Source organism: Jaculus jaculus, chromosome 12 (genome assembly GCF_020740685.1).
Source record: "Jaculus jaculus isolate mJacJac1 chromosome 12, mJacJac1.mat.Y.cur, whole genome shotgun sequence".
NCBI classification, from domain to species: domain Eukaryota; kingdom Metazoa; phylum Chordata; class Mammalia; order Rodentia; family Dipodidae; genus Jaculus; species Jaculus jaculus.
In genome coordinates, this window is record NC_059113.1 from 51,756,234 (window position 1) to 51,828,322 (window position 72,089).

At 42.9% G+C, this 72,089-nt stretch overlaps 2 pseudogenes; both read left to right on the plus strand.

The window, feature by feature from the left end:
- The first annotated feature begins 18,749 nt into the window (after positions 1-18,749).
- Positions 18,750-27,705, plus strand: LOC101596267 (annotated as a pseudogene).
- Positions 27,706-31,082: 3,377 nt separating this feature from the next.
- LOC101595980 lies at positions 31,083-32,019 on the plus strand (annotated as a pseudogene).
- The last annotated feature ends 40,070 nt before the right edge of the window (positions 32,020-72,089 follow it).

A 72,089-nucleotide genomic window follows, 5' to 3' on the forward strand; every position in this document is an offset into this window, starting at 1 on the left:
CTTACCACTCTGGAAGGCATATTCAGATGTACGTACCAAGTACATGCCCATTTTTCCAAAACCAAAGTTCCAAAAAGACCAAAATCCACATGGTCATATGCATCTTAGCAACTCCACCACACTCGGATACTTACTAGTATGCTTGAATACCAGTGTTACACCAATGCATATATAATCAATATGTGTCTGATACAAACATATGCAACAAACACACTGCCCATGTGCTGCACACACTGAATTCACTATCACTAGTCTCTCACCAACAAAGGCTATTTATCTATCATATATATCATATACATATGTATGTGTATATATGTACATATATTATATATGTACATATACACACACATATATGCATAGTGATAGAGAAGTTGCTTAATCATACTTTTCTCAAAATATGTCCTTCACTATGTGACTGAATTTGATACCCACTTCCCTGAAAGTGTTATGGGGTCGGGTGTTGCACAAGTAAGACCACTGACTCATGGAATGTGAGGCAAAGTTTTATTGGGTAAAAAAGAAAAAAAAAAGAAAAAGAAAGTATGGTATACTAGGTCTGCACCAGAGGTCAGGGGTGGGCAGCAGCCCTGAACTGTTTGAAGTATCAGCTTTATTGGAAATAACTACATGATGTTAGAAAAAAAAAAAAAAACAGGATGGGAGTTAAACCATAAATCACAATTTACATGTGACAATTATAGCCATGAAAATAAAAAAAGGAACTTGTAAACAGATCTGTTGGTGAGTTACAGGAAGTGTCACCTGGGGGATGAAAGGTAGGCCTGTGACCAGGAGTCCTGCTTATCGTAAGGAGTTTGCTCAACAGTGCAGGCCCCAGGAAATACTATTCATCCCAGCAGAGCCTCTTGTTTGCCTGCCATTAGCAGAGCCTTCTGTTTGTCTACCATCAACAGAGCCTTCTACAAGGAAGTAACTTCTATGTTTCTCTAGGCTAGGTATAAAGAAATATAGAGAAATATAGAATTTTGCTCTCTTTACAAAAGGAATTCATACCTGATACTAAAACCCGAGTCAAAAGCTTATTGTCTAGCTGGGCGTGATAGCACATGCCTCTAGAGGTAGGAGGATTGCTGTGAGTTCAAGGCTACCCTGTGTCTCCATGGTGAATTCCAGGTCAACCTGAGCCACAGTGAGACCCTACCTTGAAAAACCAAAAAAAGCTTGTGGTCACAAGACCAAGTGGGGGAGTTACTACTATTGTTTGGCTACATGATCATGTACACTAAATTGCCCTCTAAATACTTATGTTTAGGTCTAATATTTGATTAAAGAAGTTTCTCTTCTCAGAAATCTACTACTTGGTAAACCAAATTAAAATATGAATTTAAAAAGTAGTGTTTGGGGCGAGAGAGATAGTGAAAGGCCCAAGAATTCAGAAGCCCAGAAATACTATCACGCTCCGAAGGGAGCTTAAGCGGGCTCCCTGCATACCTCAAACTCCAGGCTTTACTCTCTGTTGGAAGCAAGTAAAGAATCCCTCTTCTCATTATATCAGAGCCCGCTCCTAATATAAAACTAGGTAAAAAGGGCATGAGATAGCCCTCAAGGATGGGAAATGAGTAATGAAGTGAACCACTTATTTGGTTTATGTAAATAGCCTGCACCATAAGCCTTAATAGCCCACACTGTAAGCCTTAGTAGCTCGCACCATAAGCTGTAGCAGCCTGCCTCAGACCACCAAGGTCATAGGAGACTGATACCACACTCTGCTACTCCCACCCAAGGACCTGCGCAAATGCTGACCACCAAGGTCATAAGAGAATGATTGGTCCACGAGGGGCATGAGCAAATTAAACTAATTGGCTTAGAAACTATGGGGTGGCACAAACTGACTGGCTCGCACCCTGTGGGCTCCTGATATTAAATAATGATTGGTCTAATGCACAGGCTTTGTTAGAAACCCTATAAAAACTGTCCCATTCCTGCATTCGGGGCTCTGCAGTCCTCTACCCCTGTGCGGTGTACGACTGTGGGCCCCAGCGCACTTGGAATAAAATCCTCTTGCAGTTTGCATCAAGACCACTTCTCGTGAGTGATTTGGGGTGTCGCCATATCCGGGCAGAGCATGGGGTCCCCCTCCTGGGGTTCCTTCAATAGCTTAGGTGGTTTAAAGCACTTTCTTGCAAAGCCTAACAGCCTGGATCCAATTCCACAGTATCCAACTAAAGCCACATGCACAAAGTGGCACATGTATCTGAAGTTCATTTGCAGTGGCAAGAGGTTCTGGTGCATCCATGCTCACTTTCCCTCTGTCTCTCTCTTTCAAATAAAATTTAAATTTTTTTTTAAAAAAAGTAGTGTTTGGGGTTTGATGGCTTAGCAGTTAAGGTGTTTGCCTACAAAACCTAAGGACCCATGTTTGACTCTCCAGATCCCACATAAACCAGACACACAAAGGTGAGGCAAATGCAGGGTGGCCCATGCCCACTAGGTGGTGTGAGCATCTGGAGCTTGACTGCAGTGGTGAAGGACCCAGAGACTGGACTGATGCCATGACAGGCTTCAGCAGGGCGTTGCCCTGACTAGGCCTGAGTTGCAAGCCAAAGCCAGCCCCTAGACAGGTCCTGGACATGCCTGAGGCTTGCCCAAGGCTTGTCCTTCCTACCTCTTTGCCCCAGCCAATCAGCAGCATACAAATGTTACTGTTGCCTGCTTAATGAAGGTTACCTAACCTGCCTGGAATTCCCCTAGACCCTGCCCACCAGTTTTGCCCACCAATACCCTAAGCCAATCAGAAGAGTATAAGTACAAGTTGCTATTTGAATCAACCAATCACATACCCATCCCCTTCTTCTTTGTTCAAATCCCTATAAAAACCCTACCCTCCTACTACTCGGGGCTCTTGTATGGATCCACTGCCTTGGTGAAGTCAAGAGTCTGAGCTTAAGCCTGATTTAAAGTTCCTTGCCCTTGCATACATGTTTGGTTCTCCTTGGTGGTCACTGGGGGTGCCGAGAACTGGGAATAACAGTGGCTGAGGCCTGCCATGCCAATTCTCTATCTCTGTCTCTGTCACTCTCTTTAAAATAAATAAATCTAAATATAAAAATGTAGTGTTTGGGGCTAGAGAGGTGGCTCAGTGACTAAGGTACTTCCCTGCAAACCCTAACAACCTGGGTTCTATTCCTTTCATTTGCAGTTGCTAGAGCACCCCCCCCCCGCCCCCCACCTGCAAAATGAAGGGAGGGAAGGAGGGAGGAAAGAATGAAATGTTTGAACAAAGTTTTCCTGCACGGGTAGATGAAGCTTCTCATAGAAGCCACAGGCTATTAGTCATAAATTCCAGTGTTAGTAATGAGATACCTCCCACTTAATTGTTGGTCACAGATGCTACTGGTGCTCTTGAAACAATACAGGCTATTGTATATGCCCTCAGTTGCTCACCAGAAACTAGACGTTAAGTCCCTATTGCTAAATATACTATACATTTCGGTCACAGCATGTAGGAAAACTAAGCTGGAACTGAGCTAGAAGCTTCCTCCCAGTCATTTAGCTTTCTTTGTGCCTGACGGTGCTATGCAACCTGCTGGGGGAGAAAAGCCATCTGTGGAACTGTGGGATCCATATCTGATTTCCAGGCAAGATATGCCTACTTGTGCAATATTGGCATGTGAAATATCCTTAATGATCACAGCAATTTAAACAAATGCCAGAATCACATACTACTTAACTCATTACTTGGAAAACTTTTCAAGCCTGACAAGATCAAATTTTGAATCAATACAATTCAAGACAATCTTTTGCCCTGGCCAGCGGGGTGTCAAATAAGGACCCGAGGGGAAATTAACCTGGATGAGAGACAAGAGAACCAAAAAAGGAGACCAAGTCTATGTTCTGATCAAGGTCTTCAGATTTTTATTTTTTATGCAATGGTCATATAGGGGAAGAAAGCAGGGAGTTAAGCTGGCTGACGTGATTTAGGGCCGAGGGATTGTTAGGGAACCTAGAGGAGATGTAACTGGGTGTTTATCTAATCTTAGGGAGCCTAGAGGAGATGTAACCAAGTGTTTTGTCTAACTTTGCCTCAATGGCTTAACAGCCTGACCGTGTCACTGGCCTTTTGCAAAAGATAATATTCTGCAAACAGTCTGCTGACCAACATTCCTAATTGCAAGCTGGATGGACCAGCTTTCTAATAAATGAGTCAACTTAAGAACAGACCCAAGCAAAATGGAGAGGCTTGTGCTCTATGGCTCCCGACAATCTTTCATACAGGAAACTGACACTTAGGAACAGTGTTGGGGGAGGGTAAGCTTAGACAATCCAGGCAGGCATGGAACCCACTGCTTCACTTATAGAAAATAGACATAATGGCACAAGCATTCCCACTGCAAAAAACAATGGCATAGCAAGGAAAAACTGGACCAAAGAAAGCTAGAAAATCAGCAGGATGAATATCAAATACTGCAGCTCCATGTCTGGCATCTCCATGACAAAATGCTCCAAAAAGCTTCAAATTCCCCTCTCCATTCACACTGTTTTTTTTTTTTTTTTTTTTTTTCAGGCAGACCTACCTACCTGAGCCACAGCAAGCAGCTAGCTATTCTTGGTGGTTGTCCCATAATCCTGACATCATTGACTGTTTACAGACTATACCTAAATGGGTTTGAGAGAGCACGTTCCCAATCTGTGAATTAAATAACCACAGACTTCTTCCTGGTTTTATGTTTTCATATTAGCATATTAATTACATCATATTCACATATGTTAATTATATATAACAACGGATTTCACTATAACATTTTAATTTATTCATTTATTGCAAGCAGAGAGAGAGATAAAGAAAAGACAGAGAAAGGGCCTCCACCCACTGCAAATGAACTCCAGACACATGTGCCACTTTGTACATCTGGCTTTACATGGTTGGTACTGGGGAACTGAACTCGGGTTGTTAGGCTTTGCAGGCAAGTGCCTTAACAGTTAAGCCATCTTTCCAGCCCTCACTATAACATTTTCGTACACATATACAATGTATAGTTATATCACATTCACTACCGCATAATCCTCCTCCCTTTCCCTTCCTCTTTCCCCAGTTCCCTCTACTTGCATTTCTCTTCTCCTCCATCTCCTTTCCTTTCCACTCTCTTTCTTCTACACAGCAAGTTTAATTAGGGTTTCCCACAGGATACTGGGTGAGAAATTATATTTAGGAGTATATGCTCCTTACCAGTGGCTATACCACTGAAGAAAGTGTCCCACGGACAGTTAACTACTTATAGAGACTCAGGGAGTGGTGAGGACTCATAATCTCTATCATTATCTGCCTATAAGATCTCAGGGTGATGTGGGATTCCATGGACACTTCCCCTCATTGACAGAATGTTCAGAGGGCCAATCTTGTGCCAGTCTTGTGCTGTGATAATCACAACCACTGTGAGCTAAGAGTGCAAAGATAATGACATGCTCCCAAGACAGCCATCAACCTCACTCCACTCCTTCCACCAGCTCTTACATTCTATGCCCTCTCTCCAATGTTTCCTGAGCCTTGGAGGGGGTGACGTAGATGTTCCACTTACAGTGAGCATCCAACAGTCCCTTATTTTCTGCTGTTGCTCCCACTACAAAGAGAAGCTTGTCTTGCCCAAGATGAGGGTAGCATGTGCATAGTCACTTAAAGATCCTTTAATGGGCACATCATGCCCATATGGGAAAATAGCAGCAGCAGGTTTCCCACAGGGAACTATGTCTTTCTCAGCCATAGGCTTTTGACTGGGCTTACAGTGCTCGTCATGGGTTTCCTTCAGTGGAGTGGGCCTCAACTCCAATCAGGAGGTGATTGGTTACCCTATTATTGACTTGCTACTCTGGCACTGGTGGGCATTTCTTGCCCAGTTGGCTGGTCGGCAGTGTAGCATGCCAGGACTGCAGCAGAGTATGTCTGAGTTACACTTTTGATGACAATTCTCCCCCAGCAGTCTGAATATTACTCCCAGAACTAGGAGAACTAACTAGCAAGGAGAAGGCTTCCATCTCAGTTCTAGCTTGATTTCCCTACTACTGAGACCAACAAAGCATGGGGTATCTTTAGCCACAGTGTGTTAAAAACTAGCTCTGGTGAGCAAACAACAGGTGTGGCAAATACCTACATTGTTTTGGGGGCCTCATAAGCCTTTCTGAGCAACCATTCATAGGGAGACAACCCAACCCTGGCATTTTGAGTTATTCTTAGCCGGGTGTGGTGGCTCACGCCTCTAATCCCAGCACTCGGGAGGCAGAGGTAGGAGGATCATCATGAGTTCGAGGCCACCCTGAGACTCCATAATTCCATGTCAGCCTGGGTTAGAGTGAGACCCTACCTCAAAAAACCAAAGCAAACAAAAGAGAGTTATTCTTGTTCTTGATTGCTGTTCTTTGTTTCATTTCACTAGCTGGTATACACAGCTGAGAGTGGGTTTCCTTTTCCTTTATTTTATCTATATTTTAGCACATAATACATAATGTGTGCATATGGTGTATTTTGATCATATTTACCCCATATTATCCTGTCATTCCTATGGAACCCCTTCTTCTTCCCAACTAGTGCCCCTCTTACCTTCATGTTTTCATTTCTGTTTGTGATCCACAGTTTAATAGGGTTGTCTGCATGATCATGGGTGTGGGTTACACTGGAGCACGGGCAACTTGCCAGTGTCTACACCACTCAAGAAATGACTACACCTCCCCTAGCAACCACTAATGGTCTCAACTGCTTCTCATGAGCCCTCCCTTATCTATGATGAAATGTTGATAGGCATGATCTTGTGTAGGTCTGGTACAAGTAAACACAGCTGCCGTGAGCTCACCAGTCCAACAGTCATGTCATGTCCAGAAGACAGCATTTCAGAACACTCTTCCCCATCCTCTCCATCTTACATTCTTTCTTCCCCTCTTCCATAATGTTCCCTGAGCCCTAGAGGGGCTGATGCAGTTGCCCCATTCAGGGATGAGCACTTAACAGTCACTTACTCTCAGTACTTTAAGCAGTTATGAGTCAGAATCACCCATCACCCATTGCACGAAGCTTCTCTGAATAAGGCTGAGAATTATACTATATCCCATGCATATGAAACCATTCGTGATGAACTATGTACGGGCTCAATCTTTGATAATTAATGCAATGGCCAGGTCATGTCCATAACATAGCATTTCACAGCACTCATTCCTATTCTCCGGCTCTTATATTCCACCTGCCCCGTCTTCTGCCATGTTCACTGAGCTTGGGGGGGGGGGTGATATACATTTCCCATTTTAGGCCTAGCACTCAACAATTACTTATTGTCAGCATTCTGTCCAGTTATAAGTCTTTATCAACCACTTCCCACTATAAAACTAAGCTTCTCTAAGGGTTAGGACTGAACTAGTCAACAGGAATAAACATAACTACTTAGAAGGCAGTTTGTCAGACTGAAGAGATTGATTGGTTAAGGCACTTACCTGCAAAGCCTAATGACCTGGATTCAATTCCCTAGTACCCACGTAAAGTGGCACATGTATCTGGAGTTTGTCTGCAGTGGCTACAGGCCCTGGTGTGCCCATTCTCTCTCTCTTCTCTCTGCTTCAAATAAATAATTGCAGTTTATCAAGTTCATTTAACAAAACATCTGTAATAGTTCCACCCTAGGACCCATGACTTCCCTTCTGACCAGGTTTATAGTATCATGAATGAATTCCCTCCTGTGGAGTAGGGCTCAAACCCAAGTAGTTGGTAAGCCCCCCATCACAGTCACGCCACTTGTTGCATTCAGGTTCGCAGTGCTGGCAGAAATCACCTGACCAAGAACAGCTTGTGGGAAAAAGGTTTATTTTAGCTGACAGACTCAAGGGGAAGCCCCGTGATGGCAGGGGAAAATGATGGTATGAGCAGAGGGTGGACATCACCAATATCAGGTGGACAACAGGAATAGGAGAATGTGCCAAACACTGGCAAGGGGAAACTGGCTTTAATACCCATAATCCTGCCCCCAATAATACACTGCCTCCAGGAGGCATTAATTTTCAAATCTCCATCAGCTGGGAACCTAGCATTCAGAGCACCTAAGTTTATGGGAGACACCTGAATCAAACCACCACATTCCACTCCTGGCCCCATAAACTGATAACCATTCATGGTACAAAATGCAATGCATTCATTTCATCTTTAAAAGTCCCCATAGTTTTATCAATCCTAATGATGTTCAAACATTCCCATAATCTGAGATCTTTTAACTGAGCCATAATATCAAAAAATCCCCCCAAAACCCATAATGGCACAGAATAAACACTCACACTGCAAAAGATGGCATTGGGCATAGCAAAGAAATATTTAGCCAATACAAGATTTAAAACAACCAGGGAAAACATCAAACTCTGTAGCTCCAAGTCCAACAACTCTAGTCAGTGACAAATCTCCAAGTTTGATAATTCTAACCAGCAACAAGTGTCTGGTGTTCCAATTCTGCCCCGCCAGCTAGGCTCCTCAGAGTCCTGGAAAACTTCATCTGAGGCCAGCAGCTCTCCTCAGAAGCCATCTGGTGGTCCTAGCATCCCCACTGGATCTCCACTGCAAACCATGGTCCATCCTCATGGTTCCAACGGATCTCCTCCCAGGCACCCAGCTAACCTGCTTCCCACTGCCCATGGCCATTTCCAAAACACAAGACCATATTACAAATTCAATGACACTCTCTTTCCTACATTTTTATACTCCATAATACCAGTGGGGTGCCTATTTGTTAATCCAGAGGGGAATAAAGCAGATTTTGAAGAACAGGACACTCCTTGAGCATTCAGGTTCCTTCAAAACACTGCATTCTTTCTGCTGTCCCAGTGCAAGTCAGCTGGCCCAATCTCAATGGCTGCAATCTCTCATACGATTGCAACTGAATGAGCAGAAGTTTTGGCCCAAAGATTTCAGTTTTTCTGTGCCATATCCCTCCTCACACACCAGTCTGCATCTACATACTTCAGCCCTGCACAAGTTCTCAGTACATGAGCATAACAACAAGCTTCTTACACAAACTACTTCTAGCCCAGTCCAAGCAAAGCTTTTTCTTACCCTCACAAGCCAAACCTCACAGTCCATAGTTCTTACTACATTCAGGTCTTTCAACTCTGACCAGAATAGTCCATCAAGCTGTACTTACAGCACTGCAAGGCATCCTTTAGGCCAAGGTTTCAAATCCTCCCACATTCCCCTTGCAAATCAGCTCCAAAAGGCCAAAGCCAAACAGTTAGATGTCCAAAAACAAAAGACACCACTCCTCAGTACCAGCTTTATTGTTGCAGTCAGGTTCACAGTGCTGGCAGAAATCAGTCAACCAAGAGCAGCTTGTGTGAAAAAGGTTTATTTTGGCTTACAGGCTCGAGGGGAAGCTCCATGATGGCAGGGGAAAATGATGGCATGAGCAGAGGTTGGACATCACCTTCTCACCAATATCAGGTAAACAACAGGAATAGGAGAGTGTGCCCAGCACTGGCAAGGGGAAACTGGCTATAATACCCATAATCCCACCCCCAATAATACACTGCCTCCAGGAGGCATTAATCCCCAAATTTCTATCAGCTGGCAACCTAGCACTCAGAACACCTAAGTTTATGGGGGCACCTGAATCAAACCGCACCACCATTATTGTATTAGTAGGCATCTCTTGTCTGGCAGGTTGCTATTGTAGTATACAAGGTGCATGGCTGGGTAAGCTCACTGATGGCTTTTCTCCCCCAGTAGCCTATATAGCACTTTCCTGCACTATAAATGTTAGCTAGCAGAAAGCTTCCAAGTGCGGTCCAGCTGGATTTATGTCCTGCAATCAAAGTGCTTCGGCAGTACAACTAACCCTCTAGTTCTACTGGGCAACCAAGAGAAAGACAATGGTTTTTGCTGCTCAGGGATCTCAGGGATCTCTCTGACCAACAAACCCATAGGGAGGCACCCCACATCTGACACTGGAATTCTGGGAGCAGCTTCATTCATCCCTGCAAGGTACTTTCATTTAAACTTTTTGCTTATTATTATTTGTTGTTGTTGTTGTTGCTGCTGCTGCTGCTTGAGGTAGGGTCTCACTCTGGTCCAGGCTGACCTGGAATTCACTATGTAGTCTCAGAGTGGCCTTGAACTCTTGGCAATCCTCCTATCTCTGCCTCCCAAGTGCTGGGATGAAAGGCTTGCGCTACCACACCCGGCTTTATTTTATTATTGAAAAAAAAAATTATTTGAAAAAGAGTGTGTGGAAGGAATGCCAAGGCCTCCTGCCACTGCACACAAACTCCAGAATCATGCACTATTTTGTGCATCTGGCTTTACATGGGTACTGGGGAATCAAACCCAAGTCATCAGGCTTTGTAAGCAAGTGCCTCTGACCTCTAAGCCATCTCCCCAGCCCTGTTAATTTTATTTTTAAACCACTTTACTCATCAGTAGGTTTCCTCATGTCCTTAGTTTTGATTGGTCTTCCCCCCACACCTTCCTTTCACTCATCTCCCTGTTGCAATTCCCACTAACCTTTCTCCTTCCAGTATTTTTCCTACTGCTTTCATGTCACACATATTCTACTCCCCCTGACCTGCCTGCACTCTCGTAGCCCTTTGCCTCTCTCCCACTTAAACCTTTTCATCTCCAGTATTCTCCATTCCACCGTATTTCACCTGTGTTCTTCTGTGCACCATCCCCTTACAGCCCATCTTACCCCCTTCTCATGAGCCCCTTTCTGGTTTCCTGACCTTATATATATTCACTCCCACATAAATGCACATGTATAACTATTAGCAGCTAGGATCTACATATGGAAGGGAACTTGTTCTGTTTCTCTTTCTGACCTGTGTTACTATACTCAATATAATATTTTTCAGTTCTATCCATTATCCTGAAAATTTTATTTCATTTTTTCTGTATGGCTGAACAAAATTCCATTGTGTATATATACCAGTTTCATTATCTATCCAAATCTTGGCTCCCTGAGAAAACTATGTTGACAAATGCCTCAGCATATGGGAAATGGGAAAATTAAATTTCTCCAAGGATGACAATGTCAGATTTATATTCTTACAGGGCTGAGACTAGGCCAGCCAGACGACCTCTGAAGTGATATGGAGACTTAGCTTCAGATCTAGCTGGGAAGCTGTAATTATCAGGACAGCTGTATACACTAAAGTAGACAGACAATCCAGAAAAATCACCCACACAGCTATAAATGAGGGGACATCTGCAACCTACACAGCTAGATAGGCATACTCAACATAAGAGAAGGCCAGAGCTGGGGAGATGGCGCAGCAGTTAAAAGCCCTTGCTTCCAAAGCCTGCTGGCTTAGATTTGATTCCCCACTATACACATAAAACCAGATGCACAACGTAGTATGTATGTCTGGTGTTCATCTGCAGAGGCAAGGGGCCCTAGTGTGCGTGCACGCACTCTCTCTCTCTCTCTCTCTCTCTCTCTTTCCCTCCATCTCAAAGAAAAAGAGAAAGAAAAAAGCTAGCATCCAAATACAAAATGAAGCGCCAGGGGTTGGGGAGACTGCTCATTGGCTAACGACACTTGCTTGCAAAGCCTGACAGCCTGGTTCAATTCCCAAGTACCCACATAAAGCCAGATGCATGAAGCAGCACATGCATATGAATTTTTTTTGCAGTGGCAGGAGGCCCTGGCATAGCATTTTCTCTCTCATAAGCAAATAAATAAATAATAAATAAAATATCAAAGGCCTGAAAGCATTCTAGAAACAGAAAAGCTATAGTGAATGAACATGCAAGAGGATATTATTTCCCAGGATAGTGGTTACACTTGCACTTCTAGCACTCAGAAGGTTAAGGTAGGAGAATCACAAGTTCAAAACTTGCCTTGCCTATGCAAGGTGACACACGCTGTATTCCTAACACTGAATGGGCTGAGGCACAGGATCAAAACTTCCTTCACACTTAGGCTATGCAGATTGAAGACTATGCAGCAACCTGAAGTCCATTTGAGAAACTTTAGAGACCACTTTAAAAAATAAAAAAAGGGAGCTATATGTATAGCATTTGTCTAAATATAATACCTACTACCTGGAGCAGGAGAAATGGGAAGTTTAAGAGATTTTGTTAAGCCAACAGCTGGGAAGGTCATAAGCCCTAAGGGAAAACTACTACTGTTATCTGGCTAAATGGACATATTATGCCTACCAAACTGCCCTCTAAACACTTCTGTTTATGTTCATATATTAATGCTATTCTCACTTTCTTTAGAGAAGCTTCTCTTCTCAGGTGGTAGTGACCACTGGGGTGATTCAAAACTCATCAAAGTGCTGAGCAGTGACAGTGGAGTCTAAATAAGACTTGTCTATCACATTATCCATAGCTCAGGGTCCACTGCAGAAGAGGTGAAGGAAAAAAAAATATAAGAGCCAAAAGAATAAAAGCAGGGCTTATTACAATACTGTCTTCCAGAAAAAGTAGCCTCAATATTTCTGACCTCACAGTGGCTGATGCTACCTTACACAAGATCTTAATAATACGAGGAAAAAGAAAATGACATCAAAATAGAATATAGACTAGTTAGAAAGAAGAAGGGATTCAATGGAAAAGGGATTTGGGAGGGGATTATGATCACAGTACATTGTTTATATTTATGGATATTGTCAAATATTTTTAAAAAGAAATGTTTATAAAATGTGGCATTGTGGCACATGCTTGTGTTCCTAACACAATAGATTGAGACAAAAGAATAAAAACTTCATCCACATTCAGGCTCAGTAGATTTCGTGCCAGCTTGAGGACACAATGATATCACATGCAAAAATAAAGAACGAATAATAAATACAATATTTTAAAAAACCACAAGAAGTGAGTGTGGTGGCACACATCTTTAATCCCAGCACTCAAGAGGCAGAGGTAGGAAGATAACTGTGAGTTTGAGGCCACCCTGAGAACACATAGTGAATTCCAGGTCAGCCTGAGCTAGAGTGAGACCCTACCTCAAAAACAACCACAACAATAACAACAACAAAAAGCACAAGAAAAAGTGGGTGGAGAAAGGATTTAATCTGTCACTGATGACTTGTGTTTGTAATCCCAGCACTCAAGAGGTTGATAGAGAAGGATGTTGAGTCCCACATCACAATGGGCTGCTTAGTAAAAAGCAAAAGGCCATCTTAAACTGTCCCAAATAATGAGAGACAGAGAGAGAGAAAGAAAGAAGATGAGGAGGAAGAGGAAAAGGAAGAAGAAAGGGGGAAAAAGGAGGAAGAGAAAGAAAGGAAAGGATGGAGGGAGGGAGGAAGGGAGGGAAGGAGAGGAAGGACTGATTTGAGAGCTACCTGGCTTCAAGTTTGCCCTCCCATGATTACAATTGAAAAGATAAAAATGGAATTCAATAAATAAACCAAAATATTGAAGAAAAAATCTGAAATGATGCAGAAATGAAGAACACGGTATATCAAATAGAAAGTTCAGTGGAAAGCCTCACCAAGAGAATGAATTAAGGGTGAGAGCAGAAAACCAAGGCATAAAGACAAGGTAGAGAAATTAGTCTGTTTATTCAAGGAAAATGATACAAAAATATATGACTGTGAAAGATCTTTAAGACATTAAGACCAAATCTACAAGTCCTGAGTATTGAAAATGAACACTGTGCTAAAGAGAGAGAGAGAATATTTTTAAGACAATCATAGCAGAAAAATTCCCAAATCTAGGGGAAAACGTGTCCATCCAGGTACAAGAGACATGTAGGACACCAAGAAAGTGAAAGACCTCATCAAAGAAAACTTTACAACATGAAAGAACAATATGAGGCAGACACTAGAAGATGCAAAAATCTCCCGTGCTCATGAAATTAATACTGTGAAAACTGCTACCCTACCAAAGGCAATTCACAAATTCAATGACGTCCCAAACAAAATTCCAGCACTATTCCTCACGAAAGTTAAAAAAAAAAAAAAATTAAGATTCATAGGAAAGCACAAAAGACCATGGATAGCCAAAGTAATCCTGAGGGGGAAAAAATCTATATACTACTAGAAGTATCATACCTGATTTCAGTAATAAAAACAACATGGTACCTGTACACACACACACACACAGACACACACACACACACACACACACACCAAAAACAAACAAATGAAAAACAGACACAAAAATCAGTGAAATAGAATAGAGGAGGACCCAGATGTCTGTCCTTGCAATTGTAGCTGTCTAATTTTTGTCAAAGTGCCAAAAGTAAATGTTAGGGAAAGGGCAGCATTTTCAACAAATGGTGCTGGGAAACTGGATATCCACATAAGAAGAATAAAACTAGACCCTCACCTGTTACCCTGCACACAAGTCAACTCCAAACTATCCAAGGTTTCCATGCAAGACCTGGAAATCTGAAAATGTTAAAGGAAAAAGTAGGGAGAATGCTACAAGACATAGGTATAGGTAAGGATTTTCTGATTTGGACTCCAATCCCTAGGAAATAAGGTCAGCAACTGATAAGTGGGTCCACATGAAACTAAAAAGCATTTTTATAGCACAGGAAATGGTCAATCAAGTGAACAGGCAGCCTGCAGATGGAAGAAAACCTTTGCCAGCTATATATTTGACAGAGGATTAATATCTACAGTATAAAAAGGACTAAAATAGGGCTGGAGAGATGGCTTAGCAGTTAAGTGCTTGCCTGTGAAGCCTAAGGACCCTGGTTCGAGGCTCGATTCCCCAGGTCCCACGTTAGCCAGATGCACAAGGGGGCGCACGCATCTGGAATTCGTCTGCAGTGGCTGGAGGCCCTGGCACGCCCATTCTCTCTCTCTCTCTCTCTCTCTCTCTCTCTCTCTCTCTCTCTCTCTCTCTCTTTCTCTCTCTGCCTCTTTCTCTGTCTGTTGCTCTCAAATAAGTAAGTAAAAATAAACCAAAAAAACTTAAAAAAAAAGAACTAAAATAAAAAAATCAAGAAAACTATCCAATCAAAATTGAACTATGGGCCGGGCGTGGTGGCGCACGCCTTTAATCCCAGCACTCGGGAGGCAGAGGTAGGAGGATTGCCATAAGTTCAAGGCCACCCTGAGATGACAGAGTTAATTCTAGGTCAGCCTGGACCAGAGTGAGACCCTACCTTGAAAAACCAAAAAAAAAAAAAAAATTGGACTATGGGGGCTGTAGAGATAGATGGCTTAATGGTTAAGGCACTTGCCTGTGATGCCAAAGGACCCAGGTTCAATTCCCCAGGACCCATGTAAGCCCAATGCACAAGGTGGCACATGCATTTAGAGTTTGTTTACGGTGGCCAGAGGCCCTGACACACCCACTCTTTCTCTTTCTATCTGCCTCCTACTCTCTCTAATAAATAAATATCTAAAAATGAGCTATGTAACGGAACAGAGTTCTCAAAAGAAGAACTGCAAATGGCTGATAAATACTTTAAAAAGTGAAGCCAGGAGTGGTGGTGCTTGCCTTTAATCCTAGCACTTGGAAGGCAGAGGTAGGAGGACTGCTGAGAGTTTGAGGCCAGCCTGAGACTATAGAGTGAGTTCCAGGCCAGTCTGGTCTACAGTGAGACCCTTCCATGAGAAAACAAACAAAAAATATTAGGAGCCAGAGACATGGCTCACTGGTTAAGGCGTTTGCCTGCAAACCCTAAAAACCTGAGTTCGGGGCTGGAGAGATGGCTTAGCAGTTAAGTGCTTGCCTGTGAAGCCTAAGGACTCCAAGTTCAAGGCTTGATTCCCCAGGACCCACGTTAGCCAGATGCTTCAGGGGGCGCATGTGTCTGGAGTTCATTTGCAGTGGCTGGAAGCCCTGGTGCGCCCATTCTTTCTCTCTCTCTATCTGTTCCCCCTCTTTCTCTGTGTGTGTCACTCTCAAATAAATAAATAAAAATGAACAACAAAAAAAAAAACCCCGAGTTCAATTTCCAAGTACCCATGTAAAGCCAGAGGCATATGGCACATGAATCTGGAGTTCATTTGCAATGGCTAAAGGCCCTGGTGTGCCCATTCCCCCCTCCACCATCTGTTTCTCTTCTCTCTCTCTGCTTGCAAATAAAATAAAATGAAACAAAAGTTTAAAAAATTTTTTTTAAGTGATCAACCACCTTACCCATCAGGGAAATACAAATTAAAACTATTTTCAGATTCCATCTCATTCCAGTCACAATGGGTAGTATGGTGAAAACAAATGACAACAAATGCTGGTGAAGGCATGGGGAAAGAGGGACCCTGATTCATTGTTGGTGGGAGTGTAAATGGGTGCAGCCATAATGGAAACCAGTGTCGAGTTTCTCAAAATCTAAAAAGAGATATAGCACTTGACCCTATTATACTACTCCTGGGTAAATACCCTAAGGACTGACTCTACACTCTACTTCAGAGACACTTGCTCATCCATGTTTATTGCTACTCCATTAAAAATAGGTAGGATGGGCTGGAGAGATGGCTTAGCAGTTAAGCGCTTGCCTGTGAAGCCTAAGGACCCCGGTTCGAGGCTCGGTTCCCCAGGTCCCACGTTAGCCAGATGCACAAGGGGGCGCACACGTCTGGAGTTCGTCTGCAGAGGCTGGAAGCCCTGGCACGCCCATTCTCTCTCTCTCCCTCTATCTGTCTTTCTCTCTGTGTCTGTTGCTCTCAAATAAATAAATAAATAATAATAAATTTTTTTAATAAAAAAAATAAAAATTAAAAAAAATAGGTAGGAAATGGAATCAGTCAAAATGTCCATCAACTAACAAACAGATACTGCAGATGTGATAAATATACACAAGGGAGTTTTACTCAGCTGTAGAGAAAAATGACATTTAAGGAAAAGTGGGTAGACCTGGAAAAGACCATACTGAACAAAGTCACATAAGTTCAGAGACACAACCACTGCATGTTCTCTCTCAAATGCAGATCCTGGCTTTGACTATCTATATTAGTGGGCTTAAGTCAGAGTGAGCACAGAAGCCAGGAAGCTAGAAAGGAGTGTAGAGAAACTAAGCTGAAACTGAGCTGGAAGATTCCTCCTTGCTGGCTACCTTTCATCACACCAGAAGGTGCTATGAAAGCTGTCACATAGCTGGGGACCTTGTATACTTCACAACCAACCTGCCAAGAACGATATGCCTGCTGGTAGAGAAGTCACATGACTGTTATGGGAGTAACCAACACTTTCTGATTGGATTAGAGATTGGCTCCACAGGATGGAATTCACGCCTGGTGCTATAAAAATGGCCAAAAGCCCATGGCTAAGGATATAGGCTCCAGGGTGGGACCTACTATTGTGGTTATGCTAAACAGGCAGAATGTGAAACTGTTTTTAAAATACCTATTTGTTCCCCACACGTTAGTACTGCTTGAAGACTCAGCCCCAGCAGCTTCTTATTTCAGAGGACAACAGTTAATGCAGAGATTTACAGCTGGCAAAAATGCAGAGAATAAGTGGCTGCTATGTGCTCAGCCTAACCAGGGCATGTAAACCACCCTGTTGTGAAAAGGGGGCAGAAAGAATGTAAAAGCAAGAGAATGGGGTGGGCAGGGAGGGCTGTGAAATGTTTTCTGGAACCCACAGGGCCGTTACACTTATAAGCTCATAGCAGCTGTGATTTTTAACACAAGATTGATGCTGTCCACCTACTTCTTCACTTGCTAAAAATATATATGTTAAAAAAAAGAGTTTGTCCAGAAGTATCCTGTGGAGGTGGATAATGTGCCTAGAAGCCATAGATTGTTATTAGAAACAATTCAGGGCCAGGGATGGAATACCTTCCAGGGAATTGTTGCCTGTCAAACATTACAGGCTACTGCCAAGGCTCTTGGTTGCCCACCAGAACTAGTTAGAGCCTATTGATGAATTCCCCACATGCTTGGGCTGTAGGTCACTAAGAAATCAAGTTGGAGCTGAGCTGGGAGCTTCCTCTTTGTTGACTAGCTATCAGGATGCTGGAAAGACCTATGCAGCCTCTTGGGTGAGAAGTCATCAGTGGTGTTAACCAGCAGTGGATTCTGAGAGTTTTACAACTGGCCAGCAAGGCTAAATATGCCTACTGGTGTAATGGGAGCATGTCTGTTATGAGGAAGCCAACTGTTCTCTGATTAGGGATGGAATTCCTGCCTGGTACTGAAAATCCAAAGCTTGTAGCTTAGGAGGCCATAAGCCCTAGGGGGGAAGCTACTGCTGTTGTCTGGCTAAATGGACATATGCCTCCCAAACTGCCATCTAAACACTTATGTTTATGCCCGTATATTAATGCTACTCTCACTTCCGGTTAGAAAAGCTCTTTTTTCAGATGTCTATGACCACTGGGTAACTCAAAACACATCACAGTGCTGAGAAGAAATGACAGTGGCATGTTCAGCACTAAGTGAGGTATCTTTATCACACCCTCCAATGCACAGGGACCATGCACAAGAGGTGGCAGAAAGAATGTAAGAACCAAAGGAAGGACAGGAGTGCTTACAATAATGTCTTCCTGCATAATAGGAGGGGGGAAATGGTGCCATAAAATAGAAAAGAGAATGCCAGGTATGGTGGCACACACTTAATCCCAGCACTCAAGGGGCAGATGTAGAAGGAGTGCTATGAGTTCAAGGCCAGTCTGAGACTACATAGTAGATTCCAGGTTAGCCTGAGCTATAGCAAGACTCTACCTCAAATAAACAAACAAACAGAAGAAAGAATAGCTGGAAAGAAGGAATTCAGTACAGGGGAGATTAGGGAGAGGTAAAAGGATGGATGGTGAGAGGGGATTATGATGATTGCATTTTGTTTATATTTATGGAAGTTTTCAATGAATAAGTTAAAAAAAAAAGATTGAGCTTTTCAGAGCTTCACCATCAAAAGGGGCAGGATGAGTGATATCCCAGACCTCCTGGAGAAGCTAATGGTAGCTAGTGGTTGTTGGAAGTGGGTGAGTCAGATTCATCAGTGGTGTGGCCATTGGTAAACTGCCCATTCCACAGTAAATAACCTTCCACCTTTTTCATGCAAGCAATCCTAACTTACCTCAATGGGTTAAAAAAAAAAAAAAAGGCATGAAGGGTTGGAGACATGACTTAATGGTTAAGGCACTTGCCTGAAAAGCCAAAGGACTCAGGTTTGATTCCCCAGGACCCACGTAAGCCAGATGCACAAGGTGGTGCATGCCTTTGGAGTTCATTTGCAGTGGCTGGAGGCCCTGGTGTGCCCATTCCCTCCCTCTCTCCCTCCCTCCCTCTCTCTCTCTCTCAAATAAATAATTAAAAATAAAATAAAAAGGCATGAAAGTAACATGGAAATAAATGGGGACTCAGAGGGTTAGTGGGAGAGGTGGAGGATAAAAGAGGGGAGAAGGGTCAAAATACATTATCTATATGTATCAAAATGTCAAAAATGTAAACTGAAAAAAGACCTCTCAGAATTATCATGCTCCCAGCTAAGAATCTTGGAGAGAATATTTACGCCCACACAACTAGAACACACAAAGATATTGTGTCATATGAAATGCATACTCATGTTTGCTACAAGAGCCAGGTTATGGACTCAGCCTAGGTGCACTTCATCAGATGAATAAATAAAAAGAACTGTGGTATATGTCTGCAATGGAGTATTATTCAGTGACAAACAAGAATGGAATTGTGCAACTGGCAGGAAAAAGTATGGACTACATGCTATTAAATTAAAAGAAATTATCCAATTACATAAGAAATCTTTATATGTATGTGTATTTATGTGGGACTAAGAGTGTGGGGATGTCAGGAAACTAGAAGGGCCCATGAGGAGTGGGAAAAGAGGCTTAAATGTGGATGAGTAGTGAAAATAATAGAACTTATATGATGGGAAAATCAAAGGGGATTCTTGGGATAAGAAGGAGGAAGAAGAGATATAGGGTAGGGAGAAGGGGGAGGTCAACCAAAACTATGTATAATGAAAAGTTTTTTAAAAAGTTATTACATTAAAAGGAAATATTTAATAAGAGATATTCTTTTTTTATTTTTGAGAGAGAGAGAGAGAGAGAGAGAGAGAATTGGTACCAGATCCTCAGCCACTGAAATTGAACTCCAGACGTTTGTGCCACCTAGTGGGCACCTTACACTTGTGTGACCTTACACTTGCCTCACCTTTGTGCACCTGGCTTACTTGGGATCTGAAGAGTCAAACATGGGTCCTTATGCTTTACAGGCAAGCACCTTAACCACTAAGCCATCTCTCCAGCACTAAAGATATTCTTTAACAAATGGGCAAGCAGGTCCAACCCAGGAGCAGATACAGAGTATACAAGGGGAAGATAACAAAGAACAAAGAGGTTCAAAATCACATAGATTTCCTATAAATCAGCAAGTAAGCAGCGACAACACAACATGGCCACAGGGTCACAATACGAGTTTCACAGAAAAATAGCTGATAATACATAGATTCTGAATCTTGTCAGTAATAAAAAAAAAGTCTATTAAAACTACAACCAGATACCATTTCACACCTAGAATCCTGGAAGAATTACAGTGCCACAGGACAAGTGGTACTTAAAGCTTTGGTGCAATAAGCCACTTCAAGAGCAATTTCTTGTAATTGTAATTTTGTGAGAAAAATCAACAAATTACTGATAGAGATGCACTCTGGAATACAAAGTACTTTTTAAATTATACTTGTTTATAAGATTATGTGATATGAGAAAATAGCTGAAATGATTTCCAGAGTAACAACTGGATCGCTCTTTGTAGCACAGACAGCAATTAAGCTCAGGAGTCATGTAGCTGTGTCTTGAACATAACAAGAAGTGTCCATGCAGTTCTAGGTGTTAGGGAGAAAAACACACAATAATGTAGGGTTGCACTCTAAACCATCACGTGGTGCCTGTTATATGCCAATTTCCACATCTGAGGAAAGGCACAAGAAGGAACACCCAATGTGCCTCTTAATATACAGAGACTGGAATTCAGTCTAGGTACCTTGAACCTATTACAAAATAATAAAAACAGTGTTGGGTATATCAAGGTTTTCCTAAGGTACATTCCTCAGCATTAGGGAGAGATAAAGGAAGTAAGGGAGAGAGTCAGGGAGAAGGGGAGGGATGGATGGGAGGACTGGGAGAAAGGGAGGGATGGATGGGAGGACTATTTACCCTCTGTTTCTCTCCATTGATCATCACAATGGATTCATAGGACTAGGCTGCCTTCCCCTTCTCCCATCACTGCTCCATGTGCCATGCCTCTGGAGCTGTGTGCTCTGACCAACAGAAATATTTCCTAGGATGGAGAGATAACTTCATGGTTAAGGCACTTGCCAGCAAAGCTGAAGAACTCATGTTCAATTCTCCAGGTCCCATGTTAGCCAGACACAGTGATGCAAGCATGCAATGTCACACATGCACACGAGGGGGCATATATATCTGGAGTTTGTTTGCAGTGACTGAAGGCCCTGGCATGCCAATTGTCTCTCTCTCTCTTTCACAAAATAAAATAAAAAGAATTAGAAAGAGATTTCCCCATGGACAATAGCTTTCTTCTCCCATAAAGGAGGACAACTGTTTGGATAAAGATGTTGGAGTCCTGCACTTCCCTGCTAGACTGCAAGCATCTCCCAAAACAATGGCAAAAAAGATGTTCACAGCTGGGCATGGTGGCACATGCCTTTAATCCCAGCACTTGGGAGGCAGAGGTAGGAGGATCGCCATGAGTTCAAGGCCACCATGAGACTACATAATGAATTCCAGGTCAGCCTGAGCTAGAGTGAGACCCTACCTTGAAAAACCAAAAAAAAAAAAAAAGATGTTCACCATCAGCAATGGCCAGAGTAATGCAATCCAGCAGCACATCAACATGCTACTTATGCTCATTAATTGGGAAAACTTCCAAGTCTGACTATATCAACTGCTGAAGATAATACAGATCAATAGAATACGTTACAAGTTACTACTCTGTAAAAACTGAGGTAACAATTTTAGAATGTGGTTTAGGTCTAAGTGAGAAAATGCAGCAGCCAAACACCCTTACATGTGCTGACTTTACTTTAGTCCATGGCCCTGAGAACCTTTTAGACCTATATCCTAGAAGCAGAAACACATACACACACACACACACACACACACACACACTTTACACAATACTCCAAATCAGAAAAGTCACAACCCAATCACTGAGAAACTGCATTAATCCATTGCAATGTATGCATAAATAGCACACTATACATATACTCAAAATGCACCAGAGACATCAGAGATGAAGATTACATGAAAATGAGTACTTCTTGATCAGTATCTCCCGGGAAAGTATTTGAACCAACACCTTGCCCAGTAATCACTCGTGAGGTACTCTGACCTGGAAATAAGGAAGCAGGGATATTCAATGTGGGTTGCAATCTCTAAACCAGGAGACAGATCAGGGAATAAGTGGTGCCTGTTACAAGTTAAGTCTTCTAGCGCCCTCTACTGGCAGCATGAAAAGAGGCCAGCTGTGGTATTACATGGTAGGGGAGAAAAGGATGAAGTTTGGAGGCTAAGCGACCTTCAGGCTCAAACAGGCATTAGAAGTCAAACAAGAGAGTATTATTAAACAGAGTAAACAAGGCAAGCCGAAGGGGACACTTAAAACAAATTAACTTCGCTGCGGCGCATGGCGGCTGTGGAGCTGGACCATCCTGCTTAGGAGGCACCAACACCTTCACGCCCAAGTACTGAACGTGTCGGTGCCCCCGGCTTTTCTGCCTTTCCCTATTCAGGGCAACCCACATGCACGCCGCCACCAGAGTGCATCCCTTAGAAGGGAAAAGCAACGCAGTCTCAAGGAAGCCGAAGAGGGAGGAGGGCGGGGGGGGGGGGTGCGGAGAGAGAAGAAGAAAGTCCTGAATAGGTCCTCTGTAGCTAATGGAGACAGGAAGACCTCAGAGGAACCTGAGCACAGTGTGCCAGCCCAGGCGGAGCAGCTGGCTGGGGAGCTGGCCTGGTGCGTGGAGCAGCTGGAGCCGGCCTCGAGATGCAGAAACCCATCCGCAAGCAGAAAGAGCAGGCTTTAGGGACACTCTGAATCCTGTGCAGTGAAAGAATCCCTTTGCCTGGGAGAAGACAGCTGATGTGCTCTGTTTGGGGACTACAGGGCTCAGATGGAGGCCCAGTGGTAGGAAGCCCTTTGGGCTTTAAGGGCTGCTACCCACGCAGCCCATGTACAGCCTATAGGGGAGGCCACCAGAAAGAAGAGCCAAAGGGTCTGCAGACCTCGTCCAGCAGGAGGAACCAAGGCCACTCTGGACAAAACTAATGAATTGATACTTTTTTTTTTTTTTGGTTTTTCGAGGTAGGGTCTCACTCTAGCTCAGGCTGACTTGGAGTTCACGATGTAGTCTCAGGGTGACCTCAAACTTTCGGTGATACTCCTACTTCTGCCTTGCAAGTGCTGGGATTAAAGGTATGTGCCACCACGCCTGGCTTGATTCCATTTCTTTTAATCTCTCCCCATGTTCTGGAATACTCTTCCTCCCCAGGATGATGTGAAGATTTGTTTTGAATGCAGGGCTTTTCCAGGAATTTGCTTCAGCAGCAGTGGGGTTACTTCATCCCTAACTGGTCTTTGGACCTGGAGCTATTGGGCAGGTGTGAAAATGACATATCAGCCCAAGATCTCAGATCTCATTTGTAATTTTTTTTTAATATGAATTGTTCTGTCAGAAGAGAGGTGCATTTTGAAAACCTTCTATTGATAAGCTTAAGTAAATGTTCACTGGGAAGACTATTACACTCAGCCTCAGGATTGGGTAGCTTTTGGTGATAATGATTTGTGGGAAAGCTATGCAGTTATACCTTGCCCCGACCAGCAGGGAGTTGAACAAGGACCTGAGAGGAAGTTGACCTTGAGTGGGAAAAGGCAAACAGACACAAGAAGGAAACCATGCTAGGTGTTTGTAAAGGCCTCTAGATTTTTATTTTTACATGTACGTTTATATAAGGTTGTAGGGGGAAAGGGACGTAATCAGGCCAAAGATCACAGAGTTACTGGTTAAGCCGCAATGCCTTTGTTTCTTCATCAGCTACTGGCAGCATGGGGGAGTAATCAGCCAAGCGTATGATCCCTTTGTTTCTGGTGGTTGAATATTAGGTGAGGAAGTAGAGACTTAACTTGCTATATGGCAGTTTCTGTTAACATGGCTGAGGTTTGGTTCATAGCTCCCAACAATACCCGGTCTCATTTCTGAAAGAATATCCTGCCCAGTGGTCCAATGCTTCATGTGTCATACCCTAATAAGTTTTTTTAAAAAAAATAAAATGGATAATGAGTAAAAAAAATGAACTTGTAAATGAAATGAAAAACAAAGACACAATAGTCACTCTGCAGAAAGTAAGTACATTTCAAACAAGCGCAAATGAGGGTGTCTACATATGCCCAGCACACACTGCATGCATGTACAGAAGTCACTCACAAAGTCTACTAACATGCAAATTTTCTGTGTTAGGTAACAGAAGTAATTCAGAAATTTAACCACCTTTTGCCCATTAATCTATATATCCAATGAAACTCCTATCAAATTCCAAAGGTTTTCTTTTTAATTCCCACAAACTCTACTAACATGATTCTATATCTTCTGTTGGGGCTTCTTTAACAGGCTGGCATAATAAGTTGTGTAATATATTAAGTCGTATAATATTTTATTCTGGGGCATTGTCCTACACACTGTAGGACATCTAGCACTATGATATTCTGTGGCACCCATGTCAACTTCTATGTCAACCTGGAGAATATCTCTCTCTTTCTCTCTCTCTCTACACACTCATAAATAAATACATACATACATACATACATACATACATACATACATACATACAGCAGCAGCGGGAGTGGTTTGGCATGCTTATCACCCAAACCTGTAAGAGGCTGAGGCGGGAAGACAGAGTTCCAGGACAGCATAGAGTACATAAGGTGAAACTATCAAAAAATTGGAAAAATATCCATTATTTCTTTTCCTGAGTATACACCTGGCTAACTATTACACATGTGTCCTAGGGACAGGTATATATAGTCATACTAGCATTGGGAACAACATGAAAACTATCAAAACACCACAAATGCCTGTGAACGGAAGAGTGGATTAATCCACACCACAGAATAAGTATACAGCATACTGTATATGCACTGAAAAGAAATGAATTACAGCCAATCAATGGAGGAATTCTATCCAGAATAACACTAAGTGCAGAAGTTAATATGCAAATATTCCACATAACTTGATACCTCTTTTAAAACTTACGCATTACTCAAGTAATCTCATGTCTATCCAAGCCTGGTACAGGCCTGTGATCCCAGCTACTCAGGAGGCTGAGGCATGACCATGGCAAGTTCAAACCCTAACTTTACTACTGAACAACTTGAAGTCTAGTGTGCATAACTAGTGAGACTGTCTCAAAATAAAAAAGTAAAAACATGGCTGAGACTATAGCTATCCTGCAGGACAATCCTTAATATTAGGGGGAAGGCTGGAAAAAGAAAATGGGAGGAAGTGGGGGAGGATTTACATTCCGTGTGAAAACATATGCCTGGCATCCTAGAGAGGCAGAGTAGCAGGATCACATGACTAAGACCAGTTTCCCACCTTAAGAAATTTTTCACTAGTGGTCCACATCTGAAATTTCAGCATTTAGGAAGTGCAGAAAGGAGGCTCCTAAATTCAACCTGAGCTGGGGCATGAATCAAATTCAATATTAGACTGGACTACACAGGACACAATGAAAGAAAGAAGGGGAGGCCAAGAGTGGTCTTGGTGGTGTGTGCTGATAAGCCCAATACTCCAGAGCTTAGACAGGAGGACACAAAGGTCCAGGGAAGGCCAATACACACACAAAGAGGCTCACTAAAATAAGTAAAAAGTCTAGGATGGTAATAGAGCTGCTCAGTCTGTCACCTCAGTTTTGGTTAACCTGTCTGGATAGGGAACTTCCCCATTCCCACTTCAGCAACCCATGTGTGTTCCTCATGATGCTGTGTGCTCTGTCACAAAGGACAGAACTTCTCCCCCACACCTGAGAACTATTCCTTCCTTAAGAGTTTAAGAGAAGCTGTGCTCATCCACTATAAATTCTAAATAAGCTCTCAAAAAAAAAAAAAAAAAGAGAAGAAATGTTCAATGTCATTAATGACCATGGGAATTCATGCCAACACCACAAATGCATGCTACTTAAACTCATTATCAAGTTCTGGAAAGAGTAAAAAGCACCACAAGCCTCCATTAGTTTCCATTGTTTCCATTAGTGAAAACAGAAACACTTTAGAAAATGTTTAAACCTGTATCATGAAGAGCAAAAGTCACATACTCTCTGATTCACTAATTCTGCTCTGAAATATATCCCTAGGAAACTGTTCTGCATGTATCCTAGGGAAACATACATGTGATATCAGTATGGCATAGTAACAAAAATCTGAAAACCTAGCTGGGCATAGTGACACGCGCTGTTAATCCCAGCACTGGGAGGCAGAGGTAGGAGGATCGCTGTGAGTTCAAGGCCACCCTGAGACTACATTGTGAATTCCAGGTCAGCCTGAGCTAGAGTGAGACCCTACCTTGAAAAACAAACAAAAGAATCTGAAAACTCCAAAAATAACTATTGTAGCAGTTATCATCATATTGCTGGGACAAAACACTCAAGCACCTCCCAAAGGCTCCATAAACTGCCCAAACAGCATCACAGCTGGGGATTATGTGTGAGGCATACTCATAGACACACAGGCTATGGGGGATATTCACATTCAAACTACCAAACTCCTCCCCTGTTCCCTATAGATTCATGGCCAGCTCATGATGGAAAATGCATTCAGTACAACTTTAAAAGTCTCCACAGTCTTTACCAACACTGTTCAAAAGTCCAGTCCTGGGCCTTTCAACCTTGTCCATGGATTGGAGTGGTCTGTGGTATTGGACAACTTTCCTAATCACCTACACTCCATGTTTCAGCTCAATGCAACCATTACATCCCTCAACAGCAAAAGTAGCTTAGCCTAGGCGTAAGCTGAGGGTATATACCAAATCAAGTACTAGAAGTTGATTTACAAAGACTGTATGGACCTGATTGCGAAGCTACCATGTGTTGCAGCAATGATCGACTAGAATCTTTACCAGAAAAGCAGCAGTATTGGGGCCATGTGAACTGGTTCTACAATTTCACCAACATGATAGATTATACAGATGCCTAGTTCACTGAGCTCATGCATTTGTACCTCACCGTCCACAGTGACAATGGTGACAATGAGGGTGGCAATGTAAGTGTCCAAACCAGCCACTTGGTGTGCAGTGCCCTTTCAGATCCTCACCTGTCCTTTGCAGCAGCTATGAATGGGCTAGGAGGGCTTCTGTATGGACTTTCAAATCAGGAAGTACTTGTCTTGGTAACACAACCACAGAAGGAAGTTGGCAAAGATGTGTCAGACGAAAAGTTATGAGACTACATCTGGAATACACTCAACTCAGGTCGGATTGTCCCAGGCTATGGCCATGTAATACTAAGGAAGACAGATCCACAGTATCATGTCAGTAGGAGTTTTCTCTGAAACACCTGCCTAATGACCCCTGTTTAAGCTGGTTACTCAACTTTACAAGATTGTGCCCAATATCCTATTAGAGCAAAGCAGGCTAAGAATCCTTGGCCCAATATAGACATTCACAGTGGAGTACTGCTCTAGTGCAATGGCATGATGGAGATGAATTACTACATAGTCTTGTTTGGGGTGTCCTGGGCACTGGGTGTGCTGACACAACTCATCTGGAGCCAAGCCCTGGGCTTCTCTCTTGAAAGGCCCAAGTCCCTGGGCACAGATGGTCTAATGAAGTTTATGGACTCTAAGTTAGGGTAAAATAGAGTCTTGGGAGGACAGTGACTACAAGAAAAGGAGGAAATTTAAAAACAAAGTATAATTTTTTAAAAAGCTCTTCCCCCTCTTTTGCTTATTTTATTTATTTTCAAGGTAGGGTCTCGCTGTAGCCTAGGATGACTTGGAATTCACTCTGTACTCAGGATGGCCTTGAACTCAAGGCAATCTTCCTACCTCTGCTTTTCAAGTGCTGGGATTAAAGGCATGCACCACCACACCTGGCTTAGCCTTTTAAAAAATATTTTTAGTTATTCATTTGAGAAAGAGAATGGGCATACCAGGGCCTGTAGCCACTGTAAACAAACTGCAGATGCATGCGCCACCTTGTGCATCTGACTTACATGGCTACTGAGGAATCAAACCTGGGTCCTTAGACTTAACAGGCAAGGACCTTAACTGCTAAGCTATCCTTCCAGCCCAAGCATACTTTTTTTGTTAAAAAACCACAAAACAAAAAATAAGTACAGTCTCATTTGATACTCAAGGTAGTCTCTTAACTGTGAGCCCTTAATATCAAAATACAACTTACACACTTCCAACACATAATGACACAGACTCAACATTCCCATTCCAAGGAGAAGAAATAAGGGCATATCAAGGAAAGACTGGATCAATGCAAGAAAGAAAACCAGCAGAGAAAGCATTAAATCCTACAGCTCCATATCCAGCACTTGGGACTTGTGATGGAATCCTCTGGGCTCCAAAAGGCTTAAGAAATCTTGCCCCTCCAGCTATGCCACTTGCTTCCCAGACAGAATATACCCTATCAGCTTTCCTTGGCAGCTATCCTGGTATCTCCAAAATATTGGGGTCTCAACCACAACCCACAGTTCATCTTCATAGCTTCCATTCAGAGACTCAATCCTGTCCCACACTGCCTAGCCTTAGCACATCAATGGAACTTCATGGCCCTCTATTTCTAGTATCTTCTTGCTTCTAAAGCCAGTATAAGTAGGCAATACTGTCAAATTTGTTAATCCAGGGTAGATGAAGGCCAACCCAGAGGATTAGGAACACCCTTCAGCATACTTCCCCTAAGCCCCCTCCTTTCAAAGCAATCAGCAGAGAAGCTGTCTATCCTCAATGGTGGTTGTTGCAGTCAGGTTTCCATTGCTGGTAGAAATCACCCAAACAAGAGCAGTGTTTGGTAACAAAAGAGGTTTATGTTGGCTTACAGGCTCAATGAAGAAGCACCATGATGACAGGGAAACAATGGCATGAGCAGAAGGTGGACATCACCCCCTGGCCAACATCAGGTGGACAATAGAAACAGGACAGTATGCCAAGCACTGACATGGGGAAACTGTAGATACTACCCATAAGCCTGCCCCTAACAATACACTGCCTCCAGGAGGCTTTAACTTCCAACTGCCATCAGCTGGGGAGACTAGCATTTGGAACACCTAAGTTTATGGGGGACACCTGACTCAACCACCACAGTGGTCATCTCTTAAAAACAGCGGCTGAGCCAGGCGTGGTGGCGCACGCCTTTAATCCCAGCACTTGGGAGGCAGAGGTAGGAGGATCACCATGAGTTCGAGGCCACTCTGAGACTACATAGTGAATTCCAAGTCAGCCTGGGCTAGAATGAGACTCTACCTTGAAAAACCAAAAAAAAAAAAACAAAAAAAAAAAAACCCAGCAGCTGAAGTAACTGCAGTCTTGGGCCCTGGGTACTGACCCATTCACATTTCTTCCTATGTAAACTATATTTTTAAACCTATCTGCTCTGTATTTTCCCCTACCAAACACACCAGTCCATTATTTTCAAATTCAAAATTTGTTCAATATTACCTTCATGTTGCTGGTATAAAACACCCAAACCAAAAGCAGTTCATGGAAGGAAAGGGTTTATTTTTGGATTACAGTCTTGAGTGGAAGCTCCATAATGGCAGGGAAGAGATGTCATGAGTAGAGGCTGGAGATCCCCTCTTCCAAAGCAGGTGGAAACAGCAGCAAGAAACTGAGCCAATTCTAGCAAGGTATTCAACCCCAACAATAAGGCCCTGCCTCCCAAACTGCCATCAGCTGGAAATCAAGCATTTTTAATATTTTATTTTTATTCATTAGAGAGAGTGAGAATGGGTATACTAAGGCTTTCTGTCAGTGCAAACAAACTCAAGACACATGTTTCACCATATGCATGTGGTTTACATGGGTTTTGGGGACTCAAACCTGGGTCCTTAGGCTTTGTAGGCAACCACCAAGCCATCTCTCCAGCCCAAGAAATTTCATTCATTTTAAATTTAATTTTTTTTATGAGAGAGAATTGGCATGCCAATTACAGCCACTGCAATCAAATGCCATATGTGTGTGCCACCTTGTGTGCATGTACAACCTTGTGTTCATGCATTACCTTGTGTGTCTAGCATATGCAGGACCTACAGAGTAGAACATGGGTCCTTAGGCTTTGCAGGTAAGTGCCTTAGCCACTATGCCATTACTCTATTCCCTGACAAAGTTCTTTGTTCCTCTCTGAAACCTCATAAGCCTCTACAGTCGCATCTCTCTCTGCAGTTTGATCTTTCAGTCCCCCACCAGAATGGCCCACTGGGCTCTGTAATAGCATTGCAAAGCTTCTATAGTTGAAAATCACAATTCCTGTCATAAACCAGTTCCAAAAGACTAAAAACCACATGGTCAGGCTTATCACAGCAATAGTCCCACTTCTTGCTACCAATTTTCTGTAACAGTTATTGCTGGGAAATACCTCACCAGAAGCACCTTATGGAAGGAAAGGGTTTACTTTCAGCTTAGAATTTTGAGAGGAAGTTTTATTATGGTAAGGAAAGCATGGCAGGAGCAGACAACATGGTGCCACATCTCCACAGCAGCAGAAAAGAAGCTGACAGGGCTGGATAGATGGCTTACTGTGAAGCCTAAAGACCCCAGTTCAAGGCTCGATTCCCCAGGACCCACGTTAGCCAGATGCACAAGGGGGCACATGCATCTGGAGTTCATTTGTAGTAGCTGGAGGCCCTGGCACACCCATTCCCTCTCTCTTCTCTCTCTACCTCTTTCTTTCTCTCTCTGCCACTATCAAATAAATAAATAAATAATAAAGAAAAAAATTTAAAAAAGAAAAGAAGCTGACAGAGTGTGCTACCTCAGTGGGTAAGCAAGACTGAGGTATAACAGTACAAGTCCTGACCCCAGTGACACGCCTCATACAGCAAGGCTCTACCTCCCAAAGGCTCCCCACACCTCCCAAGCAGCACCACCAGTTGGGGTTATGTATGAGATGTACTCTAAAACACATGGGGCCAGGGGGACATTTCATGTTCAAATCACAATATCCATGGACAGAAGACATCATTAACCCACAGCAGAATGTATGTACAATATCACACTGTATGTGCATGAAAACAAATACATTACAACCTCTCGCGATCTCCAAGGCCACTTACATATTACCCACAATTCCCTTTTATTTCTCTCTTCTCCTGCCAAGCAAGAAGCTGAAAGGAAAGAAGACCAAGGGGAAGAAGATGGCCCTGGCTCCTGCTTTCGTAAAGAAGCAGGAAGCCAAATAGGTCATAAATCCTCTGTCTGAGAAAAGGCTCAAGAACTTGGGCATTAGACAGGACATTCAGCCCAAAAGGGACCTCACCTGCTTTGTCAAATGGCCCCATTACATCCAGCTGCAGTGGCAAAGGGCTATCCTGTATAAGGGCTGAAAGTGCTTCCTGCAATCAACCAGTTCATCCAGGCTTTGGACTGCCAAACAGCTGCCCAGCTGCTGAAGCTCGCCCACAAGTACGGGCCAGAGACTAAGCAGGAGAAGAAGCAGAGGCTGTTGGTCCAGGCTGAGAAAAAAGCTGCTGGCAAAAGGGACATCCTGACTAAGCGAACCCCGTCCTTTGAGCGGGGTCAACACCATCACAACTTTGGTGGAGAACAAGAAGGTTCAGCTGGTGGTGATTGCACATGATGTGGATCCCATTGAGCTGGTAGTGTTCCTGCCTGCCTTGTGTCGCAAGATGGGGGTCCCATACTGCATCATCAAGGGGAAGGCCAGGCAAGGGCAGCTGGTCCACAGGAAGACATGCACAACCGTTGCCTTCACACAGGTCACCTTGGAAGACAAAGGAGCCCTGGCTAAACTGGTGGAAGCTATCAGAACCAACTACAATGACAGATACGACGAGATTCATTGCCACTGGGGAGGCAATGTCCTGGGTCCAAAGTCTGTGGCTTGCATTGCCAAGCTGGAAAAGGCAAAGGCCAAAGAACTGGCCACCAAACTGGGCTGAGTGTACACCACTGTACATACAGATAATAATAAACACTGTCCTTTACCCTGAAAAAAAAACATTACAACATACATCAAGAATGGTAATCCTATGAAAGATGACCTTATGTGAATGAGTACATATGTAAATAATCCATACAGCTTGATACTCCATTGAAAAAGTAAAAGCCCCTGCTAAAACTAAAAATCATTGGGGTGGAGATAGCTCAGCAGGTAAAAGCGCTTGTCCTGTAAACAAGCCTCAGCATCCACATAGACACACAGGCATGGCCAAGAATGCTTATAGCCAAACCTGAGGGATGTAGTAAGAGAGGCACTGGGGTTAGGTGGTCAGTAGTCTGACTGAAAAGTAGCAGCTTCAGGTTTAGTGAGAGACAAGCAAGAATAGTGGAAGAGTGGGCTGGAGAGATAGCTTAGTGGTTAAGATGCTTTCCTGCAAAGTCTAATGACCAGAGTTCAATTCCCCAGTGCCCACATAAGCCAGATGCACAAGGTGGTTCATGCATCTGGAGTTTGTTTGCAGTGGCTGAAGGCCCTGGCATGCCCATTCTTTTTCTCGTTTTCCTTCAAATAAATAAAAGAATTAAAAAATAATAATAATGGAAGAGTGATACAGAAGGGCACCCAATGTCCTCTGGCATCCCACATGCACACAGGGTACATGCAGCTGCATACACAGGTGAACACACCACACCACAACACACACACACACTCTCTCTCTCTCTCTCTCTCTCTCTCTCTCTCTCTCTCACACACACACACACACACACACACACACACACACACACGAACAAAAAGAAATTATATCTGTTTTTAGAAAATATTATGGTACAGTCCTGTAATCCCAGCTATTGAGCAGGGTGGGGTAGGAGGATTTCAAGTTCAATACTTAGATACAGAAGGACTGACTTAAAGGTCAGTTTGGGTAATTTAGTGAGACCCTATTGCAAATGAAGAAGTAAAAAGAGGGCTAATGTTCTAGACAGCTTCATGTTGCTGGGATGTACATCCAAACCAGACAGTTCATAGGAGGAAGAGTTTAGTTCAGCTTGTAGATACAAGGGAAATTCCCATCAATGCTGGAAGAAGCTGGCTCCTATTCACAGATCCCAGCAGAGAGAGACACCTCCAAGCAGCCAGCATCACAAGCAACATAAATGGACAACAAAACAGCAGGGATCCAGGCAGAGCTTGGATTGCTCTGCATACCTTTGGCTTGGCCTTCAGATCTGTCCCCAATAATACTTTAGGGCTATACTCCAAGACCTGCCCACCAATGACATTTCCTCCAACAAGGCAGTTGGGAGAGACTGGGGACATACAATCAAACTACCACACCTCGGGACATTGATTTTTCCCTAGATGCAATCTCTGTTACCAAAGGAAAAAAGAGAAAATAGTTTTTAGAGTCTGTGGTAAGGCAAGCCTGCAGTCCTAGGGCTGAGTCAGGAGGATAGCAAGTATGAGGCCAAGGTGTGCACGCACATGCATACACACACTCCAGTGCAGACTTGGGATGGAATAGGACTCTGCCACACAAAAAAAAGAACAGAAAATGACTGGCTGACGACCTCAGCCGTACTGCCAGGACTCAGGGAGAGACAGTAAGAGGCTATGTAAATGAAAACAAGTTGGGGAGGGCAATCTGTAAAATTTTTAACCCCATCAGCATTGCCAGGGTGGACTGAGCTGCTCAGGCTGGTGAGACAAGTGTCGCCTTTGCCCATCACCATTCCATATGTGTTTCCCATGAAGTTGAGTGCTCTATCAAAGATGAGAACATTCTTGAATGCGGAGCACTGCTTTTCCCCACAAACAAGGACCATTGTTTGGTCAAGGATATAGGAGCAAACCATTTCTTGTTGGAAACTCCAAACATATAGCTAGATGTGGTGGTGCATGCCTTTAATCCCAGCACTGGGAGACTGAGGGAGATTACCACGAGTGTGAGGTCAGCCTGGGGCTACAGAGTGAGTTCCAGGTCAGCCTGGGATAGAGTGAAACTCTACCTTGGGGGTAAAAATGTTCACAAAATGTGAAAAAACAGATAATTAATACATGAATAATCATGAGAGTTAAACGCAATGTTATAATCACAAGCTACTTGAGTTGATCACTCAGCAACACTTCATGATTCTGACAACAGCAAGTACTGACCAGAATTCATGTCTTTTATTCTTTTTTCAAGGTAGGGTGTCACTCTAGCCCAGGCAGACCTGGAATTCACTATGTAGTCTCAGGGTGGCCTCAAACTCATGGCAATCCTACCTCTGCCTCCTCAGTGTTGGGATTAAAGGCGTGTACCACCACACCTGGCTTGTCTTATTCTTTATCTGTGAACAGAGAGAAAATAGGGGAAAGAACTTGAGTATAGATGTTCCAGAGCCTCTTGTCACTGCAAATGAACTCCAGATGCAAGAGCTACTTTGTGTATCTGGCTTTATGTGCAAACTGAAACCAGGCCATCAGGCTTTGCAACAAACACCTTGAATAAATGCATCATCACCCCAGTCTCTGTGCCCAATCTTTTAAATATCACTCAGCATAAATTGGGAGGATGACTTTAGAAAATAGGCAAATGTATTTCATAAACTACAACACTCACATGCTCTTCTAACCCAGTAACTCTACCACTAAATGTATCTGTGGGAAAATTACACAGGCATTCTAGGAAGAATAACACTGACACATCCTAGCATTGTGCACAGTAGTAACTATCTGAAAGAATACAGTGAACATTGACAAAAGGGGGTTTATCCACTGTAGGATATATATACAATAACATATCACATATGCACTCAAAATGAATAAATTCCATACAGTCATTTCTAGGACTGAAGAGAATGCTTAGTGATTAAGGTGCTTGCCTGTAAAGCCCAGGTTCAATTCCTCAGCACCCATGAAAGCCAGATGCACAAGGTGGCACATGCGTCTGGAGTTCATCTGAAGTGGTTGGAGGCCCTGGTGTGCCAATTCTCATTCTCTCTTCTCTCTCTCTCTGTTTGTAAATAAATAAATAAAATATTTTTAATTTTTTTATTTTAGAGAGAGAGAAAAAATTGGCAGGCCAGGGCCTCAGCCATTGAAATCCAACTCTGGATGATTGCACCACCTAGTGGGCACGTGCGACCTGGCACTTGCCTCACTTTTGTGCATCTGGCTTATGTGGGCTCTGGAGAGTCAAACATGGATCTTTATGCTTTGCAATCTTGCTAAGCCATCTTTCCAGCCTGAAAATATTTTTAAAAATGAATACATTGCAATGACGTACACCACCTGGAAATAATCTAGTGCAAGGTAGAATTATGTAAATGAGAGCATATGGAAACATTTCACACACATTTATATCCTTTTTAAAAGTTAATTATGCTGGGCATGATGGCACACACCTTTAATCACAGCACTTGGGAGGAAGAGGTAGGAAGATTCTGTGAGTTCAAGGCCACCCTGAGACTACATAGTGAATTCCAGGTCAGCAGGGACTAAGGTGAGACCCTACCTCAAAAAACACAAACAAAAACAAAACTAAAAGTTAATTACTATAGTAATTATGAGTGGGCTTTTTTGTTTTATTTATTTATTTATTTTGTGCTTTGATTCTTCAAGGTAGACTGACCTGAACTCAACCATGTAGTCTCAGGGTGTCCTTGAACTTACAATGATCCTTCTATCTCAGCCTCCTAAATTCTGGGATTTAAAGGTGTGTGCCACTCTGCCTGGCTCTTGTTTAATTTACTTTTTAAAAATGTGTATCTAGGTAGCATGTACACGGCATGTTTTTAAAAATATATTTAATTTAATTTATGCTAGGGCTTCCAGCCACTGTAAACGAACTCCAGATGCATGCACCCCTTGTACATCTGGCTTACATGGGTCCTGGGGAATCAAACCAGTGTCCTTTGGCTTTGTAGGCAAGCACCTTCTCTGTTAAGCCATTTTTCTTTCCCTTGTTTTATTTTTGAGACAAAAATCTCATGTATACCAGGCTAGTCTTAAACTCATTACACAACAAAGGATGACCTTAAACTTCTGATCTTCCTCCTCCTATCACTGGAGTGCTAGCACTATAGGCCTGAATCACAATACCTGGTTTATGAGGTGCTGGGTTTCAAACCCAGGACTCCAAGCATTGTACCAACTGAACTACATACAAACCCCTAAAAGTGAGCCGGTCTCATGGTAGAAGCCTGCAATGCCAGCTGATTGGGATGTAAGGCAGGAGGATCACAACTCCAAGACCTGTCTTGGTGTAACAGTTACCTTTCTCTTTGTTGAACAAAATACCTGCAAAGGCAACTGAAGGAGACAGAGTTTATTTCAGCTTGCAATTCAAGTTTACATTCCATCATGGCAGTGGAGGAGTGCTGGCATAGCAAAAAACAGAGCTGGTCATGCTGCATTTGCACTCAGAAAGTAGACAGCAATGGACTATGGAACTATGAAACAAAACTCCCACTCCAACCTCCCCCTGCCCCACCCACACACATCCATGAAAATAAAGGAACAAAACAAAATAATTTTTCACTAGCCAAATGATAGCTAGCTCATTAAACGGCTTTACTGAACTTGCACATGTAACCAATATCTAATTGGCAAAGTTTGGCGGCCATTTCCAGGCCTAAGGAAAAGGATGGAACTAGGAAGTCCAAGAAAGCCCAAAGCCAGGCCCTTAAGGAGACATCTAACAGCTTCAGAAACCCTCCACCAACCTGAAGAGGACAGGCTCTGGAACCAATCAGCATAAGTGTGGGATCAATATCCAAGGAGAAAGCACACACAGCAAAAACAAAACAAAACAAAAAACAGAACAAACAACAACAACAACAAAGAGTAAGGCTTGGAGACGACAGCGACCCCTGCCTGTGTGTTAAGACTCATGCAATCAAGAGGCAGGAAATAATCCACTGCCCCCTACTGGCAGGAGTAGGGGAGGACCTGGGGAATTGTGATCTCACCCTCTCAATTGGCTGCCAAGGACCCTGAAAAACACTCAGACAGAGTAGGAGAGTTTCTGGTCAACTGGGAAGTCACCTCAGGCACAGCTGGGCTAGGGACCTGGAGGGATACCACCAGATTTATATTATTGCAGGTAAAGGAACAAAATGGCCAGAATATCCTTAGCGTGGGCAGCTATGTGGTCTTCCACACTTCAGAACTGATACAAAATGTAATAATTTGAAGAGCTGCATGGCAAGAGAAGAGGCTAGCAAGGCCAAAATAATCACCCTCCCAACTTAGAGACATAATATCTACAAGCCATACAGCCAGAATGCACAAAGACCCTGCATCCAACAAAATGCATGCCATGTTCATTACAATACTGAAGTTATAGAATCGATCTATGTCACACCATCAGGTGAATAAATTAAAGGAAATGTGGTGTACATCTGCAATGGAGTATTATTCAGTTTCAAACAAGTAAGGTATTATGCCATTGTCAGGAAAAAGGATGGAGGTCCAAAAGTCATCATATTAAGGAAATTGAACTAATCACAGAATGTCACATATGGTATGTTTTCTCTCCAATGTAGAATCTATATCTTAAAAAGAAACAAGACAGAAGCTGGAGAGATAGCTCAGTGGCAAATGGTACTTACCTGCGAAGCCTGATAGTCTGGGTTCAATTCCACAGTACCCATGAAAATCAGATGCACAAAGTGGGACACGCATTTGGAGTTTGTGTGTAGCAGCAAGAGACCATGATGTGCCCATATTGACTCTCTTGTCTGCCTTTCTCTCTCTCCCTCTCAAATAAAGAAATAAATTAATTTCTTTTTAAAGATAGTAGATAGGGGACAATGGAGGGAAGGATCAGGAGGAGGGCAATAAGGGATGGTGAAGTAGGGATGAATTTGATGGAAAGGCATGGTCCAATCTAATGAAAAAGAAACAATGAACCACATTTGTTGAATGAATCCCACAATCCAACAATAAGAAGACATGGGTTTGGGGAGAGTCCTAACAGCAGCACTCACAGAGGGGATGGGGACTTCCAAACAGCACTTAGGAAAACAAGACACAGGAATCAAAATCTTAATTTGTTTTGTATTTTTGGGACAGACATCAGGAGGAACATAAAGTGAATCACTAGCCAGAGAAAATGACATGTTAATATTCCTATAGGCCAAGGACCAAAATAGCCAGAAATCTGTACAGTGGTTGGAAAAAGCCATGTTCCACACTTCAGAACTTGTCTCCCTAACCTGAGTATTAAGATTACAGGCCTGCACCCAAATCCCTGGCTCACAGCATTGATGTACAGGGAAACAGTTTCAGAATTGTACCAGCAGCTATGGCAGCAGTAAAAGCCTACATTCCCAGCATTCCTCCCAGGAATGAAGAACCATGAGTCCATCACCCCACCTTGACTTAAAGGAAAATAGAGTGATAGTCACAAATCAGACAAAGGGCAGTGTATGGCTATTAAAGGGACTAACAAGAGCCCATAAATGACCATTTGGCTTTGGATCTGCAATAGTCAAACTTCCACCTTCACAAAGTTCTAGCCAGCCATTCAGACTTGTAGAATCGTCAACATAGGTGGAGCTTTTATTTTTTTCTGGGACCTTGACCTTACAGTTAGTTCCCTCTGTTGGCCAACTTTAAAACATACTCTTAATAGACCACTAGCTTCTACCAATCCAGGAAGCAAAGAGTATGATCAGAAAGCATTTAAAACCTAAAACAGAGCTCACTTTAATTTTGTTGTTTTATACCTTCCTGTAGTACTCACCAATGTATTTAGTAAATGCCTAACTTATGTTCTTTGTTCTGTAACTAATAAAATTTCATGTACCCATTTCTAGTGGAGTATGTCTTGGGAGCAACCTGAATCAGTGTTCTATGGCAACAACATTCATATTTGGTTCAATAATAAACTATTACTCCCTTAAAAATAAAACACTGAAACTGTATCTCATTATATGTATATATTATGTATCGTAATATTTTCATATGTAGGGTTTAATTCATAATTTGAAAATAATTATTAAGGGAAAGTACACAAAAGAGAAAAGTATAATTTATGACAGTAATATATATAACATTTTATACATTTCTCTCCTATTTTCTCCATCTACACATAAATACCTTTTTTGTGTGTATATCTTTATAAAAGTGAGGTCATAATACACACTAATTAACATCTCCAATCACCTGCCTAACAGTGGTAATTCTGCATAAAGTACAATTATGTGACAGGATTATTCAGCAAATATTCTTCACAACTGTTTCTCTTTCAAAAGTTATAAAAACAAGTAAAATTTAAGGGCTGGAGAGATGGCTTAGCGGTTAAGCGCTTGCCTGTGAAGCCTAAGGACCCTGGTTCGAGGCTCAATTCCCCAGGACCCACGTTAGCCAGATGCACAAGGGGGTACACGTATCTGGAGTTCGTTTTCAGTGGCTGAAAGCCCTGGCACACCCATTCTCTCTCTCTCTATCTGTCCTTCTCTCTGTGTCTGTCACTCTCAAATAAATAAATAAATAATGAATAAAAAAATATTTAAAAAAAAATTTAAATGCATTTTAAAATCTAAGTGTGGTGGCACACCTGTAATCTCAATACCTGAGAGGCTGAGACCCAAGTATCAAGACTTAAAAGCCAGGCTAGACTATGTAGCATAACTCTGTCTAAAGAAATAAGATGAGAGAAAAGGGAACCAAGGAAGGAGGCAAAGTGGGGAGTGGAAGGAAGGAGAAGCAAATAGATATTTAGGTCTGGATATAGATATGAAAAAGGAAAAAAGAGAATGACTGATGAAGGGATGGGTGAAGGTGGCCATAGATATCCACTGTGAAAGTCTCAGCAATCATGGCAGAGGCACATTCACAGTGACTTATTTGAAAATTTAGACACAGGAGGAAGGAAAGGATGGCTGCATAGACAGACATAGAAATGAGAAAGGGTCTGGAAGGACTAATGATGACAGGCATTGAAGACCCAGCATAAAAGGACCAAAACCTAAGGTCCATTACAAATATCCTTCATATATCAAAAATAAATTCATAGGGGAAAGTGTGGGGGTGGGGAGGGAGGAAATTACCATGGGATTTTTTTTATAATCATGGAAAATGTTAATAAAAATTTAAAATTTTAATAAATAAATTAATTAATTAATTAATTAAAAAAATAAAATAAAATAACAAAAAATAAATAAATAAATAAATTCATGGGCTGGAGAGATGGCTTAGCAGTTAAGGCATTTGCCTGCAAAGCCAAAGGATCCTGGTTCGATTCTCCAGGACCCACATAAGCCAGAGGCACAAGGGGGCACATGCATCTGGAGTTCATTTACAATGGCTGAAGGCCCTGGAGTGCCCATTCTCTCCGTCTCCCTTTGTCTCTCTCTGCCCTTTCTCTGTATCTAATAAATAAATAAATAAAATATATTTTGAAAAGAAATCATAAAAATGCAGGGCTGGAGAGATTGCTCAGTGGTTAAGGCACTTACCTGCAAAGTCTAAAGACAAAAGTTCAATTCCCCAGTACCCATAAAAAGCCACATGAACAAGGTCACACATGTGTCTGGAGCCTGTGTGTAACAGCTGGAGGCCCTGGTGTAGCCATGCACTCTTCTCTCTCTCTTTTTATCTCTGCCAGGTATGGTGGTGCATGCCTTTAATCCTAGCATTCAGGAGAGAGACAGGAAGATCACTATGAATTTGAGTTTGAGGCCACAGTGAAACTACATAGTAAATTCTAGGTCAGTTCTCAGCTTGAGAAAGGCCTTACCTAAAAAAAAAGAAATAAAAAGGAGGAAAAGAAAATGCAAAAACAAGAAGACTCATGTTCATGTGAATTTCTGGAGGTATTTCTGAAAAGATATACAGAAAAAGTTATTATTATTTTTATTTTGCTATTAGGATGCTGTGAAATTCAAGTGTTTAACACACCTTTGTCTGCTTTAACACACTTCTGACCCTATAACAATGCTGCTCACCTCTCATCTCTAATGCAAATCACCACAGTGTTTTGCACATAATTTCTTGCACACTTATTAAGTTTCTACTGTAGCTACTCTGACTCTAATTATATAGTATACACATACACATATATGGTCTCTACACACTTACTACATACATACAGGATCCCCCTCATTCACAAAGCTACTTGCTTTGTTGGGGGACCCGCCACAACACATCTCCTATTCTCTGTCAAGTGGGCAATCTTAAAATTAATTGTACACATGCATGCAATCTATGCATCTTAGAACCACAACTGAAGATCTTGTTCTGTCACATGTTAATTGAAAACAAATATGAAAGACCAAATGGCACTAGCATGTATTATCAGCTAGCTGGGAATGTAAGGCAGGAGGATTGAGAGCAAGAGTTCAAGGGCAGCCTGTTGGATTTACAATGAAAATCATGACATGTTTTTCAGAATGAAAATAACATTTTCTTTTTTGTTGTTGTTGTTGTTTTCAAGGCAGGGTTTCATTCTAGTCAAGGCTGATGTGGAATTTACTATGTAGTTTCATAGTGGCCGTGAACTCACAGTGATCCTCCTACCTCTGCCTCCCATTAAAGGCATGCACCATGCCCAGCTCATTTACTCTTTTTATACTTGGACACAGAACTCCTTTCTCAAGCCACAAGATCAACCACAAGACCAAGACAAAACACAGTGACACTACTTTCTTATTTTGTATGTATGTTTGTGTGGGGGGGTGCATATGTGCCTGCAGGTGCATGTCCATTTCTGTGTTATCTGCATAGAGTTCAAAGGACAATCTCCAGTGTTATCTTCAGGGACGTGGAGGCTAAAATGTAAGACTGATGCAGTTTCTAAGGAAAACCTAAAGAACTGGAAGATGTAGGGACCTTTTACCAGATGCATAAACAGAAGCTTTGCTTTCAAACACTGTTGACTCTCTTGGTCTCAAGGATGGCTGATTCAGAAAGGGCAGGGGAGTCCCACAGAAGGTCATCCCTCCAAAATTGAATTTGGCTTATGATCATTTCCAGGAAATCTCTGGAGAAGTTGTGAGCTCCTGCCTTTAAGATACTACACCTTCCAGGGATAGTGGCGCATGCCTTTAATCCCAGCACTCGGCAGGCAGAGGTAGCTGGAGTGCGATGAGTTTGAGGCCACCCTGAGACTATACAGTGAATTCCAGGTCAGCCTGGGCTAGAATGAGACCCTACCTCAAACCCCCCACCCCCGCCTGCAAAAAAAAAAAAAAAAAAAAGATACTACACCTTTAGGTGCACAGCGTTCCATGTCCTCAGGCTTAGTTTATACAAAGATTAGCCTTTTGCCAATTAGCTTGAGTCCCATGTCTCGTTTGTTTTTCTTTTAAAAGTTCATCTGACAAACCTGACATGTCATTGCTGGTAAGCAAGTATCTTTTAGTTGATCCCTCTGACTATGAAAGAACAAATAAAGATAATCCAATGGACACCAAAATGGAAAGCCAAGTAAGTTTTAAAACCAGGACAATGGCAGCCGGAAAGATTGCTTAAGGTGCTTGTCTGTGAAGCCTAAGGACTCAGGTTCGATTCTCCAGGTCCCACATAAGCCAGATGCACATGGTAGCGCGCACACATCTGGAATTCATTTGCAGCAGCCAGAGGTCCTGGCACACCCGTTCACTCTCCTCTTTCTCTGTCTCTAATAAATAAATAAAAATAAATCTAAAAAAAAGAAAAAAAAAACACAGCTGGGCATGGTGGCACACACCTTTAATCCCAGCACTTGGGAGGCAAGGTAGGAGGATTGCCGAGAGTTCAAGGCCGCTCTGAGACTACACCATAAATTCCAGTTCAGCCTGGGCTACAGTGAGACCCTACCTCGAAAAACAAAAACAAACAAACAAACAAACAGGACAACGGATTAAGACGGGACAAATTGTTGTCAAAATCCTGGTATCATTATCTTTTTAATATTTTTTTGTAAGACCAGCATTGTTTGACTAATTTGGCCATGTAACTAATTAATATTTATAGTGATACAATTAAGGAGGGACCTTTGAAGATGTTTTTTAGTTTTGTCCCATGTATTGTTAGATTTATTTTAAAGATATGGGATCATACATATAGATTTATGTCTTCAATCACAACTTAAAGCAGTCTGGAGCTGAGTGGCTTGAATTTGGTCCCCAACGTACATTATAACTGATCTGATTAATTGTATTCTGGTTAGCAGTTTTTGGTCTCTCTCATGTGTATAGTAAGGGCACTAGTCATATTATGTACAGCCTCATTTACAAGTTGAGCCATTTGAAGAGATTAGGTGATTGCCGCTAGGTTCCCATTAAAAGGAGGTCAGCAATGAAAGCCCAACCGGCATTCCCTTTCACCCCTGGTAAATACATTACCATACAGGAGATGACTGCCACCATGTCTACAAGCATAGTAGTAGGACTTTAGGTTGTCCTGACATAGTTAAAACCACCTCCGTCTAATGGGAAAGTTTCTTCAGGTTCTGTCAGATCACAATAGGGCCTTCCTGGTCTGCAGCAGGAGCAGAGGGCTGGACAGAATTGATTTGGGTTGCTCTGAATTTGAGTAGCCATGAAAATGTCTTTTTCTTTTTCTTCTTCTTCTTACTTTGTTTTTTCAAGGTAGGGTTTTCTTGCTCTAGCCCAAGCTGAACTTAAATTCACTATGTAGTCTCAAGGTGGCCTTGAACTCACAGCCTCTGCCTCCCAAGTGCTGGAAATAAAGGCATGTACCACCATGGCCGGCAAGGACATCTTTTTGAACATTAAAAAATTTGAGTTATGAGCCGGGCGTGGTGGCGCACGCCTTTAATCCCAGCACTCGGGAGGCAGAGGTAGGAGGATCTCCGAGAGTTCGAGGCCACCCTGAGACTACATAGTGAATTCCAGGTCAGCCTGAGCCAGAGTGAGACCCTACCTTGAAAAACCAAAAAAAAAAAAAAAAAAAAAAAAAAAAATTTGAGTTATGATCGTAGCATGTAGTTTAGGCATGGGTAAATCAGGCCTTAGCTTTTATTCCCTCTTCTTTTTGTTTAAATAACATGGTTTTTATTTACCATGTATCCTTTTGATCTAAAACATGTCTTTAAATTGAAAATATACCTTACTTTTGTAATTTTATCTCTTTATATTGAATGGCCTCATTACTATTTTTATTATGATTATTATTATTGTTATAATTTTGAAATTAAAATGAAAACCCAAAAAGCTGTATTTTGTGGTTTATTAATTAACAAATTAATTTATTAAATATTTAAGTAATAATACATATTTAGAAAGTAACTTTAAAATTATTGTAGTAAAAATGAACTAGTACAAAGCCAAAACTTAGAGATGAATTATTTTAAATATATTGTAAGCCTGATTTTAGCAATTTAGTTTAGCAATGTACTTTCGAACATTTAGTGGGCACAAATTTAGTTACAAATAAAGACAAACTACATAAAACACAACACAGAGCATCACAACAAAAGGCTGTTGATAACATAATTGATATCTAATTTATATGAGCACTCACTTATGACAGTTACAACATTAGTATAGATAATTATACAGACGTCCTTAGCCACAAAGACCATTTTAAAGGCCAAATAAATTCTATAGTTTTTAAATTTGTCATATATCAGTTTTAAAATTAAATAATTATCTTAATTATTATTTTTATAGCACTCAGTAATCTTAAGGACAGGGCATCAGCTATAAGAAGTTAGAAATGTGGAAACTGACATTGAGTGATGGCAAATGGGAGGAAACAAAAATGATGCACCTTGAAAAATGCTTTTTAAATCTTATTCTTTTGTCTAGTTGGTTTATAACTTCTCTAGTAGAAAAATAACTCAATATGGCTTGACAAAAATATACAGATTAAATATAAGTTTTTGTCTTTTCCCAGTCCTCATTTACAAACTTGTTGAAACAAGATAGGGTTTAACTCGATTCCAGGTTGACCTGGAACTCATTTTGGCCTTCCTCAAATTCATAGACATCTTTTCACTTTTGTCTCTCAAGTGTAGGCATTAAAGCCTCATAAGTCTGGATATTTTTTGATCTTTACTCTTAAATCTATACCTTAAAATGATATGACTTAATAGAAATAAAACAGAAAATTGAGGCCTTAAAACTGTTTTGAAGGAGGAGGACACAGATAAACAGGCAATAATTAATAGCTTATACCTTAATGTTAATCTGTAAGTTAAAATTGATCTAAAAATATAAGACATTAGTTTAAGACTTAACAACAAAGCCATCTGTGGTAGTTTGAATAGATGGTCTCCAATATATTCAAAATTTTATTACAGTTCATAATTCAGATCTGCAGCCACCTGGCTAGAGGAGGTGGAACTTAGGATCTAGCCCTAAGATGTGGTGGTAAATTTGCAATTCCAGCCTAAAGATATCTGAAGTGCCTGGAGTTCAAGAAGTGTGCTGTGTGGTGTGAGTTCTGTTTTTTGTTTTGTTTGGTTTTGTTTTTTGTTTTTTTGGCTTGGGAATTCTCACAGTCTGCTTGGACCTGCGAAAGCAGGCCAGTTTCTTCTGCCATTATGGAACTTCCCCTGGATCTGTAAACTTCAATAAATCCTTTCCTTCCATAACTGTGCCTGGTGTGAAAGTTCATCTCAGTGACCTCAAACTGTCTATTACACCATCCTTTTAAAAATATTTTATTTAGGGCTGGAGGAATAGCTTAACAGTTAAGGCATCTGCCTGCAAAGCCAAAGGTTCAATTCCCCAGGACCCACGTCAGCCAGATGTACATGGGGGTGCATGCATCTGGAGTTTGTTTGCAGTGGCTGAAGGCCTTGGTGCACCCATTCATTCTCTCTCTCTCCCCGTCTTTCTCTGTCAAATAAATAAATTAATTAAATAGTATTAATTTTTTTAAAATCTTTTATTTATTTACTTACTTATTTATTTGACAGAGCAAGAGAAAGAGTGAGAGAAACAGGCAGCTAGAGAGAGAGAGAATGCCCTCTAGCCAAATGAACTCCACATACATGTATACCACCTTCTACATCTGGCTTATGTGGGTACTGGGGCATCAAATCTAGAACCTTAGGCTTCACAGGCAAGTGCCTTAACCACTAAGCTATCTCTCCAGCCACAGAGCTATCCTTCTTACATATCATTAGGTCTACCCACAGTCTTGAATGTCACTGTTTTCTGGAATTTTATCTTTTGTAATCTCCACTGAAAGTTGGATTAACATAAAATATCCCCAACGAGCAAATATAATAAAATTTTATATTTGGTACTTGTACATCCATCCTGAAAAAGAAATCCATTGTGATCAATGTAATTAAAGGACCCTCAGTATATATTTGGATTTTTTTGTTACCTATGATCATTGAAAAGTGGGATAGATTGTTAGAAAACCTGCTTTGAAAAAAACTTGTTATCTAAATTTATCCATTTAATCTTAATCTGTATAGCCAATGAAACTTTTGTCTTATAATCCCAATGAACACTACATCACCCAAACAAATAGTATTTAAAGTTTCATGAACATTTAGCAAATCTAAAAATAACATTTTTGTAAATTTTAAAAGTTGATTACTTAAATTTAGGGGTATGTACTTAAAAGACCTTTTAATATAATACCAGAACATTCACATTCACACACATTTCCACTTTAAGGTGTGTTAACAACAAATTTAAGAATAATAATCTTAATAGATAATTTTAATAAACAATATTTTTAATTTTATATTGTTCTTTATTTTTTAACATGACAACATGCAAAAAAATGCCATGAAAACATCATGGATACACATAACATAAATACATAAACCCTATGTACACTTTAAGAAAATTAAGTTGAAACTTCTGTTTTTCTTTTTTCTTTATTTTTTAGAGACAGCAGGAGAGAAAGAGAGAGAGAGTGAAAGAGGAGGGAGGGAGAGAATGGGCATGCACAGGGCCTCTACCCACTGCAAACAAACTCCCGGAACATGTGACTAGAGAATTAAATCTGGGTCCTTAGTCTTCACAAGCAAGTGCCTTAACTGCTAAGCTACTTCTCCAGCTCAAGTTAAAATTTTATCTCTTGAAATGTAAAACTCAGTAATGTAAAAGAACACTGGAGAAGTTACTTAAGTAGATCTACAACAGATAACTTTCCATTTGTTTCTTTGAGCTAAATAGCAGAAAGGAAAAAGTCCTTACAGATGGAAATTTTTTTTAAACATTTTAGGCCTAAGCTTTATATTCTTTTCTTTGATCTATATTACTTGGCCCTTGAAAGCTAGGGAAATTCCTTCAAAATATCCTCTAGCAAGGATGTAAATTTAGTGACAGATCAGGCTGAGACCATAAGGAGAAAGGCTAGCTGTAAGTTCCTTTAAGTGGAGGACTAGTAGTGGAGTGGTATTTAGGGAGAGTTTCTTTGCCTGTTCAGTTTCACAGAACAAGTAAGAGAGGAGCAATGAGACAAGCAGGAAAATGTTAGAAGAACGCTATGTTTTCATATTTTGAACTCAGAAAGTTCTGCTTTAAGATTAGCTCTCCCATGGTGTTTCCAGTTGCTCTCTTGATGGTGGAAGAGTGGTTAGAGTACCTGGTGAACCAGCCTGCATGATATCCCACCAGAAAAGCCATGCACTGTAGAAAGAGGTAAGCAAAAATACCTAAAATATTTGAAAGAGATTGCTATGGCACAGTGAAAGAGGGCTTGGTTACCAATTTAGGCCCAGGCAAGGTGTGTGGTCCTAGCTAGCAGTAACTGTTTAATGGGAAAAAGAGAAGGTTGTTCCCCCAGGAGGAGGACCTGGGTCTGAGAGCAGAACTGACAGAGAGAGACAACACTGGAGATTTCCCCTCTCATAAGCCTATCTTATGCTTCTACCTGATTCCACAGGGCCAGATCCACTGTGCCATTATCAGGAAACCAAGATTAATTTCAACTACTGCCTGCCATAGTTTCAAGAGCAGTTCCCCTGAGACTTGAGCCCCTGAGGATCTCAAAAAGTCCGAAAGCACCTTAATATATCCTTTCTGATCTGTGGATAATGACTGCTACATGTTACCCTGATTGAATCACTTCCCAAGGATGGGTGCAATATCCCATTACTTATGATTCTGCTGTGGAGCAGAATTTTTCTTTTTTTTTTTTTCTTTGAGGTAGGGTTTTACTCTAGCCCAGGCTGACCTGGAATTCACTATGGAGTCTCAGGGTGGCCTTGAACTCATGGCAATCCTCCTACCTCTGACTCCCGAGTGCTGAGGTTAAAGGCATGCACCACCATATTTTTTTTTTTAGTTTTTTTATTTTATTTTATTTATTTGCAAGGAGAGAGAGAGAGAGGAGACAGAGAGAGAATGGGTACACCAGGACCTCTAGCCATTGCAAACAAACTCCAGATGCATGCACCCCCTTGTGCATCTGGCTTACGTGGGTACTGGGAAATCAAACCTGGGCCCTTTGACTTCACAGGCAAATGGCTTAACCACTAAGCCCTCTCTCCAGCCCTGTTTATTTTCTTACTTCTCAGTTTCCTCAGCTTTTCACACCTCCTGCAGTGATAATGTCCCTGTTAGGGTGCCACTTGTATTTACCATCCAGCAATGTTTGGATGAACACAAAATGAAAACACAATATGCAAAATATTATTTATAGAAGGGTCATTTCCCTGGGGAGAGAACTCTGGACTGACTGTACTCGCAGCATTTACTTAGGATTGATCAGTAGAAATGATGGTGCACTAAAGCCGAATGGAAAGAATGTTTGTAATTACCAACATATGACAAATCACGAGCTAATTGACTTCTGTATATCCTCATAAACCAAGAGTTGCTTGACTTATGTTTGTCTGTTCAGATCACATTGACGAGTTTGTTTGAGTCATCATCATTTCATCAGGAAATCTTTGAAGTAGCTGTAAGCTCCTGCCTTCAAGATACTCCACCCAAGATGCATAGCATTCCATGTCTGCAGGCCTGACTTGCAGAAAGATTAGCCTTTTGCCAATTAGCCTGATCTATATGTCCATCATTCTGAATAGAGGCACTAAAGGCTAAATGAAACAAAAATTCCCTATAGGATAATCAAAGTGCCTAAGTGTAAAAGAAATTTTGTTGCATGCCATGAGTTAATTAAAGGGAAAATCATTCCATGGGTAAGTTATACTAGGGGAAGTTTGTGCTCCTGAGACTCAAATATCTGAACCAAATCAAAACTTCCAGGCATCATTGTGTTAGACTTTCTACACAAGGGAATTTTCCAGGGTTCAAATCAAAGCTACAAACAATAAAGGGGCCTGAGGTAAAGTATGGTTGAAGATGAAAGAAAGAAAAGTTTCTTGAGGAACACAATGTGAAGAAAAGGTATGTGGATGATGGAGCGGCAGCCTTGGGGAGGAAGCTCTACAGGGCTTGTGGAGGTGGGGGGAGGGGATGAGCTCACCCCTCCCCCACCCTCAGAAAGCCTCTGTGACTCTTACCTGCTCTATGATGCAGACCTGGCACTGCCCATACAACCTCAGAACTTAGTTGCATCAGGTGGCCTTATAACTGAGACTATGGACAAGTTTCCTTCTTGTCTGAATAGCCATATTGAGCCATGGATGAGCTTTGGCTCAACTTTCTTAGACCTGGACACCAACTACACTTTTCTCAGTATAGTAGGGCTGCTTCTTGTATATCTATGGTACCTGATACTGACACCATTCTTACCATCACCCTGGAAAAGTAAAGATGTCAGAAAGGTAAGAAAGGAGAAGACAGAATACTACATTTCTAGGTCTTGAGGCCTGGGGAAGGGAGGAAGGAAACAGATGCTTAGGTTTTCATCTGGAGCACCTAGCCTACCTCTAGAGGTATGGTTGAAAACTCCAGGACTAAGTGCCAACAAACAGTAACTTCTGGACTTACTGCCTATAGAGGGGACATTCTCTGAGGAAGAACACCATCTCTTGACACTTAAGAAAGTGCACATTCCCACCTTGCATGTTCTTCACCAAGCCTTTATCCACATGATGCTGACTGGAGAACAGTGTTGACTACTGAGGCCCTCCCATCAGAGCCTAGAGCTCTGAGCTTTGGCCCCAGGACACAGAGTCCTCAGAGTGAGCAGTGCTGTGACACTGACCTCAGATTCTATGACTGAGTACAAGACAGAAAACACCAAGTGTGGATCTAACAGAAAAGATCCTCCATAGTTACCCAAAGAACAAACTGAAACTCTTTTATCACCCCTGAAAGTAAACAAAATGAAGGAATAAATCTTAATATAATAGATGCTGTATTCCAGGTTAAGGAGAGTCTAAGCACCATACAAACAATAGGAATAAACTCTCCCCCTTATTCTATTCTTTTTGTTCACAGCAACAAGACAGAACTAAAGAAGGAAGAAAGAAAACCATTAAAGGTAGGCTCCTGCCTGTTGGAACTGATCACCCAGGTGTGCTCCTCCTGTCATTTCTATAAGGTTCCAGGTCCATGATATGAGGGTATCAGTGACAGGCATAGTCTCTCTCAGAAACACAGTTTTCAGGGAGGAGAGGCTCACAGAAGATACTGAGACCTAAGACACTTCTCAGATCCCCTGCTCTGCTCACCAATGGATATGAAGAAGTAATGCCCTACCTGGGTACTGGGTGCTGCTCACCCAGCATCCAAGTGTGAAAGGGACTGTGTATTGTTGCTTTGGAGTTAGAGCTTTTATCTCCAGACAATCTTTCTTTCTGGACGTTTGTCATCTCAGAGGAAACCACTGACTTCTGAGCTTCACAGGTGATGCTGAGCATCACATGGGATAATGTACATGAAGGCACCTTGTACACAAGGCCTCATTCACATAGGAGCATCCTTTATGTCATTGCTGACCATCTGACTTTGTTCTGGTGCTGGCAGTCTTCACTAGCCTAAGTGTCTTCCTAAAAGTGACTTTTGTGTGATCTGTATGTGTTTATCATCATCCCATATGACTAACTATCCTGCTTTTCCAGGTCAGAGAACTTCACAGAGAAAAGCAGAAGGGAGGAAGCTGTGGTCCATTATGCAGTGGTGATTCTTTTCTTTTTACCCCAAGCCTCCTTTCTCCCATTCCCTATGTATACCAGGGAAAAAGGGTTGCCTGCTCTTGTCACAGGAGGGGTAGCTGTAAGAATGGCTATATGAATGAAGCAAGTAGGCAGAGGTTATAGAGGCAGCCATGGATGGGACAACAGGAATGGGTAGATATACAAGCTTTAGCTTTAGATGTTCCCAACATGACTAAGCCATCAGGCTCTTCTTTTCACATGCTGTTCCAGACTAAAACTTAAAATTCTCTCTCTCCTGCAGCCCCCTGGGCAAGCCATATGATCTCACCCTCTTTCGGCAACTGCTATGCCCAGATCCCCTCTGTTTTATCTGCAACAGTGAAACTGCTGAGGTCAGTCGACTACTTTCTAAGGTCTCCCTGGACAATGGTGCAACTGCCTCTGTGTCTCAATTGGCTTCCACAGCTGTGGTGACTAAGACCTCATGTGCTTTGTCTTCTCCCCTCTCAGAAAGTCCACCAGGGCATCCAATTCCAGTCCCTCTGTCCAAATGTTCTCCACCTTCCCCCTCCACTGTCTCACCCAACCAAGCTGACCCCTTGGAAGATTTATTTTCTATGACACAATTGGGTAACTCTCTGCCACCAGAGCTGGTTACTCCCTTGAATTCTAAATTCTCAGTGGACAATATCCCACTCCAACTACTTGCCTCACTCTCTCCTCTGCCACAACATGCCATTAAGAAAGCAGAATCTTTTCTCCAACCGGAAGCCACACTGTCTGGGGTGGGAAGACCTTGTAAGTTGTCCACTAATACCTCAACAACTAAAAGCACTGACAATGCAAGACATGCCAAGTCAGAATCTGCCCTGCGGCAATCTGCTGTGAACTGCCCATCATTATTGAAGTTGGCACCCTCCGTTCTCCAGGAGCTCCCTGACCACTTCTCTCATGAAACAAGGGCCTTCCCAGTACAGCCTGGAATTCCCTTACTTCCCAGCCCTGATGACCTGACTTTGCTTGAGGGACAAGACAGGAGGAGAGCTGATGTCCTTGCACTAAAGAAAGAGGAAAAGACAACAGAATCTTTCTCAAAAGCACTTACTACTTGTGGGAAATCCATGGAATCAGATGCTGAAACCCAGGATTCCGCAGTCTCCTGCCCTGTGGGAAGAATGAAAGTCAAGCCAGAAGAGCTGCATGTGAACCAACAAAGCTCAGATCCCAAGACCTCTGAAGACCAGAGAGAGCAGAAATACACCTGGCTCTTCCAGGGTTCATCTTCTCTTGACAGTGTGTCCCTGAAGCCTGCGGTTCCTGTCTCAGGTTTCTCAACATCTGTCTGCTTCAACACAATCTTAGATGCCCCCGTCATTACTGACCCCACACCTCTGTCCTCATCTGAGAACCAACCACAAACCTTGTTCCAAACTGGATCCCAATTTGAGTCCCAGCTTGTTCCTCCCACCAAGGCCCAAGTGCAGCCTCAACCCTCAATCCCAGTCCTGCCATCTTCTACTCTCTGCTCGCTTCAAATCTGTGGGGTGTGTTTCAATAAACCCCAGGGTGAGGAAGAACCTCTCACGCCATCTCAAATCCAGAGCCTTGAATACAACATCTTGAGAAAAAAGCAAGAGAGGCTGTGGGGTTTGCCCTCAGTGGTCAAACAATCCCAGAGAGAATTTTGTCCTCCAGCTCCCAAGCTCTTATTGGTCAGGCAGTCTCACAAGGCCCATGATCCCAGGTATATCCTTCCTGGAGATTACCCCCTTACCAGTGAGCTCCAGAAGAAACTGGAACACCATCTTCGAAAAAGACTCATCCAACACCGCTGGGGACTGCCTCACAGGATCCAGGAGTCTCTGTCACTGATGAAGCCCCAGGCAGAAACTCCTGAGCCCTCTGAGTCAAAGAGTAGCTATGGTCTCACATGGATCTCTTTCTTTAAGCGCCAGAGCTGCAAAGACCTCCACAACTGTGAATTGAACCCACGCAGGAGCTTGCAGGAGAAGCGCTCAGAGACTCTCCATGTAAAGGAGAAAGTGCTGAAGGAGCAGGGGCACAGTTCAGAGACCAGCCACAAACATCATCTACAGAATGACCTAGATGTAGGTCTAGGTAATGGTCCACAGTATGACTGTCAGACAGAACTCGAAACTCAAACAGGGAGTCTCTTAGGCAAAAGTTCAAAGAATTCAGGGGAAACACATCAGAAACAGCTAGAAAATGCCCTGCAAGTGCATTTAAGCATTAAATTTAAACAAATCAATGAGGGTCAGATCCCTGCCATGGTGCACAGATCATGGCATTCTACCAATGCAACACTGCCTCAGACTACAAAATCCCTCAGCCAGATGAAAGACTTGCCACGAATGATTGGTATGGGGTGTGAGGGGAACATGGCTCAGGATGTTGTTCCCCTTTTGTCTAGCAAAGGAGATATTTTAGAAGACCATATTAGACAATTTCACGGGAGGATAATGAGTGGCCTTCCCACAAAAGTCCAGGAATCCATCAAGAACTACAACCTCGGAGGAGATCCTTCTCAGGTAGATGATAAACCTGGACTCTCTAAGACCCTTACAGAAAAATCCAACATACATGGTGGAGACAAGATGGAAATGGCCAACTCAACAAAGGTTGAAAGGCCCATTAATATTGCCTTGAAGGGCATATCAGCTCCCCAAGAGCCTAAAACCTATGACTACAAAAGCCAGGCAGCCAATGAACTGAATTTTAAACCAAATGACAGGCTGCACCTCCAGGCTAATGACATGTCCCTTGCCTCAGATGAGTTCATGTATACACCCTTAACCACTTGTGACCAGAGGCCCTCCAATGGAGACACGACAGCTTCTCCAGAGCTGCCTGTGCACTTTTCTACTTTAGGCATCAACATGGGGCAGGGGCAGGAACCTTGGATCCCTGCACATGTCTTTGGTAACTGTCTAAAGAAGAATTTCCCTCTAGCTGAGAAGAGGAAGTGCCCTACAGCACAGGAAACAGGAGAGCATGGTGGAGGGGATGCAGTGTTGGGACCATCCCAACCCAGAGGAAAGAGCCATCCTACACAGGACAGGTCACTAGAGGGGACTTGTGGCAGCAAATCCTCCACAGCCCTGTCAATGAAGGGGCAGCCCCCTCCTCCAAAACATTTCAGAAACCAGGTGAAGCACTTTTTGCAGTGGCTGTGTCCTGGTAGGAAATGCAAAGGGTCCCTGGAAAAGAACAGTTGTTCCTCCTTGTCTCTGCAGGGCTCAGAACTGCATAAAGTGCCAGCTGTCTTTCCTGAGAACACTTTGGCTCACATAGCCACAAGACACACTGACAAGATACTCAAGGAGGAGCCAGGGTGCAGGCATGGAGCATTAGATATCACCTGCCCCCAAGTGCCTCTTTTTTTTCCTATGAGATCCAGGAAAACTCAGTACAAGGCAGAACTGCAAGTCCAGGCCAAGTCAGGCCATAGCCAAGCTTCCAGTTCTAAAGTACCAAATGTTCAGTCTACCAGCCAAGATGCTGCTTTTGCTGGTCAAAAGAGATGGATAGGACACAAGAACAGACAGCCCCAGAAAGATGTGCCTTTACAGGAGAAACCATTTCAGAGGCACCCCCCATCCATGCTCCACAAGGAGCTGAAGCCTCAACAAAACCCCACCCATAGCTGTCAACCTGGTCAGGTACCTCCAGGCTGCCCTCCATTCACTAAAAGCACTGTATTGGGAGATGGGTCTCAATTACCAAAGCAGAAAACCATGCCCCATCATCTCCAAGAAAAACATTTTCTTTCCCCCAAATAATTCAACCATTATGGACAACACTGATTGCCCCAATAAAGATTCTGATAAAGCAGTGTGTGTGTGTGTGTGTGTGTGTTGTGTGGCATGGGTTTTAGGTAACACAGTGCCTGTGTTTATGAGAAGGGGACAAGTTAGGTTAGCTCTCACTGATTGCCTCTGTACTTTTCAAAGATAACTTGCAACCAGAGGCAGCTATTGAACAGTGAGCATGGAATGCTCTGAAAAGAACCTTTAGTCTGTGCTGGGGAGATGTCTCAGTGGTTAGGAGTACTTCCACTTAAGTATGAAGGAAGGGCCCGAGACCACCACAGTTCAACTCCCCAGAGCCAACATAAAAAATAGAAATCTCAGCATGGCAACACACATCTATAACTCTGGCCATGGTGGAGGTTGGGGGAAGGGACTTGATGTCTGAAAATGGCAGTCTGGGTTAAGGGAGGGAGTACATGGACAAACAATGGAGAAGGACAAAGTTCTCATCTGGCCTCAGCATGCATGCATCTGCACACATATGTATACCAAACATATAGACACACGGGCATGGCCACATGCAAACAAAAGGAGTCTTTACTCCTGGGTGGTTTTGAAGAGAAGGCTCTACTTCCAACCTCTTAAATTGGCCTTAGTAGCATGGTGCAGCAGCCCCTATCTTCCACTTCCAGGACTTCCTTATCCTTGAGAACAGTGGTCTCCTTACCAAAGGTCATCATGCCAGCCAAGGACAGGTGAGTTTATGAGAATAGAGTCATCTTTAGGAACGGTTCCCCCCCCCCCCCAAGAAGAGCAGAAGCTCATGGTGCAGCAGTGAGCCCTGGACTAAGCACCTGGTTTCAGATTATTTGGGAGCTTCCCGTAGACTCACATGGAATGATCTGACCAGTGAACATGCAAGAGAATATTATTTCCCAGGAGAAAGGGAAGCCCTGGAGCCCACTCATTCCAAGCGTCTGGTCATCTCCAAAAAGAGTAAGCCCAGAGATTCCAGAACCCAGAGGAGGTCCAGGGTCAGCAGTTCACCCTCCAACCCAGTCAGATGAGCTGGTCCAGACCAGAAAGAACTCTTCCTGAGCTCCTATTACAGGGCATAAAGCAGAGCTCCTGATCAAGGATACCATGTGCAAGGCAACAGTCACCTCCAGTAGTGCAAACTACGGCAAAGGGATAAGTTTGTATTTCAAGCCCCCAATTTTCCCAGGTACCTTTCTTTCCCTTGTGTTTGTGTATATGCACGTGTTTTCCTTTTCCTTTTCCTTTTTTTTTTTTTTTTGACACAAGGTCCCATATGTATGCTATACTCAGCTCGAAGTCATCATCATACTCCTGAACCAGCCCCAAGTGCTGGGATTACCACTGTGTACCTCAACACTGCCTCACACAAGTGACTTAGTAACAGAAACCTTATGTAAAAGAATAGTTCAAATCCAGAGTGGTGGCACATGCTTGCTGTGGTGGTTTGATTCAGGTGTCCCCCATAAACTTAGGTGTTCTGAATGCTAGGTTCCTAGCTTATGGTGATTTGGGAATTAACACTTCCTGGAGGCAGTGTATTGTTGGGGGCAGGCTTATGGGTATTATAGCCAGTTTCCCCAAGCCAGTGTTTGGCACACTCTCCTGTTCCTGTTGTCCACCTTATGTGGGCCAGGGGGTGATGTCCACACTCTGCTCATGCCATTGTTTTCCCCTGCCATCGTGGAGCTTCTCCTCAAGCCTGTAAGCCAAATTAAACCTCTTTTTCCCACAAGCTGCTCTTAGTTGGGTGATTTCTACCAGCAATGAGAACCAGACTTCAACAGTAAAGTGGTACTGAGGACTGAGATTGCTGCCAGATACCTGACTGTGTGACTTTGGCCTTTTGGAGCTGATTTTTTCAAGAGGAATGTGGAAGCATTTGAAACCTTGGCCTAAAAGACACCTTACAGTGCTGTTAAGTACAGCTTGATGGACTATTCTGGTCAGAGCTGAAAGACCTGAATGCAGTAAGAACTATGAACTGTGAGGTTTGGTTTAAGAGGGTGAAAAAGAGCTTTGCCTGGACTGGGCTAGCAGTTTCTGTGGGAAGCTTGCTGTTATGCCCATGTCCTAAGAAATTGTGCAGGGTTGCTTTGTGTAGTAGAAACGAACTGGTGTGAGCAGAGGGATATGGCACAGAAAGAAATCTTTAGGCTGAAACTGCTGCCTGTTCAGCTGCAATTGAGAGATTACAACCTTTGAGATTGGGCCAGCTGACCTGCAATGAGGCACCAGAAAGAATGTAGACTCTTTGGAAGGGGCCTGAGTGCTCAAGGAGTGTCCTGTTCTTCAAAGTCTACTTTATTCTCCCCTAGATTAACAAACTGGCACCCTACCTGATATTGTGGAGTATAATAAATGCAGGAAAGAGAGTGTTATTGAGTTTGCAACACAGTCTTCTGTTTTGGAAATGGCCACGGGCAGCGTGAAGCAGGTTTGCTGGATGCCTGCATGGAGACCCCATGGGGCTATGAGGATGAATGGTGGATTGCAGTGGAGACCCAATGGAGATGTTGGAACCACGAGATGGCTGCTAAGGAAGGCTGCTGGCTCTGATGAGTTTTCCAGGACTGTGAGGAGCCCAGCTGGAGGGGCAGAATTGGAAGTCCATAATACATAATATCACAATCATTCCTTCAGCAGTCTCTTCTATTCCCTTCCCACTATCATTGGTCCCCTTTGTTTTCCCAGCTGGTTCCTATTATAATTCATCTTTTTCTTTACTTTTTTTTGTGACACAATGAGTTTCACTGGGATTGCCCACAGGATCCTGGGTGAGGGATTATTTCAGGAGTATGGGCTCTTTACCAGTGTTTATCCCACTAAAGAAAATCTCTCTCCTTCTTCCAGGGAAGGTTGGGGACTTGTAAGCCCCTTTCCACTAGCTACCATTATCTCTCTAGAAAACCTCAGGGAGGGTTGGGAACTCATGGGCCCTTCCTCCCATTGACAGGATGCTAACAGGCCCAATCTTGAGCATGTCTTATGCTGGCAATCAAAATTGTGAGCTCAAAAGCATAATGATGTCATACTCCCAAGATAGTGTTCCACCTCATTCCAGCAGCTCTTACATTCTACCTGAAATGGGAGGTAGCTGCTCTGCTGTAGTGAGCTCTGCTGGACCAGATTCTTACCCAGGGAAGAGTAAGGAATTAATTTGTTTCTGAGCTGTGACACAGGAGGAAGATGCAGAGTTCCATGCCAGTGTAGGATACATAATAAGGGGTACCTACAAGTTGATAAAGGGTGACCTCTCTAAGAAATATGTGACACCATATCTTTAGGACTGATCCTATTGACCGGCTTACTGCACAGTTGTTCCTGTTCCCTCTCACCCATTCATGTGTGTCTCTCAGGATATCACATTATCCCCCTTGAAAAGGACAACCTCTCTAATAGAAGAGGGCACTTCACCACCCATGAACAAAGTTCTTTTACAAAGGTATAGGAGTAGCAGTGCTCCCTGCCCAGCATCTCCAAACAAGCTCTCATCAAAAGGAGAGACAGAGGACATGACTCAATGCAGTCAAGTGCTTTCCATACAAGTATGGGAAGATGATTTCAGACACCAGCACCCCTATTCACACTGGGCACAGAAGTGTGTGTCTGTAATCCCAGTATTGAGGAAGTGGAGAAAAGGGATCCCAGGGCTTGCTGGCTAGCTAGTCTACAGAAAATGGTCAGTTCCAGGCACTGAGAGATCCTATCACAAAACAGAAGGTAGAGAGCCTATGGAGAAGCCATATGACATTGACCTCTGGCCTCAAATGTGCACATGTACCTTCACACACACACTACCCGAATAAATATGAACATGAACTCGCATACACATCACACAGAGATACACACAAAAACATCAAAACAAGTTGTTCAATTTCTTTAATGTTTCTGGAATTTCAAATCAATACCATAAAAAAATGTTACTTCATTACTTGGTGCGATGGTTTGATTCAGGTGTCCCCCATAAACTTATGCTAGGTCCCCAGGTGGTGACAATTTGGGAATTGGATCCTTCAGGAGGCCATGTATTATTGGGGATGAGCTTATTGGTATTATAGCCAGCTTCCCTTGGCAGTGCTTGGCACATTCTCCTGCTATTGTTGTCTACCTGGTATTGGCCACCCTCTGCTCATACCATCATTTTCCCCTGGAGCTTCCCCTCAAGTTTGTAAACCAAATTAAACCTTTTCCTCCTGTAAGCTGCTCTTGGTTGGGTGTTTTCTGCGAGCAAAGTGAGGTTGACTGAAATAGTAAAATTGGTACCAAATGGCATTATTGCTCCTAGAAACCTGACTGTGTGGCTTTTGGCCTTTTGGAACTGATTTGCAGGAGGAATATGGATGGATTTGAAATACTTGGCCTAAGAGACTCCTTGCAATGCTGTAAATACAACTGGATGGACCATTCTGGTCAGAGTTGAAAGACCTGACTGCAGTAAGAACTATGGACTGTGAGGTTTGGCTTATAAGAGGATGGAAGAGATTTGCCTGTACTAGGCTAAAAGCAGCTTGTATGGAGGCTTGCTGTTATGCCCTTGTCCTAAGAACTTGTGCAGGGTTGCTTTACATAGAAGTTTTCCAGGACTGGTGTGAGCAGAGAGATATGGCACAGAAAAAAAAAAAAAAAGGAAATCTTTAGGCTGAAAATGCTACCCATTCAGCTATAATTGTTTCAGAGGTTAAAACCATTGAGACTGGACCAGCTGATGTGCACTGGGACGACAGGAAGAATGTAGACTTTTGAAGTAAAGGACCGGAATGCTGAAGGAGTATCCTGTTTTCAAAGCCTGCTTTATTCCCCCTTGGATTAACAAGGTGGCAGCCCACCTGGTATCATGGAGTATAATAAATGAAGGAAATAGAGGGTCATTTAATTTGCAACAGTTTTGTATTTGTGAAATGGTCATGGGCAATGTGAAGAAAGCTTGTTGGATTACCAGCACGGAGGCTCGATGGAGCCATGTGGATGAACCATGAGTTGTAGTGCAGACCCAGGGGAGATACCAGAACTATGGAATGGCTGCCAAGGAGAGCTGCAGACACTGGATAAAGTTTTCCAGAACTGTGAGTAGCCTAGCTGGAGGGGTGGAATTGGAGAGACTTGACACTAGTTAGAATTATTGGACTTGGAGATTTGTCACTGGTTAGAGTTGTCAGACTTGGAGTTACAGAGATTGATGTTTGCCCTATTTGTTTTAAATCTTGCATTAGTTCAACATTTCTTTGTTATGCCCAATGCCATCTTTTGTAGTGTAAATGTTTATGTTCTGCCATTATGGTTTTTCTTTTTTGGTTTGTTTGTTTGCTTGTTTTGGTATTACAGCTCAGTTAAAAGACCTTGGATTATGGGGATGTTTGAATATCATTGGGATTGATAAAAACTTTTAAAGTTGGACTGAATGCATTGCATTTTATATCACATATGGTTATCAGTTTATGGGGACCAGTGGCAGAATGTGGTGGTTTGATTCAGGTGTCCTCCATAACCTTACGTGTTCTGAATGCCAAGTCCCCAGCTGGTAACAATTTGGGGATTGGATCCTCCTGGAGGACCATCATTGTTGGGGGTGTGCTTATGGGCATTATATCCAGCTTCCCCTTACCAGTGTTTGGCACACTCTCCTGTTGCTGTTGTCCACCTGGTGTTGGCCAGAAGGTGATGTCCATGCTCTGCTCATACCATCATTTCCCCCTGCCACAATGGAGCTTCCCTTTGAGTCTGTAAGCCAAAATAAACCCTCTCCTACCACAAGCTGCTCTTTGCCATGTGTTATCTGATAGCAACATGAAACAGACTCCAGTGCTTGGCATAACCTTGTAAGTCTCATCATGATGATGAGAATACAGATCAATAGAATCTTTTACACACTGCTGTTCCATGTGTATTCTAAGAAAGGGCATGTAACACAGAGCAGCATGACACACATTAGAAAATAGAAAACATCTCAGGTGCCCACTGACAGAAGAGTGCACTGATCCTCTGGAAGACATGTTTACAATTAACCACACACTCACCATACTGTATGTGCACTGAGAATTAATAATTTATAGTAACACACCACTACAGAATGTTCAGATAAGGAAAATATGAGAACTAGTCCATGTGAACTATTCACCTTTATACATAGGTACAAGATATGTTAGTTTACTTCAACTGCATTGTCATAGACAGCTCTACATCCAAATCAGACACAGTTTAGGAGAGGAAGGGACTTATTTCAAGCGTACAGATCATTGGTGGATGAAGATGGCTCCCTTTTACAGATCAAAGGAGAGAGAAATAACCAAACAGCCCCCAAAATACCAAGGTGGGCATAGTGACACATGCATTTAATCCCAGCACTTGGGAGGCAGGAGGATCTTTGTGAGTTCAAGGCCACTCTGAGACTACAGAGTGAATTCCAGGTCAGGCTGGGCTAGAACGAGACCCTACCTCAACCCCCCCATCCCCTGCCAAAACAAACAAACAAACAAAAAAACACCAAAAAACAGTAAACACAAAAGCCTACCAGAGCTCTGACTCTTCTCCACACCTTTAGGCTGGAATCAGATCTGTTCTCAAACACACTTTTGGGCTAGACTGAAGGATTCAATCCTAATGACAACTCCTCCAGCCAGGCAGCTGGAGACCCAAGTTACAACTTTAATGAAACACCTGGGTCTTCGGAGGACATACATTCACATTCAAGCCACCATATACATTGTGTAACATTTTTCTCTTTACCAAACCGAAACTATCTATTAAGATTTTGCCTTTGGGCTGGAGAGATGGCTTATCAGTTAAGGCACTTGTCTATGAAGCCTAAGGACTCATGCTCAACTCTCCAGGTCCAGTGTAAGCCAGATGCACAATTATGAAAGCACGTAAGGTCATACATGCACACAAGGGGGCATGCGTCTGGAGTTCAATTGCAGTGGCTAAGGCCCTGGTGCACCAATTCTCTCTCACACACACATTCTGTCACTCACTCTTGCTCTCTCACTTAAAAAAAAATTTGCTTTTAACATTGGTGCTTGTCCTAAAAACAATAGGCAAATATATGCATCCACTACATAGTCCTACCTAGACTGTTAAATTAGATATTCATCCTCACTTAAAGATGCATAGTTAAGTAGTCAATTTACACAAGTCATTTAAATAATCATTTTGACATATATATGAAAGTAATTAAAAACAACATCTAATATTCACAACAACATTTAAAAAATAGAGACATGGCAAATGAGGGCTGATGTAGGAGAATGGCAAATTGGGAGACCCTTATTAAATAAACAGACAACAACAAAAATCCATCTCTGTTTTGTGACTAATTAACATTAAGAAAGAACATTTTTGATAGCAAGGATTTACCATATTGAGCCTTTTGAAGGAAATTATAGGTTTGTTTCTTTGTTTGTTCCTTTGGTTTTTCAAGGCAGGGTCTCGCTGCAGCCCAGGCTGACCTCTAATTCACTACACAGTCTCACTATGTAGTCTCAGAGTGGCCTCAAACTCACAGTGATCCTCCGACCTCTGCCTCCCAAGTTTTGGGATTAAAGGTGTATGCCACCATTCCCAGTGAAATTAAGGTTCTTATAGGAATGATTTTAGCTAAATAAAGTCTATATTAGCAAAGTATCAATTGATCTTTCCTGAGTCAAAACTAATGTAACCACACTTAAGAGGTGAAGGTGAGATCAGGAGTTCAATAGTTCAATGACAGCCTGCGCTCCATTATATCCAGACTCTAAATTAAATGCCAGTCCTTGAACTCAGAAATTCACAACACACTTGGTTTCCTGTATAAGATTGAGCCTGTTAATAGTTCATCATGCACGAAGGAAGGGTCTATGAGACTCCAAACCTCCCAGGATAGCTAGTGGTAACTGATGATTGCTGGGAGAAGGTGGGTCATGTACTTTAGTGGTATACCCACTGGTATATTCAACATTCTCCAGTAAATAACTTCCCAACAATGAACATGCAAGTGACCCTAGATAAACGCAATGGATTAAAACAAAGCATGAAAGTAGAATGGAGATTTAAAGAGATTTAAAGTTTTAGTGGAAAGGTGAAGAGGATGAAAGAGGGTAATTGAGTGAGATCAATATGCATTGTACACTTGTATGAAAAGGTAAAAAATAAAAATTCAGTTAAGAGCCGGGCATGGTGGCGCACGCCTTTAATCCCAGCACTTGGGAGGCAGAGGTAGGAGGATTGCCATGAGTTCAAGGCCACCCTGAGATGACAGAGTTAATTCCAGGTCAGCCTGGACCAGAGTGAGACCCTACCTCGAAAATCCAAAAAAAAAAAAAACAAAATAAAAAAATTCAGTTAAGAAACATGTTAAGGACTGGGAATATTGCTCATTGGTTTAAGTGTTGCCATGCTAGCTAAAGGATGAAAGATTAGATCCCCCCACACTGGGCATGGTGGTACATGCCTGCAAATCCAGTGCTGGGGATGAGGAGCCAGAACACCCAGGGATACTGGCTAATCAGTCTAACCAAATCAGTGAGTCCCTGCTTCAATGAGAAACCCTGTCTCAAAAATAAGGAGGAGACCCAGCAAGCATCTCGAAGACCAGACGATAGGGTGGGTGGGAGGGCAAGGGAAGGGGTGGGAGACACAAATCTGGACCCGAATGGCAATGGTACCATAAAATCCTGCATCCTAAAAGACAGACCAAATGGTTGAACCTTCACCAGCCCCTTAGAGGGAACACCTGAATCACAGGGCCCTGGAGAGGGTATGATGAAGTAATCTTCTACAGCTTCTATCTATCTATCCATCCATCCATCCATCCCCCTCCCTCCCTCCCTCCCTCTCTCTTCCTCTTCTAACTTTTTTATATTATTTATCTTTTTCTTCCTTCTCTTCGTGGGCACTGACCTGTAACTCCCACCCACTACCAGCAGGTGGCTATTATCCACAATGAGCTTTTGATCACAGACACCTACAAGGTTTCCTAAAAGGACAGATTTCTGTCAGAGTACTTGATGACCCACCTAAGAGCCTACTGCTGAAGACACCATATGCAATTGACATATACAATGGAGTGACATGGCTGGGAGCTGAAGGAGAGTCAGTCCCCACAGTTGGCACGTCTAGTGCCAGAAGGTGCTACATGGGCGACTGGGGGAAAATGACCAATATCTGTCCAAGCAACTCATGGTCTAACCTACTTAACAGCAAATAACCTGTCGTGATGCTCACACAAGTGCAAAAGTGGTGTACAGCCATGGTGGGAAACCAACTGCTCTTGACTTGGCTAACTGGTCCATTCAGTGGAACGGAACCCATTGCTGGAGCTAGTCAGAACCAGAGCCCAAAATGAGCCCGCTCTCCATTATAAGGTACCACCAATAGAGGGCTACAAGAGGGCCTATACCTATTAAATTAACTCTAAAAAAAAATAAGGGTTATCCCATTTATTTGGTGCTAACCTTACTCTCCGTTGGAGAACCTGCTTCTCTTTTTTTCAGATAGACACAGATCCTAAAGACAGAACCACCCCATTATACCTCAAAAGGGCCCCAGGTGAAACTAAGAATAATTGGCGAAACAAGCAAGGGTGCTGTTTTCCTGGTGAACCTGGTACCAGCACAAGGGTGAAGGAGATAGACAGAGAACAATCAACTCCTACCAAATCAGGTATTCAGAGACACAGAGGCTCCCAAGACCTTATCACTGAAGCCGACCTAAAATGAACCCAACATGGCTCAGGGAAATTTGCGGAAGAGGGGGAAGAAAGAATGTCAAAGTCACACGTTGGGTCATGATACACAGAGACATTTCCTCCTACCCATAACTGATGGCTAACTCCACAATGCATGACCCAGACACCCTAACAAGGAGGGGCCAAGGGGAGGGGGGAGGACAGGGAGGAGGCTAACAATGGTACCAACTTAACTACACTCACTGAGTACTAATTTAGAAAATGCTAAAATAAAAAAAATAAGAGGGAGAGCAATTGAGGAAGACACCCAAAATCCACTCCTATGTGCATACATGTAGGTGTGCACTTGCACACAGATGTGCACCCACACACAAAACCCAAACACATGCAACACACACACACACACACACACACCTCAACATGCCAGAAAACTGATAAAAGAAAAACAAGCCAATTTACTCTGCTTGATAAACTACGACTTCTACTGTCTTGATACAAATGGGATAGCACTACATGTCAATGAATTTCCATGTTTAACCAAAACCCAGGCTAGTTAGTCTGGAAAACATATGTAAGTAACACACATTACTGAATGTTAACATAATGGTATAAATTAATCTTTTTATCTCAAACTTGAATAGGGTTTTTATTCTGTAAAGAGTTTAATCCAAACATAAGAATCTCACAATAGAAACTTTTAACTGATGTACCAAGCAACAAGAATCCCTAACCCACGCAAATCATGTGTAAAAATATGGCTTGTTTTATTTTGAAAGTAGAATGGTTATACAGGAGCTTTAAAACCAAAATAAGAGCTGTAACTCAAAATAAGTTGCTATCTTCCATCAATGAAATTACACTTCCAACTTTCATAGCTCATAGTGCAGTTTCCCTTCGTCGTGTAGACAACACATGAATTGCCCCCGCACCAAAGTTCTTCCATCGAGTGCGCCTACACCGTAAGTACACTTCCCACCACATCACTGCCTCCCTCGGGCCACGCAAGGACTGTTTCCAGTGCACACCGCGCACCGAGTCTGGACCCCACCTCCCGTGCAGAGCGGCGGCCTCGCTGCACCGAGCGCCCCCACCGTGGACAAAGCCTCCCCGCGGAAGAAGCGCAGCCGCGGGCTGGGGAGGCGCCTGGACCCGACGCCCGGGCAGGACCCACGCTCTGCGCTCGAGCCCAGCCCACGCGGCCAGCGCGGGCACGCGGGCGGGCGGGCGGCGGGCGGCGCGGCGCGGCGCAGGGAAGGCGCGGAGGGAGCGGCGGGCAGAGCGCGGCCTCGCCGGCAGGGGGCGCCGCCCGCGGGTCGCACCTGGAGGCAGCCGCGGGTTCCGAGGCGTTAACGGCGGCGGGCGGGGGGCGTCCCCAGGGCCGAGGTGCGGGCACCGCAGCGTCACCTCGGAGGTCTCCCGCAGGCTCACCACGGAGCGGTCTTCACTTCTCCCGTCTTCCAGGAGCCGTGGGCAGAGTAGGAGGAGAGCGAGCCACCGCGTCACCCAGTCCACAGGAGCCCCTGCGCTGAGGAGCGCGGGAGTTCGTTGGCTTGATACAGGGCGCGGTCGCCGTGCGCATGCGCAGCTCCGCCCCCTCCTCCAACCGCCTTACCTCTCACTGCAGACACACTTATCCCCGGCATGCACTCTCCACGGAAGGTCAGTCGGTCTCTCTCTCTTCTCGCTCGCTCTCTCTGTGTAGCAGGTGGTCATCATGACTTGTTATCCACCCGGTATGGTCTGGGATGAGATGGAATTTTCTGGCTGTTCCTTGGAGGTTCTGTTGCCTTGGGTTGCTACCTGCCAATGACACTCGTGCCCTTTTCCTTGTGTTCACAGGTGGAGGACATCATAAACTCCCGATTTGTGGCCAAAATACTTTCCCCAGAACTAGACATGGATATCATGGCACTAACCAAAGAGCTTAAACAGGAGGATGGAGTCACTCTCTTGAACAGGTAGACTGGGAAGAAGAAATACCAGGTAGAACAGGGCAGGACCAGCAAACAAGAGATTGTGGGACACTAACTAGATGGTATTGGGAGAGGTGCTAGGTGGACAGTGGAGGGGAAGAAATGACACAAGTACACTACGGGACACACAGATACCAGTTAGACACTAGATGCAGAGATACCAAAGTAGATTAAGAAAAGGGGACCCTACTCATGAGGCTTGTGTGACTTTGATTTGCTCTGCCCTGTCAATGAATCCTGCTTGGGAGTGTTCCATATCTAGATGTGAAATAAGGACAAGGGAAAAGGCCAGCTGGGGAGAAGCTGGGGTAGAGAACAGGAAGAAACCTGCATGGTCACAGGCACAGCCTGTCTCTAGCTCTTAAATTCATATAGGTACAAATTCCCTTTGTTGCCTCCAGCCCAATGTCTTCTACCCTGCTGTCCCCATCCTGCCTGGGACACACAAGAACCCATTTCCCCTACAACTGGTGGAGATGCACCTCCTGTCCTCAAACAAAAAAAAGGAGAGTGCATGCACCCTCAAATCCCAGAGCACCCGAAGAAGTTTCTAGCACTTCTGGGTTGGTCACTAGCAGAGGTGCAGAGAGAGATAACTGAAGCCCATACCAAGGAGTCAGTGTACTGATCTGTTTCCCAGGGATGGCTCCATCAAATCTGCAATACCATGGTGTCAAGGGTCATCCCACTGAGGAGCCACTACTCCTGGCTCACACATGCTCTACGTTACAGAGTAGTATCTACTACGAGGGAATCCTCTTTGTGCGTGAGCAAAGAGGGTGAGCTGGATTTTTCCAGCTTGACCATCCTCCAAGCCCAGGTTGCCATGACTGCACTGTCCTCAAAACAGGGCATGCATACATGCCTCTCAACATCTGTAGATGTCCCCAAGCCTAAGCTATATCCCCTTAGAAGTCAAAGACACTTGTTCTCTTTAGAGGCTCATCCCCTGGGTCAAAGGTGCCCAGCTCAGTGTTTCCATTAAGGTGTGATGGGAGGGCAAGACTTGTCACTGAGAATGGGTTTCCCTCACAGGGTCAGAAGAAACAATGTGAGTTGCAAGGTCCCAGAGGAAGAAGGAGGAAAGGCAGAGGCATCGAAGCTGGTGGTATCCACAAGTAACCTTTCAGTGCTGCCCCTCAAGGGGGGGCATGGTTGAGATTCACCCTGGCTGTATCCTGTACCACAGACAAGGTGATCAAACACTGGTAAGAATGCTTCAACACTGGAATAGGCTTCTAATGTTAAGTCTGCAAATTAGACATTAAAACAGAAGTAAAGGTGACATTAAAGTGAAATCTAACAACAATGCAGCTTGTAAATACACCTAAAGAACTCCCTGTTCCCTTACATGTTAATCGAAATCAGCAGTTAAAGGCAGGATCTTCTGACAGTAGCAGGTATCCCCAGCTCAGGAGTTCGACAGCATGGGCTACTTATTGAGTCACTCTCTCAAGGAAAACAAAAAATAAAGGCATGAAAAGTTACCCATGGTGGACAGACTGCTATATACCAGGTTGACAGGCCATTTTTCCAACTTTTTATGGACTTCTGGTTGTTTTTTACTAGCATGTTAATTATACATAACAACCAGTTTCACTATAATGTTTTCACACATGAAAACAATGTATTTTTATCTCAGTCCCTCTGTTATTACCCTTTCCTATTCCCCTCCCACTTTCACTGTTCCTCTTCTTTAACCAGTCCCCCTTATACTTTCATGTCTGTTTATTTGGTGATATGATGAGTTTCAGTAGGATTGCCCACAGGATCCTGAGTGAGGGATTATTTACAGGAGTAAATAATCCTGTATTTAGGACTCCTTACCAGTGGCTCCATCACCAAAGAAAATGTCTCCCACTTGGCCAGGGACCATTAACTGTCCAGAGATAGAGAGGATGCGGCCTCAGAGGCCCTGCTTCCCACTGACAGGATGTTGACAGGCCCAATTTTGTGCAAGTGTTGTGTAAGCAATCACAACTGTTGTGAGCTCAAGAACATAGAGGTCATATCATACACACAGGACAGCTTTCTACCACATTCAGCTACTTCTAATTCTTACATTCTGATCTCTCTTTCTTCCCCAGTGTTGCCTGTTCCTGGGGGGTGGTGAGACAGATGTTCCACTTATGGTTGAACATCTAATAGGATACATAAGAAAAGGTCAAGCACCCAAATACAAAATGAAATACAAAAGGCCTGAAAGTATTCCAGAAACATAAAAGCTTCAAACAAGGAACATACAAGAGGAAACTATCTCCCCAGGATGTTGATGCATCTGTGCTCTCAGCACTTAGGAGACTGAGGCAGGAGGATCACAAGTTCAAAACTTGGTTCAAGGAACTTGCTTGCAAAGCCTGATGGCCAGGGTTATATTCCCCAGTAGTCACAAAAATCCAGATGCACTGAGTGGTGCAAGTATTTGGAGTTAAGTTTGCAGTGGCATGAGGCCTGGCACACACATCCCCCCTCCCCCTCTTTGTGTGTCTCTCTCTCAAATAAAAAAATACTTGTCTTTCCTACACAGCAATTTGAAATCCCTACAGGGATCTTAATGAGACTCCCCCCTAATAAAATATAAGAAGGAAAAAAAAAGGCCAGACAGGTGGCTTTTGCCTAAATATAATTCCTACTACCTATGGAGGAGAAGTGGGGGATAAAGAGGAAAGAAAAAGGTTAAAAACATTTTCAAAATATGGTGACACATGCTTGTATTTCTAGGACTCAGTACAGACTGAGTCAGAAGGATCACAACTTCCTCCACAAGCAGGTTACTTTGATTTCATGCCAACATGGGGGAACTTATACCAATGAAACATAATAAATTAATTTACAGAAAACCCAGAACAGAAAAAAAAGAGGACCTAAAAGAAAATAGGTGGGGAAACAGATGTACATCATTCACTTATGACTATAATACCAGCAGTCAAAAGGCTGATAGAAGCCAGGTGTGGTGGTGCACGCCTTTAATCCCAGCACATAGGAGAATGGCCATGAGTTCAAGGCTATTCTAAGACTACATAGTGAATTCCAGGTTAGCCTGGGATACAGCAAGACCCTACCTCAACAAAAGGGGGGGCTGATAGAGCAGGAGCTTGACTCCCAAGTCACCAAAGACCACTTAGAGACGTAAAGGCCATCCTAATCTTTTCATAAAAAAGAAAGAGAACTAAAAAGACAAGGAGATAGAAACAGAGAATTTGAGGGCCTTCTAGCTGGAAGTTTGTCACCTAATTAATCCTACTGTTTGTACAATTCCTGGCTTAATGAAACATAAACATGATACCCATATTCAACACATTTTAACCCGAGTATTCTGAGGATCCATGAAATTTCTTTCAACATGTCAGTGGATTTTTTTTTCTATCACAAACTTCAACAAGCTGATTGCAGACTTTTTAGTGGGAATTCTCCTCCTTTGTAATACTAGTATTTTGTGTTTAAATGCCAGTTGTTTAGAGGTTGTTCTTATAGAGTGTTGCATATGTAGCATCCTAATCTCTACTTATTATATACCACTGGGAAACCCTTCTCCACCAAGTTGTGACAATCTACAGGACTATACACATTTCCAAAAGAATTCAAGAAACCAGAAGGTACACGAAATCAACCTCTACCCAGAAGACAATGACAGGACAAAAAAAGCCAGAACGGGGCTAGAGAGATGGCTTAGCAGTTAAGCGCTTGCCTGTGAAACCTAAGAACCCCGGTTCAAGGTTTGATTCCCCAGGACCCACATTAGCCAGATGCACAAGGGGGCACACACATCTGTAGTTCATTTGCAGTGGCTGGAGGCCCTGGCACACCATTCTCTCCCTCTCCCTTCCCCTCCTCTCTCTCTGCCTCTTTGTCTCTCTGCCTCTTTCTCTCTCTGTCTGTTGCTCTTAAATAAATAAGTAAACAAAAAAAAGCCAGAACAACTCTATACTGGTAAGGAGCTAATATCTTCCACACTTCAGAACTGATTACAAAGCTACAATAATTGGGAGAGTTTCATGTTAATAGGGCAGGCCACAAACTGCAAAAATAATCATACTCCCAATTTACAAACTGGTAGAAGATAGTTATAACCCACACAACTAGAATGCCCAAAGATGTTGTGTTATATAATATGTTATATACATACCTGTGATCACTACCAGACCCAAGTTATGGAATTGGTCTAGGTGCATACCATCAGATAAATGAATAAAAAATCATGGTGTTATGTATGCAATAGAGTATTATTTAAATACAAAGAAAAACAAAATAATACAATTGATAGGAAAATGGTTGGGCTGTAGAGAACCATATTTTGAAAAAAATCACACAGTTATATTAAAAACAATATTGTGGGTTTGAGAGTATAGAGATGCCAGCGAAATAGAAAGGGGCCTGTAGGAGTGGGAAAATGAGGCTTCAGGGCTGATGGTAAGGAATGTAAGTAAAAGAATGAAAGCCAAAGGAGAGAGAGGCAAGGAAGGATGTGACAGATTGCTCTATACAGCCTCAACTTCTCTCCCCCCACTGATCATGTTCCTCCTCCCATCATTGCTCAATGTGTGATGATTCTGAAGCCATGTGCTCTGACCAATAGAAAGAGATTCCCAATGGAGGATTAGCTTTCTTCCCCCACAGAGGAGGACTGGTCTTTCCCAAACTTTCTTGCTAGATCCATAAAACATGCTCTCGAAACAATGGCAAATTTTTAAAAAGATGTTCACCATCAGTAATTATCCAAGGAAATCAAACCAGTAGCACATTAACATGCTACTTAAACTCATTACTTGGCAAAACTTTAAGTCTGAGTGTATCAAGTACTTAAAAGAATGCAGATCAATAAAACATGTTATGCGTTACTCAGTTGGAATTTATATAATAATTCAGAATGTGGTTTTCCCCTAGGTGAGGAAATTCAGTGGTTACATACCCTCAGATGCACTAAACTGATGCCTAAATATGGCCCTGAGAACACCTGTTTCCCAGGGACAGGTACACACACACACACATTCTCCAGCTACCCATTGCCAAATCCATGGAAGTATATGAAACAAGAGCACACTGCATATACTCAAAATACACCAGCCAGGAACAATGGCAAAGAACATTACATAAAGAAAATGAGCACTTCCATTTACCAAACTGCAATTAGCATCAAATGAGAAAACCTCTGTGTCAACATCAGACCCAGCAATCTTCTCATATGAGGTAGTTTGACCTGGAAATAAAGAAACAGGAGGTAGATAATAAATCTTAGATTCCCACCCCACTGGTAGCGTGGAAAGAGGCCTGTGGTTATACATAGAGGAAAGGATGAGGAGTTTGGAGACTGTGAACATGTATTTTACTGATCTTTAGGCTGCCATAGACATTAGAAGAAGTGAGGGGTTTTGTTTTGTTTTTTTTAGTTTAGCAAAATAAGACAGAGGAATGAGCTATGTAAGAAAGTTTCAAAGGACAATGTTGTGGTTTGAATGTAGAATGTTCCCCATATCCATATGTGTTCAAACACTTAGTCTCCAGCTGGTGGTGCCACTTGGGATGATTGTGGAACCCTTAAGAGGTGGAGTCATGCTGGAGGAAGTGGGTTCCTAGGGATGGGCCTTGAGGTTTTTGGCCCTGCTCCTCTTCCTGTTTCTCCTGTATTTCTGCCTTCTAATGTAATGAACTGGTTTCCCACTTCTGCCAATTAAGTTCCCCCACCCCAATGATGGAATGTCTTAGAAGTGACACAATCCAAGTTCCACCATGCTCTTATATATTCATTATTTTCTTG